The sequence below is a fragment of the Sceloporus occidentalis genome, unplaced genomic scaffold (genome assembly GCF_023333645.1).
Source record: "Sceloporus occidentalis isolate IW3139 unplaced genomic scaffold, rSceOcc1.0.p SCAF_8, whole genome shotgun sequence".
NCBI classification, from domain to species: domain Eukaryota; kingdom Metazoa; phylum Chordata; class Lepidosauria; order Squamata; family Phrynosomatidae; genus Sceloporus; species Sceloporus occidentalis.
In genome coordinates this window covers 48,002,640-48,074,058 of record NW_028316988.1, presented here as the reverse complement: position 1 = coordinate 48,074,058, position 71,419 = coordinate 48,002,640, and the positions used below count along the sequence as shown (strand labels likewise).

General features: G+C 42.6%; 3 protein-coding genes across 10 annotated transcripts; 2 read left to right on the top strand and 1 right to left on the bottom strand.

Moving 5' to 3' along the window:
- Positions 1–30,060: 30,060 nt before the first annotated feature.
- Positions 30,061–42,859, top strand: LOC149308852 (endothelin receptor type B-like). The gene is made up of 7 exons (XM_089537193.1): positions 30,061–30,516; positions 36,255–36,367; positions 37,288–37,492; positions 39,663–39,812; positions 40,894–41,027; positions 42,033–42,141; positions 42,649–42,859. Exons 1-7 carry the CDS (start codon positions 30,061–30,063, stop codon positions 42,796–42,798), a joined length of 1,317 nt encoding a protein of 438 aa, XP_089393319.1. The 3' UTR covers positions 42,799–42,859.
- Positions 42,860–50,344: 7,485 nt separating this feature from the next.
- LOC149308851 (DNA-directed RNA polymerases I and III subunit RPAC2-like) lies at positions 50,345–57,567 on the bottom strand. Of its 2 annotated transcripts, none has more exons than XM_089537192.1 (5): positions 57,456–57,567; positions 54,278–54,375; positions 53,015–53,091; positions 51,317–51,399; positions 50,345–50,529 (listed from the first exon to the last, which is right to left on the bottom strand). In XM_089537192.1, the coding sequence occupies exons 1-5, from the start codon at positions 57,525–57,527 to the stop codon at positions 50,482–50,484; spliced, it is 378 nt and encodes a 125-aa protein (XP_089393318.1). In that variant the 5' UTR covers positions 57,528–57,567; the 3' UTR covers positions 50,345–50,481. The 2 variants fall into 2 exon arrangements, with proteins under 2 accessions (XP_089393318.1, XP_089393317.1); XM_089537191.1 differs by lacking the exon at positions 50,345–50,529 and adding an exon at positions 50,536–50,762.
- A 359-nt stretch (positions 57,568–57,926) lies between these two features.
- On the top strand, positions 57,927–70,475 carry LOC149308850 (vesicle-associated membrane protein 7). 7 transcript variants are annotated; one of them, XM_089536573.1, is made up of 9 exons: positions 57,927–58,084; positions 61,781–61,939; positions 64,633–64,690; positions 65,376–65,513; positions 65,605–65,695; positions 66,183–66,250; positions 68,075–68,154; positions 68,633–68,728; positions 69,325–70,475. In XM_089536573.1, the coding sequence occupies exons 1-9, from the start codon at positions 57,966–57,968 to the stop codon at positions 69,404–69,406; spliced, it is 891 nt and encodes a 296-aa protein (XP_089392699.1). In that variant the 5' UTR covers positions 57,927–57,965; the 3' UTR covers positions 69,407–70,475. The 7 variants fall into 7 exon arrangements, with proteins under 7 accessions (XP_089392699.1, XP_089392700.1, XP_089392697.1 ...); XM_089536574.1 differs by having other exon boundaries at positions 57,935–58,084; positions 68,052–68,154; XM_089536576.1 differs by having other exon boundaries at positions 57,948–58,084; positions 68,052–68,144; positions 69,325–69,411.
- Positions 70,476–71,419: the final 944 nt, after the last annotated feature.

Here is a 71,419-nt window from a genome sequence, read left to right as displayed (position 1 = left end):
GTGTGTGAGTATGTGTTTTCAAGTCGCCTGTAGACTTATGATGACCCCATGAATTTCATAGCATTTTTTTAAGGGAAGGGATGCTCAAGAGGTAGTTTTACCAGTTCCTTCCTCTGAAATATAGTGTACAGCACCTGGTATTTGGTGGTGATTTTCCATCCAAGTACTAAGCAGGTTTGGCCAGGTTGGATATGGCGCATTTGGAGTATTTGGGCCTCAGCTTTATTTTATACAAATATAGGGCCTTTACAGACCTGCCTGAAAGGCTGGCATGGGGACAGAGTTGGGGCGTAGAGTCCTCACGACACACACCCAGCTCTGCCCCCCCAGGGCACCCTGACACTGCGCACTACTCCACATGGCGTTTGGCATCATGGCATGTCTCCGGTGCTGCGTCCAAATGACGCAGCACCAAAGGAGCACCATATAGCTGTGCCACCACTGCTATGGAGCCCTTTCGAGACTGCTCATTTTTGCACCCTCAAGAGGCTGGATCAGGGCTGTGGCATGAGGTTGCTGCAGCCCCGATCCAGCTAGGAGCCCCATAGTTTGTCGAGCGTCATAGTTTGCTTTCACTGGAGATGACTAAGAAGTCTCTTACTCTTATGAGCAAAGTGCAGCCCTCCTGTAGGAGGCAGTCCAAGTTCTAGGATCCTTGGGGGAGGGCTTTCTCTTGACCCATCCACCATCACCTGCTCTTTTGATAAGGATACAGGAGAGCACCTTCTAGGTGACTGGTATTAATTAATTAATTAATTAATTAATGCCATTGGAGTGCAACTCCCAGTATCATTGGCTATGCTGGTTAGGGTTGATATAACTTCCATCAAAATCACCTACCCTTCAGCACTGCATGAAGAAACTGAAGTCAAATCTTCTCACGCCTCAGTTTTCAAAACAAAGGTAGCGTTTTTTAATGGGTTATCATTTTCCTCCAACAAACATGTAGTTTGCGTGTGTTCCCCTTTCCTGGGTAAATCACATGGGCATTGCTAGTCAGGCATGATGCAGTCAACAGAAGGAAATCAAAACATTCCGTACCCAAATGGTTTTGACAATATAAGTATACCAGTTATTGTCATGCTGTCCTTTGAAGATTCCTCCGGTAAATGCCATCCCCCCCCCATTGGCCTCCTCCTATACAATACCTTCCAGAATCCTTAGTAGTGTTTTTTGTACTGATATCACTCATAAATCGCAATCCCCATATATCGCTGAAAGCAATGGCAGTAGTTTGACATAATAAACTAGCAAAATTAAAAGTATACCTTTGAATTACAACATCATATGCACAGTGTGTGTGTCTGTGTGTGTGTGTGTGTCTCCTTGCAGGAAGGCTCTTCATCCCAGAGGCACTGCCTGCTGAAATGTCTACATCTGAACTTTGAGTGGGGCCTAGCCTCATCAATATGATTCCCAAACCTTGGATAGCAATGGAGTTGGAAGCAATATTTATTCTTGTTAGCTGTTCCTGCATCCCTTGCCTCTTGTGCATTGTAGTTGATTTATCAGGGTTCTGGAGACCAGGGTTCGAATCCCAGCTTGGCCATGTAAACCCACTGGGTGACCTTAGGCAAGTCACACTCTCTCAGCCTCAGGGGATGACCATGGCAAACCTTCTCTGAAGAAACTTGCCAAGAAAACTCCGCAATATGTTCAATTTAGGATTTCCATAAGTCGTAAATGACTTGAAGGCACACAGGAACAACAACAATAGACTTTGCTTTGTAATTGATTGGATTCTTGGACTAGTCTTGCCTGGCTGTTATTTGAATTTGGCTGGTTTTGCATTCTTTGTTGCTGCTTGACTCTGGCTCTGTCCCATATGATTTTCCTGACCTGTTGGTAAGCCTCTGATCTCTACTCTGCCATCTGCTTCTGCTTCTGGGCTCCTCTTGCCTGCTGGTCTGCTATTATCTGTATCAACGCTCAGCTGATAAGACCTTGCTAATGGGACTGACCAGCCCAGAAACAGGATACTGTACTGAGGGCAAAAGTCATACTGCCAATGTTCATAAACATGATTAGTTTATAGGATCCCCTTCAATAGAAGGCAGTGTCTGAATCTGAAAAACAGTATAGTTCACATAAAGAAGTCATATCAACAAACAAGCATGATTCAGGAGGTTCTAATATTTGTTCCAAAATGCTGTCACTGCATAAACAAATTGAACTGGCTGCTCACTCTGAAATGAATTCAGAGTGAGCACAATACTTTCGTTCTCACTCCAAAGTGACCTCAAGATCATTGTCACATAGCCAAATCAGAGACAGCCAGCGTGGCGTAGCAGTTTGAGCATTGGACTACGACTGGAGATCAGGCTTCGATTCCCCACTTGAGCAAAAAACCCATTGGGTGAACTTGACCAAGTCACACTCTCTCAGCCTCAGAGGGTAGCAATGGCATGGCAACTCTCTCTGAAGAAACTTGTCAAGAAAACTCCATGGGTCGTCATAAGTCAGAAATGACTTGAAGACACACAACAACAGCGACAAAGTCAAAATGCCTTGGAGGCACACCACAACAACAACAACCAAATCAGAACCACAGTATTGCTTGCTCACATTGTGGTAAAGAAGAAAATGAAAATGGCACCCATCAGTGGCATTAGGGGCACAGTTGCCACCATTACCATTGAAACAGCTTACAGTAATATGGGTGGACATCTTGTTCCTGTTCACAGCCTCCCCCAAAGATGCATCAAAAGAGGGGTGAAGCTGGGGGCACCTTGCTCCAGACCTATATTTTAGGAAGGATGTGGGGGCACAGAACCTTCAGAGAAGTTTTAGGAGTATTAAAAGTAAGATGGGAAAGATAGCTCCTTGCCACTCTGGGAACTTTGCAAAGCTACCCTGGAGCTTGGTGTGGAGAACTCGGGGGAGATCAAGAGAGTTTCCAAGTTGCCAATGTCCTGTGTCCATGCTATTAAATATGAATGATTTGGAGCATCAGGAGGCTGTGAACCGAGCCGTAAAAGAAGCATCTCTAGTCACCCTGAGGCCTGAAGAATCTAGAAGTCCCTGTGCTGGGAGAGCCTTCTTTAAACTCTCTGCATTTGGGGGCAGGAGGTTAATTAGGAAGCCAGGTAATAAGAAGTCATTAAATCAGCCTGAACAATGCTGTTAGCATAACAAGGGCACGCATAGAAGGTTAGAGCTTGTTTGCCCCAAGCCTTCAATTAACCTCTCCATGTTTTCAGGATGCTCAAAATCCCCGCGATAGGTTTTCTGGTCTCTCTCCATTTGCTAATTAGGAGAACATAGACGTCTTGGCAAACAAGGTCCTTTTAAAAAAAAAAAAACTGTTCCATGATATGCAGTCTGCAAAAGTCTCCCAATAATCTCCAGCTAGAGCAGGTCTTTTGGAAAGCTAATGGATTCAAACTGCTTGTCCAGGACCAGACAACCCTAAAATGTTTTGCATGACGACAGGAATAGCTCAGGACAATATGTAGTTGCTTGAGAAACCCCCCAGGCTCTTTCAACTACAGTTGTGACTGCAGCGAAGGGACGAGAACATAGGGAAGCCTGAGGAGGGGTGATAAATGTCACCATCCCTGTTAATAAACACATGGCCCTATGGGTGCTGGTTCCACTATACCACTGTCTCTACCCAAGCGGCATCACTAGGGTTGGTGTCACCCGGTGCAGTAACTCATGGTGTCACCCCCCCCATTGACCTCCTCCCATTTCACACCATACAGAATCCTTAGTACAGTGCGCCCACGTAATACGCTGGCACACTATACGTGGCTTTCAGTTTACGATAAAAGCCATGCGCCGGAAAAGGCAATGGTGCGTGTGCCTGAGCCGCATTGTTTTCAATGGGGCTCAAGCATTTTTGGGGCCTCTCCTTTCTCCTCCCACTGAGCCTTACCCCACTCACCTCATCTTCACCATTTTAAAGAGATACCGGCAAATGCCACAGCCGGTTTCTGCCAAAATGCAGATGTTTGAGGAGCAGTGGTGTCACCCCCATTAAGGTGTCACCTGGTGCAGAGCGCACCCCTTGCACACTCCTAGTGATGCCACTGCTCTACTTGACTTGTGCTGGAGAATGCAAGCTATTTTCCCATTACACAGAATCATAGAATTGGAAGAGACCTCAAGGGCTATCAATGCTGTCATATGGTTATGAATGTATATACACACACACAAAATTATCTGGCTCCTGATCCATCTGAGACACATTACTTTGAATGGTTGAAATTTTATTTTTTGTTTTAAAAATCTGGTCAACCTAACTGGTGAATTGATTAAATATTTCTGCCCTGGCTCAAATGGTCCAAACGACACTCGCACCAGCCTCTTGTTAGGACAGGTGTGATGATGTATGATCACTGATGGTCCTTGAAGGTGCAAACCCAAGATAGGCCTCCAAAGACAATTTGCAGCCAATGCAAAAAAATCTCTTGTCCTGCTGCGGAAAGATCTCTGGCAGGATGTTTCAGGAGGCCCCCATTCTTCAGTCCACCATTATCCGGATTGCTTGATAAAGCACTCTGAATAAAGCATTCATGTAAGCTTGAGAGTTTCCCCATCACATGTTCAGCTTGTGACTCACCAGCCCCCCCTTGGGCACACTTGAATCTACAGGGAGCATCCTGCCTTCCGTGGATAAAGGTCCCATTCACCAGCCAAACATAAAGCCAGTCACTTCTAATGTGCATGACTAACTTTTGCCCACAAACAGTTCTTGATTTATAGACAAATCCCATATATATATAAAAATATATGGTAAATAATCCTTTGTATTCTTCCAACTACTCTCTGGTATGACTGGGGGTAGGATGACCTCTCCGGGGCTCCTTGGTGAAGACTCATCATTTGATACACCACAAGCAAGCTAGGGTTGGCTTCTTCCCAGTTTTCCCCCCCTCCAGAGCAAATGTTGGCCTCTCAATGAAAGCTAGCTGCACTGAGCTATTGTATTGTATTGCAAGGTATTGTACGGTTGAGGTTAGGTGGCTCCTAATCCTCATTTCCAAACTTTCCTACTATTCTTAATTAGGAAATGCATTATTGCGCAGAGGAAAACATGGTAAAGAACTATGTTAATTTGAAGACCTATAGTAGTTGAGAAAAACATAACAGTTATAAAGCTCACTAGCTGGCATTGTTCAACTTACTTGATCAGTCTTGGCTGGATTTGTCACATATGCACATGTTCAGAGCAAGGAAAAGCTCCATTTTTAGACTTCAGCTCCCAGAGGCCACCCGAGAGCATGGCTATTTGTTGGGCTAACTCTAGGGTTTATGGCCCCCCCAAAAGGGAACTTTTTCCATCTCTGTACATGTGACCATTTTAAGAATAAAAGTACATGTTCCACATCTCTCAGCTGTCCCAGTTTTGCAGGGACAGTCCCAATTAATCCTCAGTTGCACTTTTCACTTGCTTTTAAATTGTCCTAGTTACTCTTCCCACCTCTCACTTTCCTCCCTTTGCCCTCAGCTTCAGTTGCTGCAAACTAAGTTCAAAGTGTAAAAGTAGGGCCTCATTCCCACTTACAGTTAAATCGGTCTCCAATCCAAATCGATGGGTCAATTCGACATTGGATCATGGTTTCCACTACATTTGCTCTGACTGCATTTTCTGTCATGGAATCGAATCAAAATAACCCACTTATGGTTCCCATTCACAAATGAATCGGCTCTAGCCGGCCGAAGGGGAACTTTGAATTGATTCCGATCCACTTGTGGTTCACACTTGCGTGGAATCGATGCATCAAAAAAGAAGCAAAAAAATCAGTGTCAAAAAGATGTGGGTCTAAAGCATGGCCCCCCTTTTGGGGATTCAGTGATTTGGATTAAGTGGGAACCATGGTCATTTAAAATGCTTCGAACCGAACCACGATCTGCTTTAAAAGGTACTGGGAATGAGGTTTGCACTCAGTTAACTCAGCAGGAAAGAAAGGAGAGGAAAGCGGGAATCTTGCTCTTCCCAGCCAAGAAATAAGAAGATGAGGAATAGGAAGGGTAGCTATGAAAGAACTGGAAAAAAGAGCTCTAAGAATCGTCCAGGTCATTGTATTCCCAGTTACCATGTACAGATGTGAGAGCTGGACAGTGTAGGAAGCAGACAGAAAGAAAATCAATTCATTTTAAATGTGGTGCTGGAGAAGAGTACTTAGGATACCATGGACAGCCAAGAAAACAACCAAATGGGTTCTTGAACAGATCAGACCAGAGCTCTCCTTGGAAGCAAAGATGATCAAGTTGAGGCTATTGTACTTTGGTCACATAATAGAAGGCATGGGTCACTAGAAAAAACAATATTGCTAGGAAAGGTAGAGGGCAGAAGAAAGAGATGAAGACCACAAACCAGGTGGATAGATTCATCCAAGGGGGCTATGGGCAAGGGCTTGCAGGATTTGGGCAAGACTGTAGAGGAGGAGAGGGATTCTTGGAGATGTCTCATCCACAGGGTCTCCATGAATCGGAACCGACTCGGGGGCAACTAACAACAAACCGGGAGCTCTGTCAAGACTAAAGCTGGAATTTTCTGCATGCAAAGCAAATTCTCCTCACTTTCTTTCTGTGGTCTTTCTCCATAATAGAATAGCTTTTGCTTTTCTTCTCACTTATTTCTCCATAGCATGTTTCCATTCTTCTAGATTTCCTTCAGACATTTGCTTCAGGAAAAACATGGTGGCAAGGCAACTAAGCAATGCAGTATTCAAATTATCTACTGCTGCCATCACTTGGGACAAATTGTGTTCATCATGTAACAGCTTTTGTGTTATATTTTGTTTTCTTCTCTACAAATCTTCCACAAAATGTCACTTGAGCAACAACTTAGCGACATCTCAAGCAATGGATGCAAATGTGTTAAGTATGTATTTCATACTTGCATGATTGCATGCCAATTCACACCGATGGCATGCCATGATTGCATGCCAAAAACACTGCAGAAATAATGCAGTTGGAGACCATTTAAACTGGTTCAGTGCTAGGGAATTCTGGGAACTGTAGTTTGTTGTGGCATCAGAGCTCTCTGACAGAGAAGTCTAAATGTCTCCCAAAACTACAGTTCCAAGAATTGTCTAGCATTGAGCCAAGACAGTTTTATGTGGTGTCAAACTGGATTATTTCTGCAATGTGTTTGGGCCCTCTGATAACAGAGCTGTGATAACATGGAAGGCTATAGGAATGGATGAGCCATTTTTTCCCCCAGATTGCATGTGATAAATTCACGATTTTGTACTCAGTCCTTCCGAGAATGTCTTATTCATTTGCTGTGTCTCATGATAAGTCAACCTGTTTAGGTTATGATCACTTGATAAGTGCTGTACTGAATATGTGTCAGAGCCAGAAGCAGCCATAAAATGACCCAAAAAGGGGGCTGAGTTGCTAAACTCATAATAGCAAGACTCTTGATTTGATCGTAAAATGAAGGGCAGCTCAACATTGGCAGGCAGATTGTTATTCATTTTGACTACATCCAGGTACATTTTGAACAAAACAATGAAAATGCTGAATACATAGTGTTGAATAACAGCAACAATCTCCTGAGATAGGAAACAATTTGACTACCATGAAAGCAATGGTAAAATAATAAATGAAATACAGTGGGCCCTTGGCATCTGCTCGAGTTTGGTTCCAGGACTGCCTGTGGATACCGAAATCAGTGGATGCTCAAGTCCTGTTATATACAATGGGGCAGTAAAATGGTGTCCCTTATCTAAACAGACAAAATTTAGGTTTTGTTTTTTTTAGAACATATATATTTTTAAAAAATATTTTCAAGCTGTGGATGGTTGAATCTGTGGATAAAGAATTTGTGGATACTGAGGGCTGGCTGTATTAGAAAAGTGAGTAAATCAAAATGACAACCAAAGGAAGGAAATATTGTATTTCATGAATGCAAAGGTCACCATCCCTCCTCGACAGTTCTTTAAAAGCAAAATGTATGAAGGCATGCCAGGAAAGGGAGGAGTCTGTGGCACCAATGATGCTGCTGTTGCCATAGGCACCTCCTTTATTCAGCCAGCCATCAGCCCCATCAGCCCTGGAAGGGGCTTTCAGATGGCAACAGCACTGCTCACCCACCCTGCAGTGGTCCTGACCAGGTATCACCACCCTTCGGAGGTGTCACTCGGTGTGGTCCAAACTCCTCGCACACCCATAGTAAAGCCTCTGTCTCTAAACCTGATGATCGCTTGCTTTATAACCATACTAATACCCCCTCTTATTTTGGTGACCCTTTCTATCAGAACTCACAGGCGGGATTTGCCATTAAAGGGATCAATGACTCAGCCGGCACACTCTTGAACTCATTTAGGTAAAATCTACACAACAGTTTATTCTGAGTCTCTGCCTGAATCTGCTTCAAATGATTTTCAGTCCAGCCCCTAGCATGCCACACTAGTGTTTGTAGTCCAACTCTGAACTGGTCTGGCAAGCCACACACATGCATAAAATCAGAGGAAGATGGTGTGCCAGCAATGTACACATAGGTCTTTCATTAGCAGAAATAATTTATTGTCTTGGCCACATGCATTGGCTAAGCCAATCAAGATCTGCAAAAGTGTTCCCTTGCTAAGTTGTGAAGCACAACGGGAAGAAATGAGGGCTTTGCTCAAGAGTCAGCCAATGCTTTGTGTCAAGACAGGACTAGAAATGGGTCTGGGATGTATTTTCAGCCCTGTGTAGGTTAGCCCTCAGATATATATTTTTTAATCATCAGATAGTAAAGACAAAAGAATGTAAGAAAGGGTAGAGTAATAATGATTTAAGCAGATATTCATAAAACATAAAAGGCTAAAGTATTAATAAGGGGGAGAAAGTGGAAGGAAGATTTCGGCGAGGGCATCATCAGCCTGGAGCCACAGCCAATTTCTGACTTTCACAGGTAATCATAGGACTTCAGCTCATTTTGTTGTTTGGGCTGGAAGCTCTCAATCAAAACTGTAAATCACAACAATTTGCCTCTAGCAACCTAAGAACAAAGATACACTCTAGGATCTCAAGTCCAGGAAGATCGTGGTGTCATCCTTAATTCAGCAGTTGAGGAGAAAAGCAGTCTGCCACCTTGGACATAGTTTCCTTATCAATTTATTTGATTTTTTAAAAACGAGACAGTGCTCCTGGGTTTGGAAAGAAGGATACCAAAAGTGAACAGAGACGGGCCCAGTGTGAATTGCCACCTTATAGGGATTTTGTATGTGTGGTGTTGGGATCTGAATCACCTCAGATTTCCTGCCATAGTGTATAAGAGGTATTTTTGTATGGTTATAGTAGTTTGATGTTGGATGATAGGATGTGTTGACATGGGGTTTGGATGGTATCAAAAGTCCCATTCCTTGTAATGTTTAATGAGCAGATATGTTTTAATTATACTGCCTAACTGCTCAAGCTTCAGTCCTGACAACTTAAGTTTGCTGGATATATATCTTTGTTTTCTGAATAAAGTTTTCTTGGCTTTGCTACTGAAGCTTGGATTTCTGAACTGAAGTGATCCTGCACATGGCAGCTTGTCAGGACTCCTTTGTGTGCTAAATTGAAGAACGTGCATTCACCTATGGACAACTCTAACAAAGAAAGGGCAAACAATGAAGCAAGTTCTGTTGTCAATCTCCTGGAGGAAGAAATGAGACTGGATGAGAGAGTTACTGCCACTGCTGAGCCTGGAGCCTGGATGAAGGAGAGCTGGCGGAGATTGGAGATGCTGGTATTCCCAGATGCATGGTCCTTGGAAGCCACTCCATTGATGGGCCATCAACCCGTCTGGTACAAATGGGCACCACTGCTCATGAGGGTACGGTGGAGACCAGGATGGCTATCAGAGTGGGATTTATGTGTCAGGGACCCTTTCTGTTGCCTGGACGATAGAGCCCATGAAGCCAAGCTGCAACAGCTTCAAGAGGAGATGAAAGCACTCAATGGCCTGGCTCAATGGCTCCTGTTGAGGAAAGATGAAGATGAGTGATCTGAGACAAATACTCCTTTAGTGGGGCTGGCTGGACCTACAGACCTATAACCATACACAACACCAGACCTACAACCATACACTGTCCCACCACCACCACCACCACCACTGCCACAGCAAGCACCACCCCATGGGAACCGATATCTGGATGTCACATTCAGTGGGAGTGCTGACTGATTGCCATTTTTCTTTACACAAGTGGCAGGCTTCATGAAAGAGTAGGAAGTGCATTTCCCATCCAAAGCTGCAAAGGTGAAGTCCATTAGAACTCCTCTCAAGGGAGTAGTGGTGGAATGGATGGTGCATTTATAGGACAAAACATTGCCAGCATTGAACAACTTGCAAGCCTTCATTTGAGGACCTGTTCTGGCAGAAGAAGGCACACACATGCTTGATGATCCTAAGGCAGGCTTCTCAGTTGGTGACTGAGTATGTAGAGAATTCAGATGGTTGGGAGCAAGGGGACCAGATTGGTCTGAAGCTACCAAAATCCAGTACTTCAGAGAGTGGGCATTGTCAAGAGACAATCCCAGCACTCTGACGGAGTGGATTATCTTGGCTAGTGAAGGAAAAATCATAAAGAAACCTTGAAGTTCATCGAACAGAGGCAAGGCTTGACAGTGAAACTGATGGCTAAACAGCACCACACTAAACTGGTGTGCCAAGAGATGGAGAAACCCACTGAGATGAGAAGGAGTGGTGCCCAAGACTGAATCTGTGCCTTTGATGTGGCAAGGAGGGCCACCTGGCAGCCAGCATGAGGGGAAAAACTGGTGGCATCAGCAGGCGCTATCAAGAAGCAGAGGAGAGGCAGGAAGATGGCCACAACTACGCTGGCAGTGGCATGCCAACCTGAAGGAATGCTATGTCAGAAAGCTGAGGAAGCAGTGTCTACCAGGTAGCCCTCCTTGCCACATTGAAGGCACAGACTCAGTGGGAAATGACAAGAGCATGCTTTAGAAAATGTTGAAAGGCAGGCTAGAGACAGTAGTTGCTCTACCCCATGATGAATGGGGAGATAGCACCATTATTCTTGCCAGTCAAATTGAGAAACCCTAATGGGGAAGGGAACATAGCCATTGTGGTAGTTTTGGATCTGGGGTGTACTCACTGTTATTGCTTATAATTATGATTTATTGGTTATGGTGGGTTTTTTGAGGGGGACATTGTATTTTATTGTATTTTAATGTTTTAATGTTGTTAGCCACCTCGTTTTTAATGGAGAGGCGGGGTATTATTATTATTATATTCTTGGGATTTGTTGTTTTCTGATATATTTATTGCTCTCTGGCACAGAATTCTAAACCACACAAAACTCCAGATTCCAAGTTTTCTTTGGATGGAATCATGGTGGTTAAAGGGATATGAAAGTGCTACAACTGTGTAGCATGAAAAAGTAGACAAGGACATTCCAGCATGTCTGCTCCGCTCTTCAACATACAGTGCTTAGTTCTTGCTTGCTAAACAGCCGTGGCTGGGACATAGGCGTGGGTTTTATCTCTTACCCATCAATGCCTCAGTAAGAAAGAATTCCAAAACTCAATAACATAAAATAAAATCTCAAGCTACATTTGGTGATTTATCTGACAGTCACACATTTCCCTTTTTTCCATTACACAATGTTTACTTTCTGCCTTCATGCCTCATCAGTAACAAATATTTCTCATCAAAACTGAAGGCAGACTAAATGCTATTGGTTTCGGATAATGTCCCTGTGACTTCGGCTTGTGTATGGCTCTTTACTCGTGCCTTAGTTTCAAATTCTCATTCATTCAGCAATTTAAAAGGGTCTGGTTTTGACTGGTTTGTTTCCTCCACTATCAGTCATGAGGCCATTTGGTGTCAGACCAAAGAGACCCTGCTTTCCGCTTTTCTCAGGAAGAAAAAGGCCCAGGAACCCATACAAGCCAACTGCATTATATGAAAGCTTTTGGCTATACAGCCAACATTATTTAGGCCTTCCTCGTGGACTGATTTACATTAGGAAGGAAGGAAAGTCCACTGTCATATGATTGCTACAAGAAGAACATTACTAGTTTGGACATTAGAAAAATAGGGGTACGGAAAGATCTCAGAGACCAGTTTTTAAGCTTAGATATTTTAATTAAACACACACACACACGCCATGTTTTGGACACGTGGGCATGTTGCAAATATGATGTTGATTTCCTTGTTTGTACATGCTTTGTATTTCTGGTCTGCGACCAAAATACATTGATCCATTCATTCAATACGACATGATAGGCATCCTCTACCCAGGATAACCAGATGTCACAACCACAAAAGAGGACAAGACGCTACAAAAGTAGTATGTAGAGAGATCTTGTAGCACCTTTGAGACTAAGTGAAAGAAAGAAATTGGCAGCATGAGCTTTTGTAGACTTCAATCTACTTCCAGACTTCATTTTACAAAAGCTCATGCTGCCAACGTCTTTCTTTCAGTTGGTTTCAAAGGTGGTATAAGATCCTTCTGATTCTACAGACTAACATGGCTATATCTTTGAATTCTACAAAATGTAGGACCGTCCAGAAAAATGTTGAAGATTAAAAAAATAGAAGCGAAGAACACTAATATAAATGTAAATTCATGCTTCATAGGGGCTGAGCAGACGGAGAGGAAAAAGCGGGTTGTTCCCAGGTTTACCCAAATTTGATGAAACTCTCACTGTGAAGTCAAAGGCTTTCATGGCCGGCATCCATAGATTGTTCTGTTGTTGATGGCAAGGCCTCGGGGTGGGAGGATATAATGCAAAGAGGATTAGTGTCTGTTTAATAAGTGATCATTGTCTGCTGGGAAAACCACCCTAGTTGGTTTTTCATTTGTATTTGCTGAGTCCTGATTTGGCTGTTTTTCCGGACTGGTAGCCAAACTTTGTTCACTTTAAAGGTTCCTTCTTTCCTGTTGATGTTGTCCAGATGTTTGTGGCTTGCCATTGACATCCACAAACACCTGGACAACTTCAACATGAAAGAAGAAACCCTTAAAGTGATCACAATTTGGCTACCAGTCGCCCTGCTTCTATCCCAGCAGAACAGAAGTTCAGCCCATAGTTCAGCAGAATGAGCAAATTCTCTTTTCCCCCTCAGTATTTTTGTTGAACAATATATTCATCAACATCCATCATTTTCCATCTTTTCCTCATCTATATAAAAAGTTCCATTAATTATCTACAAATCCCCTTATCTCCTATCCTTTCTTGTTTCATTCATTGTTAGGATTGTTCTTCCATTTTGTTCTAACCTATCCTCTGTTTCCTCTGTTTATCAAATATCCTTATTCTCTCTTTCTATAACCAATACAATTCTTTTATATATAATACAACGGTGTGTCATTTCTTTTTTTTAAATACTTTATTTATTAGAGTTTTACAAATGTATAAAATGAAAGGTTACATAGAATCGGACATCAATATCATTACCTAACCAAAAAACACTTCCACGCTATCTTTCATTCATAGAAATAGTTCACCTTCTTGGATCTGATTATAATTTCTTCTTTCGTACCTTTTTTACTTTCTTTGGTTTTCACCTTTGGGGATTTTTGTCTGAAATTAAAGTCTATCTGCTTAACTTTATCTTTTTGTTTCTGTTCCCTTCACCTCCAAGTCGTCTATAATCTCATTTATTCAATAGATGTTGTCTCTCCTTTTATTACCTTCCAATTATTTATTGTATAGATTTTTCGGATGATATTATTCTGTTTATTGTCTGGTAATTCAGATATACTACTGATCATTTCTTAATGTATAGTTCAAGGTGTCTACACCTGCTTTTCTATAGCTTCTACCAGCTTGCTGTTTAATAACAGTATATCATTGATCTCCGTCAAATTTCGTACTTTATATATAAATGTCTTATCTCAAATGTATCTTTTACTTTATGTTACCTTATTTCATTCCTTAATTCCATTCTTATTTTAATCTCATATCAATAATTCAGTTAGTTTGTCTGGACAATAATCACTATATTCTGAGAGTTATTATCTAAAACAAATCCTGTTGATACCATTAAATAATGATAGAATAATATATTTTTTAAAACTTATCTTTTCATTAGGATTGTGAGGTCAGAGCCCTTCTGTGTTTTATTTTTTAATAAGTTTAAAAACACACATATAAGACATCAATTAATGTGAATTAACACTTAAACATTACAAAGGTAACAACAAACAAAAATACAGAAGTACAACAACGAAGGACAATAAGATTGACTTCCAGGAGTTCGTTCTGATCTATATTAGTCTTATTCAGTTATCCTGAAGTCTTCAAATATCATCTTAAAACAAAAAGAGCCATTTGAGATATACATTCGAGAAACTAATAAATCTAGAACATGTTAATTCCAGTAAATACATTTGTCTTTCTACTTTCTTTCAACAGATATATATATATATATATATATATATATATATACATAGAGAGAGAGAGAGAGAGAGAGAGAAAATATTTGCTGAAGGTAGGTAACTCCTATGTCCCTTTTAAGGATCCAACATCTTATCTGTTAGTCTATTATAATTTAAGTGTTTCTCCTTTTTCTTTTAGATAATCTACGAGTGGAAGCCAGTCATTTTTGGATTCACTCCAGTCGCCATTGTTCAAGATACAGGTAAGTTTATCCATCTCAATAAATTCAATCAATTTTTTCTCATTAATATTAGGACAGTCTTTTTTTAATCCCAAGTTCTCATAAATACAATTCTAGCCATAGCCGACATGTAACGTAAGAGTTGGCCAAATTTTCTTTCCATGTTTTCATCTGAGACCATGCTTTATAGGAAGTACTTAGGATCAAAGTTCAGCTTACACTTTAATATCTTTTTTATCAAATCATAGATTCCCTGCCAATATCTTTTTGTAATTCTCCAATTCCGCCATAGGTTAATATATGAATCGATAGATTCACCACACTTCCAACATTTATTTGATGCCTTATAAATTTTGGCTTGGGTAAAATGCCATTTATATTGCACAGCCCTACTGTGTTTTATATATGTCTTTCTTTCTCTCCCCCTCTTCATTTTTTCTTCCTCTTTCTGTTTTTTAATCTTTCTGAATGTATTCTTTGAACATATATTATCTTGGTTTTGAATGGAAATTAGATCGTCACTGTTAAATGAATAAATAAATATTTTAACACATCAACAATAGAACTAACTGAACAGACGGCAGCAGAGCCTTACAGTTGGCTGCGAGGCTGAAAACTAGTTTCAGAAGTGATCCAGGGAATGGACAATGCATTTTAAGATGTGGCTTGAAACAAATACACACTCCCAGACATCACTGAGCTTGCTAAATAGCCTCAATATTTGGCACGTGGAACCACCTTCTGAATCAGTAGACTGAAAAACCATACATGACAAAATTGAGAAGCTCTGACCTAAGAGTACATTAAATACTGACATCCCCCACCCCGGATTTTTTTTTTTTTTTAAGTCTTGCAGAAAATTGAGGTACGGGCAAAAAATATCAGAAGAAAGATTTCATTCATGGTAGAGAAAATCTGACTTGTCAAGCTTTCTTAGTGAACCGTTTGTGAAACAGCCATTGCTTTGAGTGATCTGGCTAGTGCCAGAATGTGGGCCAGTCGGTCACTGGCTGAAGGTGGCTCCGTCAATCGTTTTCCGTTCTGAGCCGCTTTCACCCATAAAATCAATCTAGTTTTGTTACAAAGAGATGGGCACACCGACTGCATCTTCTCAGGCGTGTTGGGACGGATGTTCTCTCAAAATACAGTCAGCCCTCTGTATCCATGGATTCTTTATCCACTGATTCAATCATCTATGGCTTGAAAATATTTCCACAAATGATAAACTCCAAAAAGGAAAGCTTGATTTTGCCATTTGAGATAAGGGACACCATTTTACTACTGTATATACTCGACTACAAGTCGAGAAATCTATGCCCCAAAATTGACCCTAAAATTTTGGGTAGACTTATATAAGGGTCAATACATCTGTAGTGTTTACAAAGGTCCTAAAGCAAACAAGACTGATGCCCCAATCTCCATTGATCCCCAATTCCTCCTCTCTCCAGTCCATTTTGCAAGCCTTTGCTTCCTATCGGAAAATCTCCCCATTTAAATCAACTTCCTTCTTTCTCTAGTCTGTTTTGCAAGCCCTGATTTCCTATGGAAACAAGTCTCCTCTGCTCCATTTTGTAAGACCTGGCTTCACTCATATATATATATATATATATATATATATATATCCATTTAAGACCATCTCTCCAGTCCCTTTTGTAAAACCTTGCTTCCTTTCTCAATCTGATGGTTAAACCTCTCCTCCAGCACTTGGGAATCGGTTGGGAGAGGTCCAGAGAAGGAGAAGGAGGGAAGTAAGTGGGATTTCCCCCTTTCCATCCTTCGTTATAGCCCTCTAAGTTTTACCCTCGACTTATCTACATATCATATCAAAATCCAAGATTTTGACCCTGAAACCTTCCCTCAACTTATAGACGAGGTTGACTTGTACACGAGTATATATGGTATGTCATTGTATATAATAGGAGTTGAGCATCCTAGATTTTGGTATTCATGGGGGGGGGGGGGGTCCTGGAGCCAGACCACAGCAAGCAACAAGGGCCCACTACATGTGCTTTCAATTTACTTTGATATGCTTTTTGAACAATGAACGTCATAACAGCCAGCAAGGATAGAGGCTAGTGGATAACTAAGCTTCTTCCCTGTCCCTTTCACCACTACTTTTGCCATTCCTCCCTCTTTTTCACCTTGAATTTCACTGGTACACTTCCTTCCTACCATGTGTATTGCAATGAAAAGCTGACTTGGACAAAGAAAGGCAAACTAGGCTCTTCTTTGAGCTATAATCAAATGCTTTTGTCTGTCACATCTTGCTTTTTTTCTTGCAATTACTGATATCTGTCCTTGCTTTCCTTTGCATTTCCTGCTGTGAATCAGACGGCAGACACTCTTAGGATCTATAACTTTGTGTTATCAGGATATAATGTGATCTCATGAGAATTGCACTAGAAGTGCCTGTGCATGGCAAAATGCCATTGGTTGTAGTAGAGGTAAAACCCCACCAGGAATGTATATGATTACTTTTCATGGTTCCTGTCTTGCTATTATTCCCTATAATAACCAGCTAAGTTAGCATTCAAGATATAGCTGTGTTAGTCTGTAGAATCAGAAAGAAGTTGGCAGCATGAGCCACAAGATCTCTCTACATACCCATACGTTAGATTTGCTGACTTGCTGCCAACTTCATGCTTCTTGCTGCCACCTTCTTTCTTTAGTTAGTCTCAAAAATGCTATAAAATCTCTCTGCATACCGATAAGTTAGATTTGCTGAGAGGTAGCAACGATCCAAAAATTACATGGTAAATTCTATGACCAAGCAGGAATTTGAATTTGTATCTCCCTGTTCTGAGTCCAGCACTTTAAAATTTATTCCATACCGGTTCTCTTAGAGCAGTGGTTACAATTAAAAATGACACCAGGACTGAAGCATAGTGGTAGAAAACAAATGTTATGATTGATGTGTCAAATCTGCATCTCTAGAATGCAAATTATTAATTATAATCATAGAACCCTAGCTTTGGGTGGCTTGAATGTGGCAACGCTATGCCTTCCCCCTTGAAAGAGATAGCTGTCTAAGACCAGTTGGAGCAGAATGAAGTGGGGAAATACAGCCACAGTTGTTCATCATGTAGCCTGAGCAACAAATATGAATTGGTTTGAATAACACTATATAGTCTCTCTTTCCTTTAGCAAAGAAGAAAAGAAAAAATGTGCTCCTGTGTCCACTAAACACCTGTCCCTTCTCAAAGTAGCTTGCACCCTTTTGGAAAGGGCTGCTAAAAATAAAACACTATCAATAAATAGGCCTCGGTGAGAGCTGAATGCAGAAATGACCTCCACTTGTAATCAGAAATTATAGGGGTTTCTGGATGAAATGAATTATCTAGATCCATTTCAATCTGGTTTCAGACCTGGCTATGGAACACTCTTTTCCACTTCAATCCAAGAAGGCTGTCCTGGTCCTAAACCAGTGTCTGTCCATGAGTTTGCCGTCATCCAGTAAAGGACTGGATGAGGACAAACAAGTTGAAACTCAGTCCAGACAAGACAGAGGTGTTCCTGGTCAGTCAGAAGGCAGATCAGGGAATAGGCATCCAGCCTGTGTTAGATGAGGTTACACTCCCCCTGAAAACACAGGATCACAGTTTGTGGGTACTCCTGGACTCAGCTTTGAACCTGGAGGCCCAGATCTCTGTGCTGACCAGGAGTGCTTTTGCACAGTTAAAGCGTGTGCACCAGCTGCGCCTGTTCCTTAAGATGCTGGATCTGGCCTCGGTGGTACATGCTTTGGTTACATCCCATTTGGACTATTGTAATGGGCTCTATGTGGGGCTGCCTTTGAAGAGTGTTCTTCAGCTTGTTCAAAGAACTGCGGCCATGAGCTCATTTTGAATTTGTCTCAGCATTAGTTAAAATGTTCCCAGATTTAAAAAAAGAAAAATCAGCAGGCTACTGATCAGCAGGCTTCATGCATCATGAAAGATGTAAGCTCTCTCTGGCTGACAGCCTAAAGATATGTCTTTTTTTTTTTAATTTAAAGTTTTTACTTATAAAAAAAATACCCAAGCAACTCTGCAGAGCTGACTTTAACAAAACAGCACAACAACTGCACTCACAGATTTAAATAGAGGTTTTTGAGGTTCACAAGGATACAGTTTGATCGAAGAATATCTAGTAACCTGTACAGTTTAGCAGCCTGTTTGAGCTGCAACGTATTTTACATTGAACTCAGTTCACTTCTAACACAGAAATAAAGAAATCTGTTTGCCTGTGAGCATGAACCTACTCTGTGCAGGGATTCAAGCACTCTCTCATATGGCCAAGGCATCTAGATCAAATATAATGGGGTAGGCAAGTGCTGCCTTGGAGTTATGCCCCCTAATTTGTTTTTGCAACTTAAACCCTTCCACAAACCACCCTTTTTTGACCCCTCCAGAAACCTGCAGGAGTGGAAATTCACCTTTAAATAGGTGGCATGTCCCTGTCACATTTTCTATTTAACATTTAAAAAAAGAGAAACTAACTAAACTGTAAATATTGCCAAAAAGTGGTTTTAGCTTGGACATCTGCAGACATTTTGAAGCAGCCTTTCTTAACAATAGCCTGATATTCCACAGTAACACAGCTATGTCTTTGAATTATAATATCACAATCCACTTCTGCAGTCATTGCAGAAGAATCAAAAGTAGCAGGGGTTCTTGCAGCTGCCTCTTGAAGTGCAACCAGCTACAGGAAGAGGTCTGGATGTATCATCACTGGCCACTCAGAATTTGCTGTGTTGGATTTGGAGGGCTGCATGGCTTAAAAGGTAGATTTGGTGGGGCAGCTTTGGGATATGTATCTGCAAAGATGTTGCTATAGAGATTATCACACTGCATGTCTTTTCCCAATTTGAGCACGGGCTGAAACCAGGTTGGGACTGTGTCTTATCGCGCAGCTCCATGCCCAGATTGTTCCCATCCCGTGCCAAATCAGGACTTAGCTAAAACGCTTCTTTTCTGTTCTTAGCACAGTAATGGGAGACGTTCCAATTGGGTACTGGATGGTAACAATCTGGGCATGGAGCTGTGCGATAGCACATGGTCCCAGTCCGGTTTCAGCCCAGATCAGGAATAAAGCAGTGCAATAATCTCCTACGTCTCTTGATGCAGACTCCCAGCCACACATTTTTGGCCTGGATCTTTTTGACTTCAGTAGACTCATAGAAGCAATTGAATTTACCAGTGTGTCAACTCACGTTTCAACAACTGATTAGGTAGCTCTGCATTGATTAAGACTAATCAATAAGATTCAGGCCATTGACTGTACACTGGGACTCCCGTGGCTACTGTAGGGTGTTCTTCAAAGCAATGCTTGTAAAAACAACAACAAAACAAACAAGCAAACAACAACAAACCAAAAAAGTGTTGTGTTCTATTCAGTGCAGAGCTTGGTCAACTCAATTTCCAAACAGAGACAGCTTTTCTCATTTGTGTTAGCCTTGGGGCTCATTCCCACTACAATTTAAAGCGACTTGCAGATCAGTTTATATGACTGTTGTTCCCATTTGAAACCAGTTCTGACTGTACATTGATCGATTTCTGTCGCTATAAAGTGAGGCAAATGCAAAAAACCCGATTTTTCCATTGATGTTAATTATTTGAATGTCAGGTTCTCTCAGCCACTGTGGTTGATGCCTGATGTAACACATGTAGGGACATCGCCAGGGCAATCCCTCTGCGACATCAACAGAGGATGATATCATGTCATAGGTTTTGGCCCTGAAATGTCAGATCTTGGAGGCTCTTGATGTGGAAACCTTATTTCCAATAGTGTATTTATATTAAAATTGCTGTACACTGAGAGATCTCTGTATGAATGAAGGCCAAAACCCAGATCTGATTGGAATTCACTCCATACCCTTCTTGTAATCACAATGGCATGGGAATAGATGGAAGGCTTATAGAGATGGTTAGAATTTAGGGCTATCGAGGGGTGTCACTAGGTGGGTGCAGGGGTGTGGGCTGTAGCAGGTGACACCCTAAGAGGCGATGACACCCCATCTCCCCAAACATCTGCTTTTAGACAGAAATGGGATGTGGCATTTGCCTGCGTCCTTTTAAAATGCAGAAGAGTTTGTGTGAGTGGGGCAAGGCTCAGTGGGAAGAGAAAAGAGATGCACCAGTTTTTGAAAATAAAATAAAATAAAAACTGTATTATTTTAAAATTTTCTTTAAAAACATCACATCTTACAAAAGTTTCACTTTAACCACATGGAACTATGTACATGTAAATCCATTTAGGCCATGAGTAGGATTTTGTAATTTAAAGGTATAGTTGTAACTTTGCTAGTTGTTTCTGGCACAACTGTTCCTATTACATCAGTGATATGTGGGAATGATGGTTGATGAGTAACATTAGTACAAAAACATTACTAAGGATACAATAAGGTGTGGTATTGGAAGAGGTCAATGAACGTGGGGGGGGGGGGGGTGACACTGTCCCGAATGATGCCAACCCTAGTGATACCATTGGGGCTCTCTGTTCCACTAACAGTACTATTTTCTGCCTTTCTAAGGGCCAATACAGACTGGCACTTTATGCTGGCCTGGGCCCGAACTAGGGATGAAATAGGACTGAGTGCACACACACTCAAAGCCTTTCTGCCGGCATCCAGGCACCATCTTGGCGTGTGCCCATCCATACGGGTACACCATGATGATGCATGTGCATCACAGCACCCAAATGGCACTGGCCAGAAGGGGAGTCATGATGGCACATGAGCGCACCAATGACACCCCTTCCAGGAAACTGCTCAAAGCAGTTTCTTTTGGGGTGCAGATCGGTGTCACAGCATGTGGCTGCTGTGGCACTGATCCGGGGCATACATGGGTGGCGTTTAGCTGCCCGTCTGTATAGCCCCACATTGTGCTATTCAGGGCATTTGGTTATAAACTGATCAACATCTCATATAATCACTCTTAAAGGCGCTTATGTTTGATGTTGTTCTTGAACCTCTTTCATGTTTTCTTTATCAGGATCTAAAAATGATTCCTACCGATGGTCAAGAATCCAAAAATGTGTTATGTGTGGGCAAAATGTTGGAACCGCATGCCCATCTGCCAAGACTAGTGGGTCCAATAAATAATTATAATGGAGGGAAATAAGAATATAAGACAAATTGGAACCAATCAGTGACTGTGTCAATAGGACAAATTCTTACTGACATTGTCACATAGTTAGGAGGGAAAACTGGAACAGGTCATTCTAATCATCCAAATTTCAGGCATACAGCGACACTAAACCTTGCCACATTACCAAAAAAAAAAATAATAATAATAAAAAATAAAAAAATAAATACTGCTGTAGGCTTAGAATGATAGTGGCCATTAACATTTAGCTTATAGGGAAAAATAAATGTCATTAAAATGAATGTGGTCCCTCTTCTTATATATGTCCTTCCAAATCTATAGCTATATGTCACCAGAAGATTCTTTGTTTCAGTAATGTGCAGTTTTGATCATGTAAATGGATCAGTTATATTTGACCATTGGGTCACAGGATTTGCATTACTTATAAATGAATTACAGTTACCAATTGAACAGGATGGATTTGGTCTCCAGGATATCAGACATCTACCATTAACACTTTAATGGTCACACGTGGGTCTCTTTGTGCCTTCACCCCCCTCCTTCCTCTGGTTGGTCTCTGCCTGAAGCACACAACTTGTTCATGATTTCCTTCTCCCATGTGACAACATTTCTATGCCTGTCCTGTTCTTTTCCTTCTCTTCTGGTTTCATGGCCATTGGCTGCGCTGCCTGAATCCAGAGGCGGGACAGGCTCATTTGATCCTTTATAATAACTCCCTAGTCCTTTGTAAAAACATTTCAGCAAATGCCACCAGCTCCTTTGTGATGACAGCATCTCCTTCAGTGCACCATTGATGGGAAGTGGCTAGATCTAAATTGCTTTGAACTGTAAGCCACAAAACTTGTAGTGCAGGATACTTAAAAGGGAACGTTGCTGTGAATGAGACCAGTACACAGAGCTTCTCCCAAGGACTACAACTTCCCGACTGGGAAGGTGAGTAAATACTCTAAAGACAGCATTTTCCTGCATGATCTGCAATTCAGTAATGATTTTCCAAGCTGATTAATATTTTGTACTGCATCCTTTCATAACTATTATTAAAGATAAATTTGGAAGCAGATTGCCTGATTGTAACCAACAAGCCTGTTTCTGGTTTCCAGCATATAATCAAAAGGTACTTTTCATAGCTGGAAAGGCTCTGCACATTGAAGGTGCTTCTTCCCAGTTTTGTGCTATTCTGCCTCCTTCTATCCTACCTTCATTGAGAAACGGGCAGCACAGTCCCATAACCAACTGTGCAGTCTTTGGGACTGACTCATTGAGGAATACAAAATTGGCTAGTACTGGCAGAAGGGAAAGAAGAAGAGCACATTTCGGATGGTCTGATCCAATAGAGGAAGCTACAAGACGTGAGAAGGTCCATTAATGACCAGGGCCCTTGGAGTCCATTCATTCACAGGGTTAGCATAAGTCAAAGCTGACTTGATGGTGAATGACAACAACCATTTGGCTCAGTCTCATAGGGTGAAATGGGTAGGGAAATCTGCTTCACCTGGTCCAGTTGTCTATACCTAAATCAATCTATGTGAATATTATTGTATTTTATAGAGTGTAATGAACTACATTTAGAAACTGTGTTTGGAGAAGAGAGGATATTACTTGGCTTATGGAATGCTAGGTAAGTGGGTTGTGAAGGTGGTGGAGACATAGAATAGCCCAGAATGGGGGTTGGTTGGTCAGTTAGAAGTGAATGATGAGAAAAGGTGGAGGTGATGGACAATTATTTGAGTAGGAAATGTGATTTTACTTTACTTCCATACTGCATTATCTGGGCTTCAATTTGCTCTGAATTTATAGTTTTTTGTGGGTTTTTCGGGCTATGTGGCCATGTTCTAGAAGAGTTTATTCCTGCCGTTCCAGACTCCCCCGTGTAAAGCAAATACTGCTTATGCTCGAGCCCCATTTAAATGAATGGGGCTCATGCACATGGCAATGCAGTAGTGCGGCACTGCGTGCGTGCCACAGGCACACACCCTATTAGTCTCTATGGGACACGCTGCTCTTTCTCCCCAAGCAGCTTTCAGTGTATGCTGAAAGCCACATAAAGCACGCCCACGTATGACATTGGCGCACTGTGTGTGTGTGTGTGTGTGTGTGTGTATGGACTACAGCTCTTTGAATCCCCCAGCCTAATTGGATGGTTTTGGGAGCTGTAGTCCAAAAATGACTTTCCTCCCTAAACTCTGCCTATGCTCAAGGGTCTGAACACCTGCCCTAATATTGGGAGGTACTGGTGTCAGAGGACTATTATGAGGGTTTCTAGAAGCAAAGAGCATATTTTGCAATATGCTTTGAAAATGAATAAGGATAAATTTGTCATAACAACAGATGTTTTGTAGAAACAAGCACTGGTGTGCGTGAGTTAGAGAGGGAGAGGTCAATAATGTGACTCCTTGCGCATGACTGTAATAGCTCAGTCATTTATTTATTGGGTTTATTTATGTGCCTCCATAGTGGATACCCTACGGTTCAAAAAGACCTTCCCATCAGATATGCCAGATGAAGTGTGGATTTCATTTCTCATTTTAAGAACTTATTTGCTCTGCCCCTTTTGAAAGATGGACTTGTCATGAAAGTAAAGGGATAGTGAGGTCTGCCTCTGCAACATTTGCAACAATCACAAGCTGCTTTTACAGCTACTTGAGCATGGATTTGTTGGGCCCCAACCACAGTGGAACTTGTTCCAGGAGTCTTCCTGGAGTATTTTCAATCTAGTTCTGATCTTCTCAGAGCTCTTGGGCATTACTCCCAGGAGTAAAAGCCATGTGGCTCCTCACTCTGTGACAAATTTGGCTCAGTGTGGTGTGTCCCTCACATTCACAAAGTGGCCTGATTTCATTAATTTGGAATATGTCTGGGCCACATGGCAGCAATCCAAAGGCTCTTCTTTCGGCTGCTTGCATCCTATTTCAGGGTGGCAAGTGCATAGGAGAGAACATCCTTAGCTCAAGAAACAAAGGAGGAATCAAACCAATCTAAGGCTGTACACTGTTGATCCAAAAGAGCAGATAAGTGGCCAAAATAGTCTGGATTCTAAGCACAAAAGGCGGCCCAAGCAGGGTCAAAAGCAAGTGAAGAGAAGTATCCCAAAAGCAAGCCAAGATTCAGGAAACTAGAGAGCAGGGACTACCATCGTACCACAGATAGTGAAGCTATTGATCTGCAGATGTAGTACCTCAGCCTCCAACTCCCTCTCTTTAAGGTCTACATGTGAAGGTCTAGGCCAGCGGTTCTCAGCCTGTGGGTTGCGACCCATTTGGAATCACCTAAGACCATTGAAAAACACATATTTCCGATGGTCTTAGGAATAATTTTATGGTTGGGGGTCACCACAACATGAGGAACTGTATTAAAAGGTCACGACATTAGGAAGGTTGAGAACCACTGGTCTAGACTCTGTTTCCAGGGCAGGACTGCCAGCCTTCTCTAGAGTTGCAGTCCAAAACTCAAAACTACTGCACCACATGTGCTTTCTTTGGCTGGAGCCTATCTGGGCTCACATCTTCTCCTTCCTCATCTAAGGAGACTTCCTCCCGGTAGCATATGGCAGCATGTCCTGTACCCCATTGTGGTGTTGGAAACATATATGCCCGTTGGACATGTTCTGGACTTCTAAGATGTCAGTCACCACCACAGTGAAGACTGTGCCTCCAGTCGACTCTGTTGGTAAATAGCCACTGGACCAAGAACAAAGGTTTTTGTCTGTAGATAAGGAAAACTGTTTCCCCAAACCATATACCACTGAAGGAAAATCAGTTCTTTGTAAGAAAGAGTTCTAAATGTTCAAGTATGTAGGATAAAATAAAGAGGAAGGCAAAGAATATTGAATCTGATATTCATGGGGATGGGTATTGAAACGTGCCATATTGAGAAAGCATATGTTGTGTAGTGGTTTGAACGTTGGACTGCGACTCTGGAGATCAGGTTCAATTTCCAGCTCGGCTGTGAAACCCACTGAATGACCGCGGGTACATTACATGCTCTCAGCCACAAGGGAAAGCAATAGCAACCTCCTCTGAACAAATCTTTCCAAGGAAACCTCATGATAGGATTGCCTTAGGGTCACCATAAGTTAGAAACAATTTGAATGCACACAACAACAACAGCAACTCTCCAACTATCCCAATTTGGCAGGGACAGTCCTGATTAATCTTCTGCTGCCCCATGTTTTGAGCTGCTTTAAAAAATGTCTCAGTTTCTCTCTCCTTCTCCCACTTCCCCCGTTTGTCTTCAGCTTACTTTTATTGGTGCAAACTGAGGCCCCATACAGACAGGCCAAAATAAAGCTGCTTTGGGTCACTTTGGAGGTATGCTGTTTAAATTATGCATGCATACCAAGAGTCCGGAGGCCGCACCAAAGCCATGATCCAGTCTTAAGAACTGGAGCACAGCTTTGGTGCAGCTTCCGGACTCTTAGTATACATGCATCATTTAAACAGCGTACCTCCAAAGTGACCCAAAGCAGCTTTATTTTGGCCTGTCTGTATGAGGCCTGAGTTCAAAGTGCAAAATGTTTGCACTCAATTAACTCAGCAGGAAGAGAGGATGTGTGTCCATGTGTGTAATATTCCTCTACCTAACAGGTTGAGGCAAAAGTAAACTGTTGCAGCCTCTCCTAGTTTGTGTGCTTCTTCATTAATAATTTCCACCATCTTGACCATACTCTGATATTGCTTGGCTGAACGTGTCCATTTTTCATCTGTGAAATGTTGGAGGGTATGAGAAAGTTCGCAGCCTCTTTCGCACTAATAGCAATGAAAGTTGTGGTGGTATTCATCCTGCTTGTCAGGTAGTTGAGTCTGGGTTAACTGAAGAAACTCTAATTATAGAGGGAGAGGGGACATGTGGATTACTACATTTATCTGTACTGTTACATTTGTTGTCCCCATCATTCAAGAGTTCTGCAGTCTCTCACCTCATAAAATGCAGGAACCAGAAATTTGTCCCATAACTCTATGTCAGATGAACATCATATGCTGCACAAGAGCTACCAACAGTGGGAGTGTGGTTGTAAACCTAGGCCTAGCCCCTGCTTCATACACAGACCAGGGTGGCTTCCTCCTAGATGTTGTTTTGGTGCTCCATTCCTCCATTGGATGTGAATAATTTTAGTTCCCCCCCCCCCCCCCCATATTTAACATACACACGAATTACAATCCTCAGATCCAACCGACTATGGATGAAGGCAGTGGAGTTTTACTGCCTCTGCTGCTGCCCTATACCATCTTTAATAGGGACTTACAAGCCTTGCCACACATTAGCAAGGCAAAAAGTCTTGCCACAAAGTCTTCAAGGCCTTCAGTCCCTATTAAAAAATGACATAGGGCAGCAGCGGAGGCAACAGTAAATTATTCCTGAATAATCAAATCCACAAGAGTCAGACTCGCAAATGTGGAGATACACAATTTTTTATACAAAGTTTTGGGCCAAGAACTGCACTGCAAAATTAACAGAAATCTGTCTTCCGAAGGATAATAGTGTTTTGATCTGCATATTAGTCCAGAAAATGCAACTTATGTAAATTCACTTTAAAATGTGAGCCAAACAAAATGTTCCCTATTTCATAGCTTTAGATCCCCGCTGGAATGTACCATCCAAGACACTTCCAAACCAGAATTTGGCTCCCAAGCCAAAAAGAAAAGAAAAGAAGTTTTCTTACACCTGATGTAAGGAAGAGCTATTGAGCCGTGAGCTGATTCCAGTTCCCAAGTCATTGGGTGTCAATCACTGGCAAGGAAAGAAAGAAACAATTATAGTCCATGAGCACAAATACTATACTGATCCCTGGCACAGTGTGGGGGGAAAATATTGGCTCCCCACATCAAATAACTTCAGATGCACTGATCTAGAGGCATAGAAATCACAATAGTGTTTCTGTAATCCCTTGTAAACTTTCCAGTTGAGAACCATTTGTAAGCTATTCTTTAGAAGAAAAGAGGTGCAGCCATGTACTAAAGAGCCCTGATGGCGCAGTGCTTAAATGCTGGTACTGCAGCCACAATGTTGTGAGTTCAGTCCCAGAGCTCCAGGTTGACTCAGCCTTGCATCCTTTCGTAGGTCAGTAAAATGAGTAACCAGCTGGTTGGGGGCAATTGGCTTACAGACTGTAAACTTGTGCTGAGTTTGCTATTAAGCGGTATAGAAATGTGAATGCTATTGCTAGTCTTACATAACATGGCACATTGGATCAGATTAAAGACCTATCCAGCTCAGCATCCTGTTACATCATGGACAACCAGTTATCTATGGAAAGCCGGACATGAGTCTGCAACTGCAGTTTCAATATTGTACTCCCTAGCGTCTCACACTTCCTAGATATACATAGGCAAGCTAATATTAGATATGATGCAAAGCCCATGAATGTGCATTAATTTATCCCATCCCCTTTTAAAGTCATACAAGTTGACAACCATAATGTTAATGGTTTGTCAACAAAATCAACACAAGGGGAATGAAAACCTAACTAATACAAAAGGAAACAAAGAAATGAAGTTAGGGTTTATAAAATATTGCTCAACCTATGAAAATTAATATAACATTTATTTATATGAATGTATATTTGTTGTTAAAAGCTGTCAAATCAACAAAAAATACAATCAAGTTGAACAGTCCAATGAATATACAATAAAAAGAACCAAAGTTCTGTGGGGAGAACTCTAGTTTCTAGAAATGCAACAGTCTTCTTGAAGGCAAAAGGTGAACCAGTCTCAAAGGATGTAAGGGCCCTTCGGAAGACAAATGACTGTAGTAGGAAACTTGACAGAGAAGAATAAAATCCATGGGTTTAAATCACAGTTCTCTACTATTTCCAGCCAAATGTGTTTTGACAGCCAGTCTTCATCAGTGGCTTAAGTGTTTGTTTGACTTTCCTTATCATTATATATATATATATATATATGCGCCACCTTTCACCCGGGACGGACTGGAGGCGGCTCACTGCTAAAACATTTAAAATGGCACTAAATATCAAAACAATTAAAACCTATCCAATATAAAATCATATAAAATATACAAAAGGTAAAAAAAAATAATCTAAAACAAGCCCCTATGAAATAAAACCAGGCTTGCATGACTTCAGAAAGCCTGCCTGTTTAGGAATGTCTTTACCTGCCGGCAAAAGGCCAGCAGGAAGTAGACTGCAGTCTATGAAAGCTCATGCTGCCAATTTCTTTCTTTCAGTTAATCTCAAAGGTTCTGCAAGATCAATTGACCACTGGATCGTGGCCATGGGCCTGAAATTCTGTTTTCAGTAGGGCTGGGGCAAATGCTCTCCCCCAAATCCTACCTTTCCCTCCTACAGTTTCAATACGGATTGCAGCCCCAATTGTTTGAAAAGTAACACCCCCCCCCCCCCACAAGAGAGACATCCTCAAATACTTACTCAGACTTGGCTATTCTTGAACCTGGAACCATTTGGGTTTCAAAGAAAGCTTGTAATGGATGTCACTGGAATGCCAGATATGCAGGCAGAAATCACCTGTACATGGAGGATGGCACCCCTTCTTTATCATATTTGCATGAATGAGAAATGGCCTTCATGAGCTTCCTGCTGGAGGGAGCATTTCACAGAGGACAAGAAGAAAATGTTAGCAAAGTGTGCCTAGAGTAGCAGCTCAATCATAATAATAAAAAAAGGAGTGCATCTCCCAAAAAAAGAGGCTAAAAGAGACAACACAGTCAAGCATTGCATAATATAATACAATTACTGCACAAGCTAACACACATCCGCATATATATATGCATGTGCAAATCTGATTTAAATAGAAAAACAATATGTCTCTTGGCCTCATCATAGCATGATGTGTTCTTGCTTGGTCTACTCCATGGGTTCTAATTTATGAAATTGCAAATCCTAGTATTCTGTAGGACATAATCATGGCTGTTGAAGTGGAATCATAATGCTATAATTGTGCAGTGTGAAAGGGTCCTTGAAACTGATAGACCTTTAAATTGAGTAGTTGTGGGAGAACTTTGGCCTTCTGCCTTTGAGGTCCCCTAATCCCCTACTACTGGCCATGCTGGTTGGGTTTTTTGAGAGATGACATCTAAAACAAAATTATACGCTTAGAAAGGTCCTAAAGTGACATTTAGACCCTTTACCATCCTTGTTACCTACATCTGTCCAGAACTAGACACAGTAGCTCACATGAAGGTAAAACGTTTCCTTCTCCTGAAAAAGAGGATGTCTCTTTGCAACCATACCTAGGTTTTTGTCATGCCCTGGAACAATAATCAGGGCCAAAGAAACTGTTGTAGAGAGTAACTATACTCTATACTTGATGTCTCTCTCTTTTCTCTGTCGTTTGATCCAGATTCCTTGCATCTTTACAAGAGGTCAGGACCTGTCAGGAAATTGTACATTTAGCATTCTGATGCATCAACCCACACAAAACTCTGACTGAGTCATAGATCAGAGCTGGAAGAGACCACAAGGGCCATCCAGGCCTTAAACATTACTTCCCAATGGGCTTCTTTCTGCCTCCTCTTGTGTTGGCCTCTTGCCTAACCTGCCTGATGTTCCTGGGTGTCTCCAGCCAAACGGCCAACAGCTACAGGGACATGACCATCCCCTTTGAGGTTCTGGATCAAGAGAAAGCTTACAACCTTATCCAGCCTGGCATCCTGCTGGACCCCAGAGGTACCTCCAACCAATCAAGGGACCTTGGAGATGCCGTCACACAGGGCCCACAGCCATCAGTTATGTGTGCCAAGCCAACCGAGATCCGGCAAGCCTTTAAGTACATCAACACTTTTGTGTCCTGCACTATCTTTATGGTGGGCATCATTGGCAACTCTACTCTGCTGAGAATCATCTACAAGAACAAATGCATGAGGAATGGACCAAATGTCCTCATTGCCAGCCTGGCACTTGGAGACCTTCTCTACATCCTCATTGGCTTGCCCATCAATGTGTACAAGGTAGGTATCTTACCTAAGGTGAGGAAAGATTAAATGAGTTTGTTCATGTTTGGATTAGTTAATCACATTGCTAGGCTTCCCCCTTCAGTAGGGATCAGTAACCAGAAGTTGGTGGATCATCAAAATTACAGGGTTGATGATAGGACAATGTTAAATAAAGAGGTAGACTTCATTGGACCAGGATGAAGAATGAGGTGCAGTGCTCAGGTGGACAGAGATTAGGAAAGTTACTATTTTGGATTACAACTTTCAGAATACTTTATCCAATATGACCCCCAGAGAGAGCTGTTGGCCACAAAAGGTTTTTCCCCTCTCAGTCTGTGCTGGCATAGCATTTGTTTTGCATAGAGTAGTTAACATCTCTAACTTCTTCTGTGGGAAGCAAAGGAAACTACTCCAACACTGGATATACCACTCCCAGCTTGATATAGGCATGGTCCAGCAATAACTGCCTTACATGGTGCTTTTAGTCTATTTCTTCTCAGGCTAGACAATGCATGCAACAGAACAAGATGGGAATGACATGGTAGTTTTGAGATGGTACAATTAGAATACTACATCTGAAAACCACAAGTGTGGGCTCTTTTTAAAACGCTTTCCTGTGTTTAAAAACTCTTTGCAATGTAGAAAATTAGTAGAACAGGGAAGGACTGCAGTTTGAACATCCTTTCTGTCATCCTAGATTTCCCTTTTCTGGGAACATTTATGCAGTAGAGCACTATATGTCTCCTTCTCCTTCCCCTGTTTTCTGGCTCTGTGTTATATTGATAAGGGGTGAAAATCATAGTTATTGGACTACAACGTCTACCGTTCCTGACTATGTTGGCCTGTGCTACTGGTACCTGCAATCCAACAACATCTGGAAGGCCCACACCTAATGTAGACAAAGAGTCTATACAGACCGGCACTTTGTGCTGGCCTTTGGGCAGAGCCAGGGTGCAGTGTCCACACACTGGATGCCCTAGCCCCACCCCCAGGGCGCCATTTTGGTGCACACCAGTCTACACAATGTACACCATCATGGCGTGACTCTGGTGCTGCATCTACACAATGCAGTGCCAAAGGGGCATCATAAAATCAAGAGTGCAAGAAGGAGTCGCTTTTGCAGCTCCTTTTTGCACTCTCCGGAGGCCAGATCGAGGCCGCGGCATGTAAAGGGGTAACTGCATGCCACCCATCTGTACAGCCCCTAAGGCTGCATCTGCACTGCAGGAATAATGCAACTTGACACTCTTTTAAGTGCCATGACCCAATGCTATGGCATCCTGCAAGCTGTAGTTTTGTGAGATATTGAGCCCTCTCTGTCAATGCACTCTGGTACCCTAACAAACTAAAAATCTCAGGATTTTGTAGGAAGGAGCCATAGTAGTTAAAACAGTGTCAAACAGCAGCATCATAAAATTCAGAGGCTGAGCAGACAGCTAGGATAGCAAGGACGGAGCCATGCTATTCTGGATCTGGTGTTCACTCAGAACAGTCCCTGGACTGGTGTGGGTATGTGGGGGTGTTTACATGCCCATGCCCATCCCCATACTCACCTGGAATCCGCTATCGGTACATGCGTCTTACCTTGAAGTGCAATCTCTGGTACTGAGAAGCCCCTGTAAGTTGTAACCACTTCTGATGTGGAAATGGACTACCTGATTGCATCAAACATGGTGATGCAGGGGCTTCTCAATATCAATAATGGCACTACAAGGTAAGGAGCATGGTGGTTGTGTATAAACAGCCAGGGTTTGCCATGGAGTTTCCAGGAAACTCTGCAGCCAACCAGGAGTCAAATTGACTCAGGTACAAGCTGGATCCACCTCATCCGTCCAGTCTGGTAGGATTATATCCAATCCTGGCCTGGTTTTTGGCCTGTATTATCTGAACTAGATGACACGGGGCCAGGGGGAACATAGGTCTCTTGGCTCGTGTGGTCAACCTTTCAGAAATGGGAGTCTCAGAAACATCCATGAGGGTTCAGTGTTAAACTTTCAAATAGGAGCAACCCACTTTGAATCCCACTGTTGTTGCTTCTTGGGCATTGCGAGAAAGGACATAATAGAAGTACTGTTGAGCAGCTCCAGAGCCAGAGGTTAGTCAGATGTCAGAAAGGCAGAAAAACTAGGACGCCTTATGTGCTCAACTGAGAAGCCCTGGGGGCAAAATATCCCAGTGGAATGAATCTGTCTCAGAGGCCCACTCATATGTTTCAAGTTGTTTTGGAGCTTTGCCAAGGACCTCCTGATGAAAACTGGTCAAGAAGAGCCTTGGCCCGGAGCCATAATAAGTTGTGGACACGTGAGCCCTGAGCACATGGAGGAGGTCTCTCTTTCCCCCCTTTAGGGCTAATGGTGAATTTACAATGAGTCAACAGAGTTCACTTTTGTCACATTTCTCATTTTCCAATTCGTTTCAGCCTTTATTCAACTCATTTTGCAAATCAGGCAAATTACATCAAAAGAAAGCCCTCACATAAACACATGCAAATATCTTTGCATACATTATGTTTAATGTACACATATATGCAATATGAACATGTTTGTAACACACTTTTGGTAGAGTACACACTTTTTGCCAGCATATTATTCTTAATATGATACATTCTTGGATGTATTCTGTAATTCATATCCATACAGTATATACCCATGTATAGGTCTAGAAATTCTAGTCAAAAAAATTGACTCAAAAACCTGGGTTGACTTATCCATAGGTCAATGTATGTTTGTTGTTGTTGTTGCTCCTTCAAGTCATTTCTGACTTATGGTGGCTCTAAAGCAAAGCTATCATGGGGTTTTCTTGGCAGGATTTGTTCATGGGAGGCTTGCCATTGATTTCCCCTAAGGCTGAGAGGATGTGACTTGCCCAAGGTTAGGGTTAGGGATATACAATGGGTTTCATGGCTGAGTTGAATCTTGGTCTCCAGAATTATAATCCAACACTAAAACTAGTACTTTAGTCAAGAATATATAGAATGTGTGTGCATGTGTGAGTTGTCTAGGTATGGGTTTGTGTGTGTACATATGCATGGATAGATAGATAGATGATAGATAGATAGATAGATAGATAGAGATTTTTAATGTGATAAGGCAGATTCCCAAATTCTAAAGAATGTGGCTGGCATCCTGTTGAGGAGTCCCAACAAGATTAGACCCACTGAATGGTAAGTAAACCAGTAGGTAAATCACATTGTTTCAATGGGTTTAGGGCAGGACCCAATCTGGCCTTTGCAGGGTGCAACAGCCACATTGCCACAGCTTGCCGGTGCCCCTTCGGTGCTGTGTCGTGCGGATGCAGCTCTGGAGGAGTGCCATGACACCGTGCAGGCCAGAGCCATGGCATGCGTCGTAGAGGGTTGTCATAAGTTGGAAACAACTTGAAGGCACACAACAATAAAGATTTTATATCAATGGGATGATAAATCTACTCTGCCTTTTTGTTCAAATTTTGAAGGCAGTACCTATGGTTCTGGATCTGTTTTGTGGATCGGATTCACCACCTTGAATTGCTCCTTCAAAGGCTGGTCTGAAAACATAAGTCACAACCCAGAACAGCTTCCTGCACACTGAGGCCTCATTCCCACTACCTTTTAAACCAGATCACAAAACGGTTTGAACAAGTTTAAATGGCCATGGTTCGCACTTGAACCAAATCGTTGAAGCAATTCGAAGAGGGGGGCCACACGCTAGATCCTGCATCTTTTTTATGCTGATTTTTTCTGCGTCTTTTTGGATAAATTGATTCTGTGCAAGTGTGAACCAGATGCAGATCCGGATCAATTTACATTTGCCCGTTGGCCAGCTGGAGCGGGTCCATTTTGAATCGATTCGTTGGTCAATGTGAACCACAAGTGGGTTATTTTATTTTATTTTGCAGCAAGAAAATGTGATCAGGGTAAATGTAGTGTGAACCATGATCTGCTGCTGAACCGATCCATTGATTCAGATCGCAAAACGATGTATTTGAAAGTGGCAATGAGGCCTGAGAGTTAACATGTCACAACTGGTCTAATGCAACTTTTCCACCTTCACACTAATTGTAAATGTTTTCTTTACATGTTTATGTGTGAGGGACATTCTGTTCCCACCAATCTGAAATTGTCCAACCCAGGAACAGCTTCACCCTTTGACTTCGATGCTTACAAATCAGGCCAAAGTTCTGTGTTACACCTTTCAGAATCCACCCGGACAAAAATCCTGGATGGAAATTCTTGGAGCTGTTGTCCAAAAAATTAATTTTTTCTAAGGACATGGGCCAGAGTTTTCTTGTCTAGTTACTCCATGTACTACCAAAATGTGGATCATACTTTGAACCCAATTGTTCTGCAAAACTGGGCATGTTAAGGGCATAGCAGAAAGAGGAAAGATCATTCTAGACAGGTAATGGAATATCCTTGTTATGTATTTGATTCTGTGCGAAAGGAAGAGTAACCCCTGCGCCTTTAATATTTTTGACATAAGTGTATAATCCAATTTATTTAACATGAATCAAAATGAGCCCTTCCTGTCTAATCCAAAGTAAACCAGTCTAGCACTAGATTTCCAACTCAGTTAATTAAGTAAAATAATTGAGGCATTTTTTAAGGAGCAAGGAGAATTCTCTGCTCTGACAAATCATATGTATGGAGGCTGATGGTCGAATTCTTGGTCGTGTAAATGGTTTTGTTCTCAAAGTTTATCAGCGAATGTTTGGATACTGACATATTTCTAATTTTCATTCACTAAAGAAAAATGACACTTTCCGAATGCAATTCACTGCATTTTACACATTTATCAAAATGATGGGATGCTAGCCTGCTCTGCAAGATACAACTGTGGAATTCATTCTTTCAGTGAAGGAAGCAACATATACATAGCACTGTGAGAGCCAGTACGTTGTAGCAAATTGAACATTGCACCAGAAATTGTAGACCAGGGTTGTAATGTCTTGTCAAACTGAAACCCATTGGGTGACTTTGGGCAAGTCACACTTTCTCGGCCTTAGAGGTATGCACTTCTTTTCTGAACAAATCTTACCCTGTGGTAGGTTGGCTTTAATGTCATCGTAAGTTGGAAGCGACGTGAAGGTGGCAATACATAAGATCTTAGAGCAGATTTTCCTGAGCTGGAAAAGTCTAGGCCAGGACTATTATATTATATTATATTATTATATTATATTATATTATAGTGCTATGATTCCACTTCAACTGCCTTGAGTCCATCAGATAGAATCCTGGAAATTGCAGGGAATGTCTGGGCAGGGAAAATGGTGAGCTGATGCACATTGTTAGTGCTCTGCAGTGAGGGGAGATATCACAGTTGAAAAAGCCAGTCAGAGGGACCTCTGGCTGGTGGAACTGTCCATGTATCAGAAGGAAAATGGGGGGATTGCCCACATGGGTCAGGGATCTTTGTTACTCAAGAATAAACTGTCATTTTGGGTATAGAACATGAAATGAACAAGAAGGGACTGAGGGAGCAACATCTTCACCCAAGACTAGCAGATCAGATTGTAGGGGTTTGATGGACACTGAGCTGGCAACTTGCTTTCTTAAAATCCTAATAAAACCTTGGGATGCTAAACATGAAGAATTTTCCATGAAGGAAAAAGAAATGCAAGGACATTTAGGCTTGGAAGCTTGATGTTATGAGGTCCCTCAGCCTGGTGGAATGGGTGCTAGATGACAGTTGGGTAGTGGCAAATCCCTCATTTTCTTCCTTCGATTTAGTTCTCTCCTGAGATGACCCGTTAATGGCATGCTTTCTCTCCCACAGCTCCTTGCAGAAGACTGGCCTTTTGGTGTGCAGGTGTGCAAACTGGTGCCGTTCATCCAGAAGGCCTCTGTGGGCATCACTGTTCTCAGCCTCTGTGCTCTCAGCATAGACAGGTAATGGACCACTTTTGATGCCTCTCATCCAATTTGAAAAATCAAGTGGATAAAAAGACTTGGAAAATTTACTTGCTGCACTATAATTCCAAGAATTCTGCAACCAGAATGTTCCAGATTCTGTTGGCATATTTGGATGTTCACTTGGGAAATGACTTCCCCCACACACTCTCTCCCTCTGACACACACACACTGTGCACTGGGCAGTCATACTCCTTCAGTCCCTTAAGTCTTAAACATAAACTGCATTCTGATTTGTAGCTTGAGAAGCTGTTGCATTGAACTGGACTGTGCTTTGCAGGCTGGGAAGCCATTACAGTGTGGCTTATTCCTGGGTAAATCATACATACAAATGATATGCATACTAATCGATTTGGAAATTTAAAAATGTCCAGATTAGTAAAAATTACTAACTTTAAAATGTTTCTGACTTATGTCAACCCTAAGGCAATCCTATCACAGGGTTTTCTTGACAAGATTTATTCAGGAGGGGTTTGCCTTTGCCTTCCTCTGAGGATGAGAGAGAGTGGGTTTCCATGGCTGAGCAAGGATTCGAACCTTGGTCTCCAGGGTCATAGTCCAATGCTCAAACCACTACAGCATGCGGGCTCTCTCTCTCTCTCACACACACACACACCAACCCTTCCCAAACTGGAATCTTATCTCCAGATTAAAAAAAAAAAAAGGCTTCCTAGTCCCAATGTAAATCATGCTTTCAAATGTTTTGGAGGAGTGTGGATATGTTTAATTGAAGGACACCCTCACTGCACTCTATGTATTAGAGATGAAACAAGTTTGCTTCCCAAAATACTTTTTGACATCCATCGTCTCCCTAACACATACATATACACAAACATGGCAATGTCAAATGGACTTCATCCATTGCAAGCTGAGCTAGTTTGTTTCTTGTGCCATGGCAGATACCGAGCGGTGGCCTCCTGGAGCCGGATCCAAGGGATTGGGATTCCCATGTGGAAGGCAGTTGAGGTGACCCTCATCTGGGCAGTGGCCATCATTTTAGCCATCCCTGAAGCCATAGCCTTTGATCTGGTGAACCTGAATTACCGTGAACAGATGCACTGGGTCTGCATGCTGGCCCCCGAACAGAAATCCAGCTTCATGATGGTATGTTCTCACTTGGGGGATCAGGGTGGCGGCCTTCAATGAGAGCTTGGAAACGCTAATGCTTTAACAGTAAATCAAAAGAGTATTTATTTTTATGTGATGGACTCTAGACATTGTTTCCTCTCCCATTTCAGTCCCTGGAGAGGAAAAAATTACCATTTTGATCCTTAACCTTTAGACAGCATGGTCCTTGGCCTACTGGCTAGGAATTTCTGGGAGCTCAAGCTTTAAGCAATAACTGGGAAGGGGGTATTATTTGAACATAACACATGGGACAAAGGTCTGCCACTTGTCACTCTGCATTTTGAATGTGCTTTGGCAGGCAAGTGTTCTATCTATGCCTTACCTGGCCCATTATCATCCTACTAGATCACCACCAAGGTTCAGGTTTGTTCAGGTTTCTTGCCAAACAGGTGCTGAGATGCTTGTCTTTTAGATTAGATGGTGAACATCTTGCCGTGGTCAGCATGTTTAGGCATTTTTCTCATGCTCCACTGGTGGCATTGGGTCACCAGGGAGTCCTGGTGGCACAATGGTTACATGCCAGTCCTGCAGCCACAAGATTGTGAGTTTGATCCCAGGGCTCCAAGGTTGACTCAGCCTTCCATCCTTTTGTAGGTCGGTAAAATGAGTACCCAACTTGTTGGGGGCAATTGGCTTACAGATTGTAAACCGCTTAGAGAGTGCTGAGTTCACTATGAAGCGGTATAGAAATGGAAATGCTATTGCAATTGCTAATGACAGCTGAGGCAATCAAAAGACGCATTTTGCATGTGGCGTTGTAATGTTCAGGGTCAAATCCCCACTCTGTCACAAAGCTCAGTGACTTTGGGCCAGTCACTCCTCTTCCCCTAGCTTGCCTCATAGGGTTGCTGTGAGGTTGAAAATGAAGAGGACACCTACATTTAGGCAAAGTGAGACAGCGGCTGCAGATGGTGAGAACTGCAAGACTCCTCCGAGCCAGGCCTTTGTGGCTGGGTGGCTTTGCAAACCAGCTGCACCATTTTGAGTCGCTGGTGTTCCAGTCCACAGAGCCTGCCGATTCTACATCTTATTTGAAGAGCAAGACAATGGGTGGCTGGTGACAGCTCTTAGGATGGCCAAGGAGGGCAATGACAGGGGCAGAGTGGCCCTTTTCATCTGGAAGGAGAGCTTGGGCCACCTTGGAAGAAAAATGAGACCTTAATTTCCTTGGAGGAAAGGTAGGATATGAATTAAACAAATGGTAAAGTAGTGGTTTGAGTGTTGGACTACAACTCTGGAGACCAGTGTTCACTTCCTTGCTTGGCCATGTAAACCCACTGGGTGACCTTGGGCAAGTCACACTCTCTCAGCCTCAGGAGAAGGCAATGACAAACCTCCTCTGAGCAAATCTTGCCAAGAAAACACCATGATAGAGTCGCCATAAGTTGGAAATAACTTCAAGACACACAATGACAGTAATAAGCAGATAAAAAAAGATAAACAATTGAAAAAAATGGTTCGGCAAATGGAGAATATTTGATTTCACGGATTTACGTAAATAACTTATTTGAAGATTTCATAATTCAGTCTTTTAAAAATCTCACACAAAAACACATACTAGGTCTTTCCCATAGTTTTCTATCAGACTTGTGGAGTGGGCAGAAACTTTATTCCTATTTTTAAATCTGATGATTTAAATATGATTTAAATCACATGTTGCATAAAGTGTCTTGTTCCTGAAGATAATTTGTTCTTTTCAGCTGATCTGTCAGTTTTTTTGTCAGTGCAATTGTCTACATTCTTAACTTTCTAGCATTGCAGAGAAATTTGCTGTTCACTGTTCCACTTCCTGATAAATTCTGATTTTGCTGCTGCCCAACACAGATGCATTATTAGTAAACCTTTATTGTCATGTAGTGAATGTGCACTACTATTCCATTAATAATCTGATAGCAAAGTGAGTGATGGAGTGTCAGTATGGTCTTATCACTGATTTGTTCTGCTTCTGCTGCTAGCTCTTTCCACAATTTTTAATCACTAGGCACTCCTACACAAGTGTATACCTGACTCTCAGCTGTTGCATTTCCATCAGCAGTCTGTTGTTGGAATTCAAAATATATAATGGAATTGAATGGGGATAAATAACTTGTGGTACCTCTTTTGAGAAAGGTAGGAGCTTTTCGCACCCTTTCCTTTCTGTCTGCAGTTCTACAAGGATGTGAAAGACTGGTGGCTTTTTGGCTTCTATTTCTGCCTGCCTTTGGCCTGCACAGGGGTCTTCTACTCCCTGATGTCATGTGAGATGCTGAGCAAGAGGAATGGCATGAGGATCGCACTCAATGACCACATGAAGCGGGTGAGGGCTCTCGGCTAATGAACTACCCTTTTCTTTGCTAATAGTCAAGGCTCCAAACACAGTGCCTTGCACTGGGTAAAACGTTTGGTCAGTTTGGCTCATTACTGTTTCTCTGATCAAAAGATAGAAAAAGTCCCCCTTTTGGATTGGTTAAAGAATGTAGTCCAACAACAACAACAACAACAACAACAACAACAACAACATTTTCTTGCTGTGATTCTAGAATTGGCTCTCCATGGTCTCAGGCAGATGTCTTGGAAACTTAGGGCCTGAACAGACAGGCCAAAATAAAGTTGCTTTGGATCACTTTGGCGGTATTCTGTTTAAATGCTACATGCATCCTAAGAGGCCAGATGTCACACCAAAGCCGTCCTAAGACTGGAGCGTAGCTTTGGCACAGCTTCTGGCCTCTTAGGATGCATTCATCATTTAAACAGCATACCTCCAAAGTGACCCGAAGCAGCTTTATTTTGACCTGTCTGTTTGGGCTCTTAAGGCTATCTTGGTGGCTGCTTCCAGGCTTTGGAGCTCCCTTCCTAGAGGCTAGGATAGATCCCTTTTTGGTGTTCTTCCAGCAGCAAGTGAAAAGTTATTTATTCTGACTGGCTTTTAGGAATTGGTTGCAATGGGATTTTCAAGGTATGTAGTCTTATTAATTTTTTATCTTTGGTCTTGAATGGGGTTTAAATGTTTTTAATTCTATATATATTTTAATTACACACACACATATATATATTAAAGTCTAATTAAAAAGAATTAAAAACATTTAATATATACATAATAGAGAATATATACAAGGGCACAATATATGTGTGTGTGTTCACACACACACACACATATTGTGCCTTTGTATATATTTTAACCTATATCTAATATATTGTAAGCTGCCTTAACTCGCAGCATTGGAAAAAAATGGGATATAAATGAAATAGCGTATTAATTAATAGTAAATACTGATGAGAAGAGTTGGGTTGATGGGATTTGTTGCTTTTCTGGCACAATCTTCTGGCTCAAATTTCTGAATTTCCCTTTTTGTGCCTTTTTACTCATTAACCTTGATGATTGGACTTATGGGTTCCAGCGCCGAGAAGTTGCCAAGACTGTCTTCTGTTTGGTGATGATCTTTGCTCTCTGCTGGCTACCTCTTCACTTGAGTAGGATATTGAAGAAGACCATCTACAACCCACAGGATGTTGATAGATGTGAGCTGCTTAGGTAAGATCAATATTTCTTACCAGAAATGCCATATTTTGTCCCTGTTGCTTTCAATAGGGATCCAGAATCCTTGAGGTCAAGACCATATTTCAGTTTTGAAATATTTATACCCCAGCTTTCCATCCTGGTCGTATCTCTCAGGACAGCAAATAGCCATTATACAAAATGAGACAGCGGCTAACCTTAAAAACAAACAGCCCAGTCTCTGCTTCCAAATGCTACATTAGTAGCCAAAGGCAGCATATGGAGTAAAATATGCTGGAACTGGAATCCACTCAGACTAGAACACAAATAGCAGAAAATAATTAATGACATATTTATTTACGGGAAATGATATGCAGAGCAGGTATGATAAAATTCAATCTAGCAAATATGCCCCTCTGTTATTTGTGTGTGTCTTCACTATAATTCCAAGACAGTTACATTTAGGCACCTGAAAACTGACATGGATTCCAAGTGGATTCTTGGAATGTGCTTCTCAGATTTTTTGTTTTCAAACTAGGAGATTAGCACATAGCTAAAAGAAAAAGTGACATACTGCTGCCAAGTTCAATTCTAATTCGGAATGTATCCTGAAATTAGGGTTGCCATAAGTCAGGACCTCCAAACTGGGACAAATGTAGGACAAAAATTTCAAATGTAGGACACATTTTTGTGTCCTACATTTGAAAAGGAGCCTCGTTGAGGGGAGGCTTTCTTTCCCCGCCTGGGCCCCGTTCTCGCCATCCCGGGGGTGGGGGCAAACCGGGGCGGGACCATGCGGACCCGCCCCAAACCTGGAAAGTCCCGCTCCCAGGCGGGATATGGCAAGCCTAACTGAAATCATCACATGCATCTTGCCGCCAATGCTGCCAGCCGGGTGCAGTTCGCCTCTTTCCACAATTTGGCTCAAATCCTAATGTTTGCCAGCTATGGAATGAAACAGTCTCTTTTCCAGCATCTTGTACTCTTTGGTTCCTGATTCTGGGCATCACTATCTCTTTGATCTTCCTTTTCTGCCCCCAGCTTCCTTCTGGTCATGGACTACTTTGGCATCAACATGGCCTCACTCAACTCCTGCATTAATCCTGTGGCGCTCTACTTTGTCAGCCGGAAATTTAAGAATTGTTTTCAGGTAGGAGAGTGTGTGTACTCATGGAGAAACAGGCTGTTGCTCTCTAAAAGAAAAGGTGTGCATATGCAAGCTTTCATGTGGTTGTGTCCCTCGCTCAATACAGTCCTATTCTGCTCTTTGCACATGCACATAAAAGAGCATTACAATGAATAACCATTTCCACATCACATATATCGATGAGGTTTGGCAGGCTTGGGACCAGGAATCTAAAAGTTGTCCCATTTGTATTTATTTTGTCATTAATTCCATTTACAGACAACCTTTCCTACAGGAAAAAAAAGGTGGTATGCACAGTTCTTCCCCATCTCAAATTTATTCCCCACGGGATAATCGCTGTTTCACCCCCCGATTTCCCCCCTTTTCCCTGTGTGATAAAGTTCTATGTTGCTCAATGTTCCCTCCTTTGGATGGCTATCTTGGACAAGATGTTTTTCTTGTGTGACTACAACATAGGTCACTCTGTCTGACTGTAAAAACAATATTTTCTGTCTGGTTTCTTTCTTGTAGTCTTGTCTTTGCTGCTGGTGCCAAAGACCAGCCCTTGGCATTGTACCGACAGACGACAAAGGCTCTGTTGGGAAGTGGAAAGCCAATGGGCAGGAACTGGGCCTCGACCGGAGCAGTTCCCACTTGAGCAACAAGTACAGTTCTTCTTAGACCCACGGATAAATAAGACCTGGAGCACTTGGGACCATGGAGATGACTGTTGTGTCCGGACCGCTGGTCTCCTGCAATTTTTCTTGACCTCCTCTGCTTTATTTGCCTTCTTTTGCTAGCACCTGATTTTTCCAGCAGCAACCCTTTGAAGACTTGCTGCTCATTAGACATTCTTTGCCTCGTATTGATGCTTTAATTCCCCCCTCCCAAGAATAAGCTTTCCCCCTGAACAGCTGAGCATCTTATAAGAACTAGAGTCGTCATAAGATTCCTTTGGATGGGGTGAGAATAGTATGGCCCTCCAGATGGAATTGGATGGCAACTCCCATCAGCATAGCCAATGATTAGGAGTGATGGAGCTGCAATATCTGGAGAACTGCACAATTCACTCCCCTACTCTAGAACAATTTAGGATTGCTAGTTTTGGCTCCAGGTTTCTCCCCTATTCAAATACAGACATTATCCAGATTCCCTTCCTCCCTCACAGGGAGTATAAGGGTGTAAAGATATGGACATCAGAAGTCAAGTGATGGAGAGAGCGGGGTTGAGAGAAAAGCTGGAATGAAAAACAGAACAAAGATAAAAACCTGCAGGTTGGCCATTGCTTCTTTGTTCCAGAATGGATACCTGAGGCACATCATGATGACTCCATGAACCCATAAGATGCAGCCATGGCCATTAAAGTGGAATCCTAGTGTCATAATTCTGTAGTGTGCAAGGCTCCCTAGTTTGATGGAGAACTCAAAAGTTTGCACACTTTTTCTGGCACCTTGATTGGTCCTATTGAAAATATTGACCAAGTGGAAAGGGAAGGAAATTGCCCATTACAGGAGATTCCTCCTTCCTTTGTACCTAAATTAGCTTTGTAATTAAACTAGCTTTAGGTACAAAGGAAGAAGGGATCTCCTGTATTGGTTTTTTGTGGGTTTTGGGGGCTATGTGGCCATGTTCTAGAAGAATTTATTCCTGATGCTTTGCCAGCATCTGTGGCTGGCATCTTCAGAGATCTCCTGTATTGTTTAGATTTGCAGTATAGTAGACTATAGCTGGGCAAGCATGATCTCTGGACTAGGCAGCTGTAGTAGACTGGCTACAAGGAAGAGGAGGACATAATTTATTGTCCTAACCAAGCCATTTCCCCCTTGATTTCACCTTCCACACACAGATGTGGCTGCTATGGATGCACTCTTAGCTTTCCATCTTCCACATGTGTTCTCCATGGTTCCCCATTCCTGCATGGAGAGGCGAGACATGAATTATATCCCACTCTCCACAATTCTACCACCCATTATTTAAAACTAGATGGACCTTCTGACATTGAACTGCAACTCCTATCATCCATCGCCATTAGCTATGCTGAAGCGGCTGAGAATTGCAATCCAGTAACATTTGGAGGGCCACACAATAGCCTGTTTCTGATTTGAAACAACAACAGATGAATAGGTGTCAAGACATACATTTATTTCAGATTATGGCTGCAATTGTGTATGTCAGGCAGGACTGAAGAAGCAGCTGGCTATGTCCCTGTAGTCAGATGCAGAATAGATTATATCAGCGTTGAGATCCGACTTCTTCATCTGGGGCTTCTGAGGCGATGGTAAGTTTGGGGCCGGACTTTGGCTGCTGCCAAAGGAGGGAGGGAGGTATACCAACTTCCACAGTGCCCCATTTACAGGCATAAAGCAAACTTGTGTGTGTGTGTGTGTACCAATAGCAGGATGCCAGCTATTACATGTCACATCAAAAGACTATTGCTTTAATCCTATTGCTAATCCCATAATGGGTAGACGTATTAAATCAGTGGAACTTTCCTAAATGTTGACTCATCAGTCAACAAATGATTCAACGTGTCTTCTTTAGTTGGATTTAACCAATAGGATTTAGGACTTTAATACGTGTCTTTGGTTAGATGAATTCTGGCTCATGGTTTGCATGAACGTGACATGTCTAAATTTAACTGGCGCTGAAATGCCTTTCTTAATTGCATCAATATGACGAGAGTTTTGTTAATTCATTCGTTCATTCCCGATGACAAAAACAGCTGCTCTTTCTGATTTTATTGGCTTTTGTATACAGTACTGCATAGTGAGGTTTGAGGTTTGGTGAGCTCCATATTTTTCAAACAGTAGTGCTACTTATCTTCAGGCAAGTTTTCACTTGCAACATTAAAAAAACAAAACAAGAACAAAGTCAGCTTTAGACAGGATTAAGATATTCACAGAAAATCTATGGCTGCTATCCAAGATCACAAAGCTGAACCTTCAGGTCCAGAGGCAGTCCAACTGATTATCAAATGCTGTGGGGAAAACTCTAAAAAAGCAAACAAGGATGGCCAAAATCATTGTCACATCTTGTGATCTTAACAGTCTCTCTCTATCTCTCATAGTGCCATTTGCATGTGGTAGGCAATTGTTCATGGAAAAGTGGTACACACTACACATATGGTTCATTTTCAAGATCATGAGCAACACTGGAAAAGGAACCACCGTCCTAGGGAAGATGCACTCCAGGCACAGCAAATAAGCAGTGCAAAATAGCATTTTATGCCTGCCAAATCTTGAAGGGGTGTGTGACATCTTCCAAATAGGACATACTGGCTTGTGTCAGTTGATGTTCATCTCGTCAAAGTTTTTCACTGATGCATTTTTAAAATGTCATTGATTTGACTTATGCTGGGGAAAACAACACTGAGTCAACTTTTCCCAATGCAGCAGCTCCTGAATGTACTGAACTGCAACTCCTGTTATCCACAGGCACCTTGGCCATGATGATAGGAAGGATTGCTTGACAGTGGAGCAGAGTTGATCTTGAATGAAGGAATTAAGGCACAGTTTGGATGCCCATCAGCCAGACATACTATAGTTTGGCCTTCCTCAGTATAGATATCCAGATGTTTTCAACTCCTTTCAGCCACATAGTCAATGGTTGTAATGATGGAAACTATATTCCAGCATGACTAGAGGCCATCAAGTTGAAGAAAGCTGTCAAAGCAAAATTCTTCCCTGTTCCATATTCCATATTCAAAACACGAAGACCTTATATCCATCTGTCTCCAACAAGGGTATTTGCATTAGATTTTTCTCCCTCCCAAAAGATACACTGACAAGTACCAAAAAGGAATCCTGACAACCCCACCCTCCACGTTCTTTCTGCACCATGAACAGTTTTTCTGGATTCATTTCCATTTCTTCCATCAGCCTGTACTCGTTTTCCGCTGGACTGGACATACATATTTTGGTATTTAGCAACCAAATGCTCTTTTGATTTTTTTAAAAACTTTTACCAACATGCTATTATTTTTCTGTGTGTGCATGTAGGGTAGCTTCTCTCTCATGTGTGGTATGTATATATTGTACAGAAAACCTATTAAGCTTGGATTTCAATGGGTTCAGTTTTGAGTAGTAGTAAGATAGCTATACAATGACTAGAATACTGTTAGTGACAAATACACATTTCTCCTTTTTGAATGGGGGGCAAGAGGCTATTCTTAGCCTTTGGGCCCTCCAAAACCACTGCCCTAGACAGCATCTTATTTCCATGGATCTGCTGCCTTGGTCATGATGGGGGAAGGAGGCAGTGGGGAAGAGCATGTCTTTTGTTTGTTGGAGAGGCAGATAAATGGGGCATTATCAGTTTCTCTCTGTCATGCAAACTGCAGGGGGAAAAGAGGCAGTCCCTGTTGCCTGGTCATTTCTTCTTCTTCCACCACCATTTAATAGTAGCAGCCCCACAGATCTTGGTGGCTTGTGTGTGCATGGAGCAGTTATGCTCTGCACATACCATTTAGGATCCCAGACACTGTGTTCAAGAATAAGGTTGCAATCCCTAATCTTGCAATGCCCAGTTACTGGGGAATAGCCTGACAAAGCACATTGACGTTTGTTTCTAAGTCAACAGGCATAGGATTGTGTTTTAAGCTTCTGCAAATCAAGACATTGCAAGAATTACTAATAATCATTATTCACTACAAAAGCATTCACTTTCCTCAACCAGCATGTACCATGTTGACTAGAATAATGGGAGTGCAGTCCAGTGCACCAAGGTGGGCTCCAGGTTGGAGAAACCAGCCGTGCAATATACGCAAGAGAACCAGTGACTTTGAGCTCATACCTTGCATAAAAGTGAACCTGTCTCCATTTGACACCATGATATGTGGGTCTCTCCCTATTGGTTTATGACTGAATTTATTGTTTTGTGGTTTAGTATGATGACTATATTATGTAGGTGTCTTGTAGATTTGCTTAATGTGGATTAAACATTGACTTTGTCACAATCTTTTTTTAAAAAAAACATTGATTTCATCATAGTCTGGACAAAATAGTGGCTGGAGATTGCAAGCATTACCAGTCTTAGCCTCTCTATCTACTAGCATTGATCTCTGGGTTATTGACAAAAGGATTTGCAACTCACAATTGTTTTAGGACAACAACTGAATAAAGATATTGACAAGCTGGGTGGTATCTATAGGAGGGAAGCTGAGATGGTAAAAGTCTGGAAGCCATGTCATATAAGGAATAGTTGAGGGAGTTGGCTACATTCAGCCTGTAGAAGAGAACACTAGGAGCTGACAGGATAGCTATCTTTTAAACCAGGGAGATTTTGAACCAAGATATCTGACATGATGAGGAAGGCAGTGGACGTTCCACATGTACTGATCAAGGGAATGGACTGAATAACTATCAACAACTGTGAAAACACAACAAAATCCACAAGCAGTGATACCTTCATTGGGCCACCTCCAAAGCATAAAATACATTATGTAAGCTATCGAAGCTTCCCTGGCTTCTTCATCAGACAAAGATGTTTAAAATCATACAAGAAAAATGGTGTCGATGTTAAAACAAACAGACCTACATTCAGTCTGACATGTCAGTTAAGATGGTACTGAGGGATTTCAATGCAAGCAGAGATCATTTACCCAATTGTGAAACAGCTGACCCTTCCCCAGTCCTGCACTTGACTTCCAGCCTCCCATCCTGAACTTCTTTTTGCGTTCATATGAGAAACTCTTAGTTTGGTCTTAAATGGCCCTTGGCCTAATTTCCAAAGCTCTTTTGAAAGGTGATCAAGTTCTTGCAAGAGTGATTCATCCCTCCCTTCAGAGCCCACCAGGTGGGGAGGAAGAGACAGCAAAAACGGGCCGGTGTGATGGAGTGGTTTGAGTGTTGGACTATGCTGCTGGAGATCAGGGCTCTATTCCCGCTTGCCATAAAACCCACTGGGTTACACTGGGCAAATCACATGCTTTCAGGCTCAGAGTATGGCAATGGCATAACTCCTCTGAAAGAATCTTGCCAAGAAAACCCCATCATAGGTTTGCTTTAGTGTCACCCTAAGTTGGAAACCTGAAGGCACACAACCACCACCACCAGCAGGATTCTGGGGCACCTGGGTTTGAATCTACACTCAGCCATGGAAATACATTGGCCAATCTTGGGTAAATTACTCTCAGCCTCAGAAGAAGGTAAAAGCAAAGCCACTCTGAAATCTTAGCCAGAAAACCTCAGAATAGGGCCACCACAAGTCAGAAACGACTTGAAGGCACACAGCAACAGAACTGCTTGCTTCATCCCAACACCACCATTTACCACCAAGAATGTTGCCCCAAGGAATTAAGCTATTGAAATGAAAAAATTGTCCACTTCTATTTCACATGTAAGTGTAGATCAACAGACCCAGCATGCTATAGTGGTTTGGATTTTGGAAACTGGGATTTGAATCCCCACTAAGCAATAGAAACCCACTGGGTTACCATAGGCAAGTCATATTCTCTCAGCCTCAGAGAGAGGCAATAGCAATCCTGTCTGAAAAAGCCACAAGAAAACCCAATGATAAATTCACTTTAGGGTTGCCATAAGTCAGAAACAATTTGAAGGTGCACACGTTTAATAAATTGCAGCTGTGTCCTAACTTTTCAAGAAGTCAGCTTTCTCCCCCTCTGCCTCAGTGACATGGAAATACTCAGAGAAGAGCCTGAAAGAAGCAGCCTCATTGTGAAACCCTGAGTATAGCGTTGTAACTGACCCAACCGTTTCCAAGGTGGGGGATATCATCAGTCCATGCCTAGGACAATGTCTGTCAATTGGTATGAGTACAGAGCCATTGTATAGCAAATGGTGACATTCAGAGCCTTGCCATTCTTTCAGCTCAGCATGAATGAAACATTTCCCAAGTTTGAAAGATGTGGATACTTTCTTATTAACAGCAGACCAAGGAGAAGGGAAGTCTGGAATCTACTAAATACTTAATACCTCTAGTGAATTCATTGATCTCACACATTTCTCTAGAGAACACAGATGTCACACAGACAATTCCCTGAGTTCCAGAGTCTAACACATCAGGGACAGTGTAAGTTGCAACCCCCTTTTGGCAGGTACCATGTGACTGCTTGCCTTGACTGAACATACACAAAACTGTCTCACATCAAGTTGAATCATTTACCTTTGAAAGTCCAGTGTTGTCCACTCTGGCTGGAAGCAAGTCTTTGGGGTCGCAAGTAGAGAAGTTTCTTTCCCATCACGTCCTACTTGCTTCTTTCAATTGGAGATTACAAGGATTGAAACTGGGACTTTCAGAGCTGCATACCTTTTCTTGAAACCCAGTAATATATGAGGTCACACCATTGAGCCATACAGTCCAGTATTATCTACACTCACTGGCAGTGGCTCTCCAGAGTTTCAGACAGGGCTTACTCAGCCCTGTTTGGAGATTGCAGGGATCAAACCTGGGACCTTCTGAATACAAAGCAGATGCGCTGTCACTAAGTTATGTTCCCTACAGTTAGGCTATATCTGTGGCCTGAAGGACTAGAAATTTGTTTTATTAAAAGCTAGTCTCTCAAAATGATACATTCTCCCACCCCCACTACCTACTTGCAACCTAATTCCATTTTAGTGCAATGCAGTTTTGAAATACCTGCTACCTTGTTTAAAAAAAAAGAGATTTCAATTTTTTTTAATGTGGCTTGGACTTATTAAACATCTCAGTAACCAGCTGCTCAGACAAATAAGGAAAACATTTCAAGTTTGATTTTTAAGCAAATGCATTTTAGAGACAAATTAAAATATGTATTTGGAGACCATAAAAAACTGGAGACTGGGGACATTAACACTCAAGAAAAATCAGACTGCTGGTGAATAAAGACTGATTGACAGACATTCAGCATGTACAAGTTGAATGCCAACAAATTCCTTTTCTTGGGTCTCACAGTAAGATGTAAAAGTTTCATTGTTCTCTTTCAAGTTACTTTCCTCACGTTACAGAATACCCCATTTTAAAACAAGTCTAGGTCCAGTATCCACTGCTGCACCACCAGCATAAGATATTCTTCCCTTAATCTCTGCTGCCCAAAAACCAGCTCCAAATGGTTTCCCCAAACTCCAGAGCAGGCTTTCAGGTGCATAGAGCGATGAAGTAGGATTGCAAGCTCTCTCCACCATAATCCTACAGAAGGAAGACGTTTCTTTACCATGTATCTTCTCCTTTGGATTTAAGCCAGAATTCTCCACACTTCCCAGAAAAATAGCTTTTGAAAATACAGACAGGATGGGGAATTTATTAGATTTTAATAGAAAAGCACCTCAATATAAATTAAAAAAATAAAATAAAACTCTCTTCCAGAAATCACAGTCCCACCATAGCAGAGCAAGTACAGTGATGTCCATCATGGCAGTGCCACTGTGGTTACTCCATATTTATATCCTTCTGGGCCTTGTATTCTTCCACACTCGCCTACAACAGAATACACAAATACCACGAGTAAGGGGTTTGGGGTTCAGAAATCATATAGCTGGGTCATCCAGTTAACTCCACAGCTGTGGTACGCCTGAGAAAATGCGGTCGACATCACAGAGGTGGCTGCTTGCTAGTCTCCCAAAAACTGTTCACACAACCAATATATATAGCTGCTTTTTTCAAATGAAGTCCTCCAAATATGTTGTATATTCTCCCATCATGTCAAGCCACTGAATGGAGATGGAGACTAGTGTAAAAAATTATGGTGAGTGGGAAGATTAAAAATTGTGCGATCCATTTCACCCTACTGAACTCTACACATTTAGCTGAATATAATCAAAAGCACTGAAGAGAACCTACAAAACATGCAGCCATTTACATGTAAGCTTTCTTTAAAACACTAAATTAAAGTATAGTCTAGAGGCGAAGACAAATTACTCAAATCTGTTCCAGCCACCTTCATGTTCATTCTGCCCACAATGACTGTCTGAACAAAGTTTGAAGACCATGAGAAATGCAGCCTGCAGCAATCATTGTGACTTTTTGTCTACCATTTGAGAGAAAGGTAAGATACAAAGTCCTACTACACAGTTATTTCTAAATAACTTGTTTTAATTTATCATTTTAAAATTTCATTTTATATTAATAAAAAATAACAGTAAAGCACAACATTACAAAAAGAAATCAGACAACAACAAAACCCTCAAGACAACAGCAATACTGTGGCATTACTTCTCTATATCCAGTGTACAGTACCTTCAAAAAGAAGGGATCAGACACTTACCTCAAATGTGGTTAGTACATGCTGGCACACTCCCATGAGTTCTTCTAGCCCCTTCTGGAACATTTCAACAGCAGGGACACCATCTACATGGAGAAAGAAAATTGGATTTAACAGGAAGTTTCCTTTTCTGAAGTGGGCAAACAGTGCTCTAGAGTGTGTGAGCTCCTCTTTACTGCTGAAGCATGGACCCTGCATTCAAATGAATCAGTGTGCATTCTCCTGTGAAGAGAAACCACTCCTAGTTTCCAAATAACCAAGCTCTGCAAACCAAAACTACATGTAAAAATAAAATAGCAATAGATAACCAGTAACTTACTGAAAAGAAACTGCTGAGAGACCAATGAATAATCAAGATCCTTCTCCTCACTATAGTGAAACATTAATACTTGAGTGAGGAAGACAACCCTCCATTTAACTTCATGGTAAACCCAAACTTTCCTTGTTCTTGCAATAGAAGATAGTTGTCTACAGTGGGACATAACCCTGTGGTTCTCAGATGTCAGGATGTCACTGTATTTCACATATGAAGGAACTTCCTTCTGAAGCACCCAAATCAATATAAAGGGGGAAATAATCTTAATCCCGGAAACAGATAAATAAACAGACTGTTTGTAAGCACTTAGAAAAGAATGCTTTAATCTCTAAAAGTCAACATGGGTTTCTCAAAAAGAGAATCTGATATCTCTTTTTTTGGATAAAATTACCAGCTTGGTAGATGAAGGCAATGCTGTAAATCTTGGAAAAGATCCCCCATGATATTCTTGTAAATAAGCTAGTAAAAAGCGGGCTAGACAATGCAACCATTAGATGGATTTGACCAACCAGACTCAAAGAGTACTCATCAATGGCTTGTCTTCATCCTGGAGAGAAGCGACCAGTGGGGTGTCACAGAGTTCTGTCCTGAGCCCAGTGCTATTCGACATCTTCGTCAATGACTTGGATGAAGGATTAGAGGGTATACTTATCCAATTTGCAGATGACACCAAATTTGGAGGGGTAGCTAACATGCAGAGGAAAGGATCAATGTTCAAAATAACCTTAATAGATTAGGAAGCTGGGAAAAAGCTAACAAATGCCTCATACAGATAGGCCAAAATAAAGCTGCTTCGGGTCACTTTGGAGCTATGCTGTTTAAATGATGCATGCATCCTAAGAATCTGGAAGCCACCCCAAAGCCACATTCCAGTCCTGGCTTGACAACAGTACATGTGAAAGGGATGTAGCAGACAAGTTGAACGTGAGTCAACAGTCAACAATGCAATTCTAGACTGCATTAATAGAAGCATAGGATCTAGATCAAGGGAAATAATAGTAACATGGAGGACTCTCATTCATAGGGTCACTCTATGTTGAAGTTGACTTGAAGGCAGCTAACAATGACAAACTGCAGATGGGGAAAGAACTAAGGTTGAGAAAAAGCAGTCTGCCTGCTGCTACCTAAGAAACTAATAACAGAGGTGATATTTGAATTTCAAACATACTGATTTGTATCTCAGTCTCTTAGCTGCCAAACTACATTCTGCACAAAGCATCCTTGACCCAGTATTCAGTGAAACAATCCCAGTTCCAACCTGATGGTAGCATGAGGAGAACTCATAAATGAAAGGAATGAAGCTCTACAGGGACAACACCTCTCAGAGACAGAAGGTAACAAGCAGGCTGTGTTGGCTCTCTAGTAAGGAGTGACGAACACTTCACCTTTGGTCTGAATACGGAAGTTGATTTTGCTTTCAGAAGGATGTGTGATACTATAACCGCAGAATTCCACTTCAGGGCTGCAATGAAAGAAAGAGAAAAAGAAAAAAGCACTATCAGCAGTCTGCACTTATGGGAGCTAAAACAACAGAGGGTAGTCACAAAATAAACCAACAGGGAGAGTGGAGTGCATGTTGTTCGTTTTTTCCAACTGATGGAAATCATTTCAAGTCATTTCTAACTTATGGTGACCCTAAGGCAAGCCTATCATGGCGTTTTCTTGGCAAGTTCCTTCAGAGGTGGTTTGCAAGTATCATCCTCTGCATCTGAAAGTATGTGACTTGCCCAAAGTCACACAGTGGGTTTTTGTGGCTGAGCAAGGATTCAAACTCTGCCCTCCAGAGTCATAGTCCAACACCCAACCACTACGCCATGCTGGATCACATGCTATTCTTAGAAAAGAAATGGATCAAGAATTGTGCTCCAAGTTATGTAACAGAAAAAAGATGGGTCCACCACATTTACGAAATGGAGCTCAAACACACACACACACACACACACACACACACACACAAGTTATCAATAGCAGGCAATTATTTTCCTTCAAAAATCATACTGTATTACATTTAAAGACACTTAACTGTGATTTCAGGTGACTTCTGAATTAATAAACATTTCGAGTGATCTGATAGCAAACCAAAACCAGAAACCAAGGTTTGAAGCAAGTGATGGGGACTGATTTATTTGTTGATTTTTGTTAAAATTGTGTAGTGTTGAAAAGATCACTGTGGTCAGGGGAATGAGAGATGGGAATAAAAGATGTTACAGTTTTTTCCTCCTTTTTTTGCAGCAGCAACTGCTATTTCCCTATCATCCAAAATGGGATTTGTACTATGAGCAAACTGAAATCATGGCTGGCAATAGCACTGGACTTTGAAGTACTCCAGCAAGTTTTGCACATCCGTTATCAATTCAGTAGAACAACTCCTCATTATTTCAAGTCAAATGGGGCCATGAAATGAGGGAGGGGAGAGTGCACCAAGCTCTAGTTTTCATCCATTTCTGTAAAGAAAAGAAGTAATTTGAACCAGAGAATGGAAAAGTAATTTTTTTAGACCACACCCCTCAGAATCTCCAAGCCATCCTTGGCCATACTGAATGGTAGTTTCTGGGGAGCTTTGGCCCAAACCAAGCTCTGATTTCTGACTAGAAAGAATCCTCTGTTGATGATGTAGTAGTCATTTAATTAAGAGGAAACTTACTCACTCTTTCATGATCATGTACCGAAGGGAGTTGCCAAGAGTGTGGTCCTCATCGTGGAGCACAAATGTGACACAACTCTTATCTGAGCCTTCAGTTCGTACCTGTGGGGTAGCAAAGGAAGAGAAAAAGCACATTAGGTTCCTGAAGACCTTACACTCTTTAACTTTCCCTTTTTAATTTAAGCTGAAATTTAGAAGAAGTAGGGTACTTTTTCTATGTCAAGGCCATGTTGTTTTGGTGGATACATGGCTTCTGAGCCTGTGATCCCACATGAACTCCTAGTAGTACCTTCCTCTCTGCTGTCCTCACTAGAAGATGTAGCCTTGATAAAAGAATGAGCCGACAACAGTCATTCCACCTCTTCTACAAGGGCTGGAAAACCTGCATCCCTCAAATACCGATGAATATTTAACCTCCAAAAATCCCAGCTAGCAATGGTCAGCAATGCTAGGAGATGTAATTCAAAAAATTTCAGGAGACTTGTTGGTTTCCCAGCACTGTACTAGGAAGAGCTTGGAAGCATCTGTTTTTTAGACCATAGGTTCTAGACTCCAAAGCCAGCATTACTAGTTGATTATACAAGTAAAATAACAATAGCAATAACAATAATGTCCAGGATTCTACATCAGAGGCTATGACTTGTAACTTTATGATAACACAGTGACGCCCCTGACATGGCATTATAACAATGCATAGCAAGTGTCCTATTGTGAACTGAGAAACTCTATCACACAGCAGGGCACTGTACAAGGCACTCCAATATGTGGGTGGGTGGGTGGAGCACTGTACAACACAACCCATAACAAGATAATGCTATTGTGCAATTGGATTTATGACATGATGGTGGCTCTGTCTGCCTACTGTCCCCAAAATATAGGTACCTCTATGCAGATAATACTGTACAACAGGTATGGGAGTAGTCTCTTGAGGCCTAGTAGACAGTGGACAAGGTTGCAACCAGTTGTGGGTAATGCTTTCCCTCCTTGGCTTGGCTTCTGTTCTTCCCGACTCAGCATAGAATCCAAACCACCCGCCAGATCAGAGCTATACACATATCTGCCTGTTTTGGCAACACAAATGCAAAAGGCTGCGAAGTCATGGCTGGAGAATGGGGTGGAAAGCATGGCTTGATGGACAAATGCCTTAGGAAGGATCCAGGGCAAAAATTAGTGGCTCCCCACCACAGATCTAAGGTCTGCCTCAGATTAAAACCAGCAGTCAGAACAACCAATATAGCTGTTTTGTTATAAAACCATTCTTTTCTTAAGTAGCTGTGAAAACCTTTCTGGTTGATCATTACCTTGATTGATCAATGCTGCTCAAGGAAGAGGCTGCTTGTGCTGGCATCCTAGGATTTGTCCCCATCTCACACTGGGCCTCAGGCTGCATCTGCACTGCAGAAATAATGCAGTTTGACACCAGTTTAACTGCCATAGCTCAATGCTATGGAATTTTTGTTTTGTGAAGCATTTAGCCTTCTCTGTCAAAGACCTCTGATGCCACAACAAACTACTAATCCCGGGTCTCCCTAGCATTTAGCCATGGCAGTTGTGAAACTGCATTATTTCTGCAGTGCAAATACAGTCTCAGACATCTGCAGCGCTTTGGCTTGCATGCCTTACATCTTAGGAGCTGCTTTGGTATGCTGCTGCCACCTTCTGTCTGAAGCCATGTGCTCCCACCACCATCAAAACTGATAGCCCTCGTGTCTTACATATAAACTCCCCAGTGAATACATATTGGCCTAAAGGGCATCATGCATACTTCTGTGGATATTCGTGCATTCTCATGATTGTTTAAGTTAAATGAATGCAATGATAAGAGTCAACAGTAATAATAATAGCTAAATTTGTAAATGATATCTTTAATCATACAACTGTTATACTTTTGCCGCATCATGAGAAGACAGGATTCATTAGAAAAGACAATTAATACCAGGGAAGGTGGAGGGAAGTAGAAAGAGCAGAAGACAGCAACCAGAGGGATGGACGCAGTGTAGGAGGCCATGGGCATGAATCTATAAGACTAATGTCCAAAACACACTGAAGAAATAATCCACTTTGCGACTGCTTTAACTGCCTTGGCTCAGTGCTGGGGAATTTGGGAACTATACTTTTCTGAGAGGTTAAGCCTTCTCTGCCAGAGGGCTCTGATGCCACAATGAACTACGATCCCCAGGGTTCCCTAGCACTGTCCCTTTGGAGTTCTGGTGCCCAGAACTGGACACTATATTCCAGGTGGGGCCTGACCAGAGCAGAATAGAGAGGCACTATGGCTTCCCTTGATCTAGACATCTCCAAGAATCCTTCTCCTCCACTGCAGTCTTGCCCAATTCCTGCAAGCCCTTGCCCATAACAACCCCCTGGATGGGTCTATCCACCTGGTCTGTAGTCTTCGTCTCTTTCTTCACCCTTGACCCTTCCTAGCAGCATTGTTTTTTCTCATTATGTGGCCAAAGTACGATAGTCTCAACCTGATCATCTTTGCTTCCAAGGAGAGCCCTGGCCCATTTGTTTCTCTCCCTGGCTGCCCATGGGAGCCCAAGTACTCTTCTCCAGCACCAACCACATCTCACACGAGTTGAGCTTCTTTCCGTCTGCCTCCTTGACTCTCCAGCTCTGGCAGAGGTACAGAGTAACTGGGAATACAGTGGACCCTTGCTTCCAAGATCCCCCGTGGATAACAAAATCCATGGATGCTCAAGTCCCACTGAGTATAATGGCAGAGCAAAATGGTCTCCTCCCATCTTCGCTCCTCTGCTTTTCTGATAACGTTCTCAGCATCTAAGCTAAGAAGGCCAGGCGGTCTTAGGCCTGGCTGAGTCAGGCTGCTTGGAACTCTGCGCAGCAGTGAGAAGCTGTGCTGCTGAAAGGCCTGGAGATCGAAGGACTGTGAGCCCAGCGCCTGTCACTGACTGGCCCTCCTGAGCCCATATCTCAGCCCTTCAGGGTCCCTGCTGCAGCCAAACCCTGGCCCTGGCTCCAGGCGCTTTGGACTCCAGCTCCCAGCATCCCTGACCCTTGGCCAAGGCGGCTGAGGCTTCTGGGAGATGTAGTCCAACAACCTGCAGCCAGGGCCAGCGTCTGGACATCGTGGCTGCAGCGGAGCCCATCAAGCACAGGCGAGCTTTCTTTCGGTTCAGCAACGACTGCAAGGCACACGGGAAAGGCTTCCTCCTCACCAGCTGCAGCGCCCGGGGCCTCCTCTTCTTCTCCTCCTCCGCCGCCGCCGCTCGCTCTTCACTCTCCGCCATGTTCTTTCTTTCCACAAGCCACTCAACCTGACCAGGCTCCCGTCAGCCCCTGCGGCGGCGGCGGCGGCGGCAGCGGCAGCGGCAGCTGCTGCTGCTGCTGCTGCTCCTAGAGCCAGGCGCAAAGACTCATGGGAGACATGCTCTGTGCGCACTGCCGCCAAGAAGAGCTCCCTTCAGGGATACGTTTAATGGCAGAGGCGGGGCGTTGAAGTAAGGCTTGACCAATCCCAGCTCGGGGCTGGGAGTTGAAGCAAGGCCCGACCAATCCCAGATCGGGGCGGGGCGTTGAGGCAAGATTTGACCAATCCCATCTCGGGGCGGGGCGTTGGAGTGAGGCTTCACCCAATCCCAGCTCGGTATCTACGCACTTCCGGTTTCTGTAGCGGTGGGAACTACGCCTCCCACAAAGCACCGCGGCTGGGCTCTTTCTTCATTTACATGTGTAGAGGAGCCGAACTCCGTTTCCCAGAAGCCTCCGCGGCTGCTCACGCGCTGCTTGATTTTCCTGAGAGCCTTCTTCCTCGGCGGCGGAAGGAAGGAAAGGAAGCGGGGATCAGGTAACGAAGCGGAGGGGCCCTCCTCGGTGGTCGCTGAGGGGAAGGGACGGCCTCGCTCGGGCTTCCCTTCTAGGATAGTCAAGGCTTGGCTAACGACTAGGCCGCGCCTCCTCGGCTGTAACCGTGGCAACCGCCCCTCAGGGTTCAGGGCGAGTGGGTTTGTTTCGACCTTCCTCCTTGGTCCATTGTTTGACACCGTTCAGTGCTGTGGCATTCTGGGAACGGTAGTTCGCTGCGGCCCCGGAGCTCCCTGGCAGAAACAGTCCACTTAGAGCCCGCTTTAGCCGCCCCTGGAGGATTCTGGGAACTGTGGGTTTGTGAGAGACTCAGCCTTCTCTGTGGCAGAGGGCTCTGGGGCCACGACGAACTACAACTCCCAGGATTCCACAGCACTGGGCCAGGGCAGTCAAAGCAGTCTCGAAATGGGTTATCTCTGCAGTGTGTTTTGGAGCAGAGGAGGCTAGATGTCTCACAGAACTGGAGGACTTAGGCTGCGCTAGGCCTTTGTAGCTCCTCCAGCGCAACTCTGTGGTCAATGTCTGGCAGAGGTTGACCATAGAGTTGCGCCGGAGGACCTAGAGATTCCTAGAGAGGCAGCCTCTCAGGTGAAAACGTAGTGTTTGTGTTGTGTGCGGTTTCCCACATCCACGGGGGCCCTGTGCCCCGAACCCCACGAAGGCGGAGGGACTGGGATTCCTCCTGGACAGAAGGCTGAAGCGTAGGGCGCATCCCGATGCAAAAGGAGGGCATCCCGTTCTTCGGCCCCAAGGAGAAAGTATTGTGGGGTTTTCTTGGCCAGATTTGTTCAGAGAGGGGTTGCCGTTGGCATCCTCTGAGGCTGAAAGGGTGACTTGCCTTATATATATATATATATATATATATATGTATTATTGTTATTACTATCTGTATTATCGTTGTACTATTTTAACTGTTGGAAGCCGCTTTGATTGTTTCTTAGAAATAAGTGGGATAGAAATAAGAGCTTTATTTATTATTATTATTATTATTATTATTTTAATAGAATCATGGAGTTGGAAGAGACCGCAAGGGCCCTGATCCAGTCCAGCCCCATTCTGCCATGCAGGAACTCTCAGTCAAAGCGTCCCCATTGACAGGTGGCCATCCAGCCTCTGTTTAAAGACCTCCAAAGAAGGAGACTCCATCACTTTCCAAGGGAGTGTGTTCCACTGTCAAACAGCTCTAACAGTGAGGAGGTTTTTCCTAATGTTGAGGTGGAATCTCTTTTCCTGGAGCTTTGAATCCATTGCTCCATTGTGTCCTAGTCTCTGGAGCAGCAGAAAACAAGCTTGCTCCCTCCTCAATATGACATCCCTTCAAGTACTTAAATAGGGCTATCATATCACCTCTTAACCTTCTCTTTTCCAGGCTAACCATCCCCAGCTCCCTAAGTTGTTCTTCATAGGGCATGGCTTCCAGACCCTTCACCATTTTAGTCACTCTCCTTTGGACATGCTTTTATTATTAAAATCACCCACTGGGTTTCCATGGCCGAGAACCGAATCCTGTTCTCCAGAAGTCTTAGTCCAATGCTCAAACCACGCCACATTACAGTCAGCCCTCCGTTTCCATGGGGGATCTATTCCTGCAAAAACGGAGACTTGCCGATAGTCAAGCCCCGCAGGCTTGAATTTAATGGAGGTTGCCCCTATATTGTATCACAGTAGCCTAACTGCACTGTAGAAAGAACTGTATCTTGTAATCTTTCTTTTAAAGCAATGATGCATCATCCTGGAAAATGACATTTTAAGGGGATATTTGAAAGGAAACATAGTAGTGACTACTCTTTTGCACAAGGCCAGTCTGTGGAGAGGACCTTGGACTTTACTGTCAAGAGGGTAAATAAAGCAGTATGAGCAGGCAATGAATATTCAGAACAATAAGAGCAACTTTCCCTGCTAGAATTACTTGCGTGTGGAGCAACCAGTTTTCCCTTTAGCAAGTTGTGGAGCTAGGGTTACATTAATACACTTCTGCTTTCTTGCAGGGTTTTATGCAAGAAGCAGGGCTTCACAGAAAGCCAAGACTTGTTGCAGAAACGTTCTTTACGCAGGGGCTGCGTTTGGAACGTGTGCAAAGAAAATGTTCCACTGGCCAAATGTGACTTTTGATTGTGGTATTTGAGAGCTGGGGAGCACCTTCAAAACCAGGCCTTCGTGTGGCACAAACGCCAAGATTGTGACTTCTTGGTACAGTTGAATTCGACCTTTAAAAAAAGAGAAAGACATTAAGAACTGGGAAAGCTGATGAAAACAGAGTGAGCAGCTGTGTAAATAGTAGTAAAAGAAGGGAAAGGCAAGTGTAACATCTGAAAGAGTTCTGCCATTTCCTTGGCTGACTTGCACCTCAGCCCACCCCAGTCTAACTTTGGGGTGCCAGGGTAAAGAATAGAAAGGAGAAAGAGGAATCTAGCAGTACCTTTAAGACAAACTAATGTTTATTTTAGCATGAACTTCCTTAGAAATCAATCCACTTCTTCAGACGCGGTACAAAGTGAAAAAGCCTGAGCTTATAAAGCATACCTATACAGTTGTTGGAGGAGAATAGAATGTAGTAAGATCCAAAAAGATGCAAATGGTGATCCTTCTCCTAAATCTTCAGAGGAAGCTATGAGGTGATTCCAGGTCTTTGCAACCTTGATGTGGGAAAGCAATAAATCTGCTTAGCAAAAGTCAGATTCCTTGGGCTTAAAACTCCATACAAGGTGTTGGAGTTGACCTACAAAGCCCTGAATGACTTGGGGGTCAAGATATCTGAAAGCCCTGAATGACTTGAGGGTCAAGATATCTCCAATCCTCCCATATGACCCTGCTGAAAATTTGAGACCTTTGGTGGAAGCCTCTTACGTTCTGAACATCTCATGAAGTTTGGTTGGTGGCTACACTTAACAAGGCTTTCTCTGTGGATGTTTAGGAGCTTATCGTATTTTTAAATAAGCCAACTTACCCCAGCCACGTTGAAATCTATTTCAGGATGCAGTCAGGTATTGTTGCATGGAAAACGCCACCGATGCCACCACCTGATTGCATCCCATCCAAACCCCGGCTAAAATCCGCCCTGAGCTTTTCGATTTGCAAAGTCGCAAAGCTTCGGACTTTGCAAATCGGCCATCTGAGCGTGGCTTATAGCTGGGTTTTAGGTGGGATGCAGTCTGGCTGCGACATTGGCGGCATTCTCCCTGCAATGATACCCGACTGCATCTCACAATGGCCTTCAACACGGCAGGGGTAAGTCAGCTTATTTAAAAATGCAGTAAGCGCCTTAAGTGTTTCAAAACGGGATTCTTCAATTCTTTTTAGATTGTTTTAGGAGTTTTAAAAGAGTATTGTGATGTATATTTGTATTGTTTCAATTGGTTTTTATTTGTTCATTGCCTCAGGAGCCCTTGTAGACTGGGAGGCCATATAGAAATACTTTAAATAAATAATAATAAATACTTCCTGCTTCATTCCACTCTGATCCACCATTCTTCATGTTCCACGAGAGCTTTTAGTTTAAGAATATGCAGCTCTTTGGCGTGCAAGTAATAAATAAATTTACCTGGAGGTGGTGGTGAAGGTAAAATAAATGGTGAAGAGTCACTCCTGCAATTTAGCTTATGAAAACTGAATTTTTGATGATGGTGTTGTGTGTGAGTTTTCCTCTGATGGGCACACTTTCTGTTTCTTGTCCTTCCAGCCAGCCTGCAGCCATGGCTATTCTGTTCGCGGTGGTAGCCAGGGGCTCCACCATCCTGGCCAAACATGCTTGGTGTGGAGGGAACTTCCTGGAGGTGACAGAGCAGATCCTGGCCAAGATACCATCAGAGAACAACAAACTTACCTATTCTCATGGAAAGTGAGTACTGTTCTGGGGAGGAAGGGAAAGGCAAGATGAGAAAAATGGATCTTTTTGCTGGCGAGGGACTGAAATGAGACCATACATCCCACTATGAATATAGTGCCAAGAAAAAGGGTTGGTATCATTACCTCAAATGATGTGTGGATTATGTGGGAATTCTTCTTGCCCACATGTTCAACATGTGGTCCTAACTTTGTTTTCAATTTGAATGTTTTTCATATGTTTTGAACAGCTGACTGGCTGTTGCTTCTTTTAAAAGGAAACTAAGAGCTGTGTTCTCATGTTTTTATGGAACAAAACGTTGATTAGCCTTGTTGTTAAAAAGGCTTTTATTTGTCTTGCTGACGCATTTTAGGAAGAACTTTCTTCAAAAGCTAGTTCTTCTATTTCCCTCTTTCTGTGGCCAGAGCTTCTAACATTGAATCCCATTTGCGGCGCTAGAAACTGTGGCCACAGAAACAGCAACAACAGCAAGGCTCATCAATGTTTTGTTCCATATTGACGCTGGAGCAATTCATGGTGTTTTCCCCCCTAAACTGTTGCTTCGTTTAGACCTTAAGTCTAAGGGAACCTTTTGCTTAACAAAATGGTGCACAGGAAAAAAATGTTTCTTTAGAATGGAGTGAGAGACAATGTAGCACTGGACCTTAATGGTGAAAGGCCATTCTGGGCTGGTGCAAAGGAAGCACCCATAGAAAATGGGGTATGCCAGTCATATGTCCAGGCAGAAGCAGGAAATCACACGATCCAAAGCTTTTCTGACAAGCTGCATTTTCTGGAATCTCATTATAGTTTTGTCATGAGCAAGCTAAAGAATTAAGTAACAAGGGAGTAGAAACAGGAATGAATAAACAGAAGCAAAATAAGTCAAAATACGAACCACCATGTGTAGAGGAAACTTAGTCATGCCAATGTGGGCATGTATTCTGTCTCTGCACCAATTCATAATGGACTTCCACAGGGGTAATCCAGTGCTCCATTTGCTGGTTGGTACAAGGAGGAGTCACAGAATGAGTATGAGCTTAAGGGTGAGTTGTGGCTAACAACTCAAATGACATCTACAATACCATACTGCAAACCACCTACTCACTTTCATTTGCCTCCTTATAGTGTTATGTGAATGTAATAGGAACACTCCAAGGAGCAATCTTACAAAACTCTTGGTGAAGAGAAAAATATGCCCATGTGGTGAGTTGTTAGGTGTAAGTAATTTTGAAAGTCATGGGGAGAAAGGTAGAATACAAACAAGTAGAATAAAATAAAATATTGATGTGACACTGTCCTTCGTTCCAAATGTAATATATTGAAGGGGTTGGGCTGCTGTTTGGGGATGGGGGCATATTTGTCTCCAGTAGACCTTGGAGGGAGGCTGCACCCACTTAAAAATTGCTTTGGGGGCGTGGGGATAATGTCATCATAATTTGGTCCTCTCTGGGCCATCTTAGCACAAGGAGGCACCTTTTTAAAATAATGATACATAAGAGCAAGTACTGTGTCACTCCCTGTTAGAAGGAAAAAAAACCAAGCCCTAAAGCAGCCCAGGGAATGGCAAAAACATGCCCAAATTGCCTCCCACACCTGCTAGGGATTGTTGGGAGGCATTTTTTTTGGGGGGGGGGGCACTATTTATATAGAGAGGGTGCTCTGGAGGCAAAATAGATTGCCTTGGGGCTACATATGGCGTACAGCTGTGCTTCCCTGTCCCCTGGAGTAGTCTTGAAACTCTGCAACATAAGAAACCTGGATGAACTGCCAGAAAGCATCTGCACGTTTAAAGCTGTTTTATGAGCATGCATTTTAAGAACTCTTAAGTGCATCCACATTACACCCAGTTCCTTCCAAAGAGTGTATAGGCCTTGGGACAGAAAGAGTGACATAGTCAGTGGGACAGGCTTCTCACATTCCTGTGGAGTCGCTTTCCTGAGAATCAGAACAGCTAGCCTAGAATCAGGGATGGAACACAGGGATGATAAATGATGTTTGCTTTCACTATATTCTAGAAACTAGAGAAAGAATCACAGAACGCAGCTTTAGAATGTAGCTCTGCTCTGTGTAAGGCAGGGAAGAAAACTGAAAGGGAGAAGCCAAAAGAAGCACCTTATCTGCAAAGCTTTGGATCATGTGATTCCTTCTGTCTGAAGAAGGATGGACAAAATACATTTTGTGTGGGTTACTGTGCACTTATGAGTTTGTGGATTTATTTGCCTGAACTTTGTCACAAAGTGGCTAAAATCTGTTAGTCATTGCTAGAGTAGATCCATTCACTCAGTGGGATTTACTTAAATGTAGACTCACCATTCAACAGTTGATTGAATATGTCTTTTCTGATTTGGACAAACCAACAGCATTCCAGTATTTGATGCAGCACAATGTAAAATTGAATTAAATAAATAAATGTGGAGGCCATTAGTTCAAAAATTGTATCTACTTTCTTGTTGCTGCTGCATGCCTTCAAGTTGTTGCCAACTTACGGTGACCTTATCACAGGGTTTTCTTGGCAAGATTTGTTTTGAAGGCTTTTGCCATTAATGCCATCTGAGGCTGAGAGGGTATGACTTGACCAAGATCATCCAGTGGGTTTCCATAGTCAAGTGGGATACGAACTCCCAGAGTCCTGGTTCCAATGCTCAAAGCATTACTCGCTCTATGTAGATCCAATTAAAAAACATGGTTGTCTTGTCTTTCTCCAGTTACCTGTTCCACTATATCTGCCAAGACCGAATTATATACCTCTGCATCACTGATGATGTGAGTATGTGGAGGTAAAGTTGTGATTTGTGTTTTTGTGAATATTTGTGCTTCCTATATGTGGTTGCTAGAAATACATACCTCGAGATTATGTTGCTGAGGAGATACTGTGCATCCTCAGTGTGTAGAACAGACTGTCCCAAACACAATCAAACTACTTTCAGTTGCAGTAGTTTGCTTTCTTTCTCTCTCCAAACTCTTACCAGTACTTTCAAAATGCCTTCTAACCAGTTGAAATGGGAGCTGGAAGTGATAGGATATTACTTCTGCTGCGCTATGACCCTCAGGGGTACTAAGATTGGCCCCTGCCCCCTGTGTGTTTGACTATCTTGCCCAGCTCTTGTTCTCTCTCTGTTTTAGTTTGCTGAATCACACCCAAACCGTACCATCTTGTTTCTAACAGAGACAGTCTGCAGTTACTGTACTTCACATCTTCAGGATACATTGATTATGTCCTTGGATGTTCCATTTAGTTACCCAGTGAAAGAAGATAGGACTCTTACACTATTAACAGTTGTGGAAAAGAGGGGATTTCAGCAAGTATGGTTAGGCAGACCAGCTATATCTTCTAAAATTGCATCTTCTTCACAACTGTTGAAGGTGGAAGAGCCATGTCCTCTTTTAGATGGTCACCTAGTTCTGTTTTAGCTTTCATGGTTAATCAGTGTTGTTTCTGCCTTTTTAGGACTTTGAGCGCTCCCGAGCATTCACATTCCTGAATGAAATCAAGAAGCGGTTTCAGACCACCTATGGTTCTCGTGCCCAGACAGCCCTGCCATACGCCATGAACAGCGAGTTTTCTAGTGTTCTGGCTGCACAACTGGTGAGGTTTAGTGGCTAATGTTGCATGTAGCTGCTGAGCCCCTTGTATAGAGCTATTATGCACTTATGCCTCTGTTTTTCCCGGCATGCAGAAATACCACTCTGAGAACAAGGGTTCTGACCAGGTGGCAGAGACACAAGCCCAAGTGGATGAGCTCAAGGGGATCATGGTCCGCAATATAGGTATGGCAGTGGTCATTGGCACAGGTGCAGGAAACGCCTGAAAGCTCTTATTTATATATGGGAGTGGGCTGACGCAACTAAGTTGTGAAATAAGGGTTTCTTTACTGCACCAACAGATGTATTTGTTTGAATTTTGCTTTTTTGTGGGAAAGGACAGTATGGGAGCAGCAAAATGGTTCTCTCAGTAGCCAGTAGGTCTGTATTGCCCATCTGGCAAAAGACTGAAGGAAGAAAATACAAATCATTCTTGTTGCACTTATCTTGTCTTCTCCTGGACAGACATGAAGCCCAATCCCAAGCTATTGGCTCTTCTATGTATTTCTAAAGAGTCTGTCATTTTGTAAAATCCTCATCAAAAGATTTTACCATGTGATTGGTTACATCATGCCAAGATATGGGCATTTTGCTTAGTTAACCTGTTTACTGATAGTTAAGGGAAGACTGCTGTTCTACTGGCATTCTCATTGTTGCTCTCTTTTCATTCCAGATCTCGTGGCCCAAAGGGGAGAGAAGCTGGAGTTGCTGATAGACAAAACTGAAAATCTTGTGGATTCGGTATGTTTCAGAATTGGAGCAAGGAGACAACTGAATTTACCACTGGATTTGTAACTATTATGTAGGAAAGGCAGAACTGATATCACCTCATTTACATTTGTTGTGTCTGACTTCTGGAAGTGATCTGGAAGAAATAACTGGGCTACATGTAGGATGACGAGGAACTGAGCTTCAATCACTTTTGAAGTAGCCATTCTTTAAATAATGGCTGCCTGTTTTCATGGGTTATATCTTCTTATCTATGAGCAACTAGATGTTCTCAGGACAGAACAGACTGGAGGATAACAGACACTGTTACCTTCACCAATCATAGTATAAAATTCCATAGAAAGAACTATGTGAGGGATCCCTTTTCACCACCTGATTCACTGTGACAGCCTCTACATACATACACACCTTATGCTTTTCAGTGGTTGATGGAGAGCAGAGAGGAAAGGAGTCAGAGAAACACTTAGTTGTGTTCTTGTAGCCAGAATGGGCAGGGATCTTTTGGAGGCTTGGAGGATGATATAATGATTCTGAATGGCCACAGAGGGAGGGCTATCCCAGTGGAAAGGTGAGTCCTGTCAGGTTTTGATTGTTTAGAAGTCACTAAAAGAAGATATATGCAGCCATGTTTTAGGTTTGTATAGATTCTTACCAGGGTATTGGGCAATATTTGCAGCATGTGAGGATAAGAAAGAAAACAGAATAAAAAGGATGCAAATATGGATATTAATAATAATAATAATGTTTATTTATATACCGCTTTTCCAAATTAGATCAAAGCGGTGTACAACAGGAAGTACAATACAAAGTAAACAAACAAACAAACATAACAGGCCTCTCTCCCCCCAAGATGGTGGTCGGAAGAGGGCTCTTAGTCTTTCAGGCCAGGCCTCTCTCTCCCTAAGATGCTCTATGCTCATAGCTCTATGCTCGGGTTGCTGACTGCTTTTAAGCAGATAACCCAGGGCATGTGAACATTATCTGAAGGCCAGTCTTTTAATGGGCATTACAATAGGGTTTTCTTCCTCCTCTTCCACAGATATATTGAGATATCTTTTAGGGAGATGGGGCTTCTCCTCTTCTTTTTATTTGTTTGCTTAGTTTGATTTGCTGCTGCTTCTCTTCCTTTGTGTTTTTAAAACAGTTCCAATTGCCCTTAGTCAGGTCTTTCTTGCATCAAAGTACATCAGTTGCATGAACAGCAGATGTTAATACTCTTTTGAAATAACAAGTTTTATATTGCGGTGGTGGTGGGATTGCCACATCCAGTGTGCATGGACTTCTGATTTTTTGCCAAGTGATTCATGCCGTGCACACTTATTTGGGATATTTTTCAGAGAAAACATGAAAAGGTTTGGCATATCGGTGTTAGCCAGTGTCAGTAGCTCAGATGGTTAGCCTCCATATCTATAGGTTTTCCCAGCTAGCCAGAAATACAGTGAACAGTTTCTAGGTTCTATAAAGTGATGCTTACATGGTCTGAACGAGGGAGCAGTAATAAAGAATTTGCTTCCTGTCCAGTAGTCTTCATGTTTAAAGATACTGTATTTTTATTTAGGGGAATACCAAAACTTTGCAAAAAGGTTGCATATTCTTGGAGATGGGGGATGGCAACTAGACTGTTAAAGTGTGCATTTGATTATACAGGAAGCATGCAGATTTTGAACTTGTACATTGCCATCTTGAGACTGACCCTTATGATAAGAAGATAGGTCAGCAGGCTTTCTAGAAGGTGGAGTGAGAAATGGGAATGGTCTTCAGTAAGAGGTAGTGTTGGATGGCTGTAAGAAGGTCTCCTGTGCTTTTCTCATAGTCTGTCACTTTCAAAACAACCAGCAGGAATCTGGCTCGAGCAATGTGTATGAAGAACCTCAAGCTCACCATCATTATTGCCATAGTGTCAATTGTAAGTTGCTGTACGTATTAAACTGGAAAAGGGGAGGGGAGGACTGTAAATGTAATTACATGCATTTGTGAAAGAATGTTCCTTATTGGTTATTGCTTGTCAAGATGACTTGATCTGTTCCAGGATATTTTATTACTATTTTTTTTTATGGCTGAGGCATTTCTTTAATCACTTTCTGTTCTCTTCCCTTCTCCTTTTTTACTTGCCTGGGAGGATTACAACTAGGTTAAGTGAACAGCTCTGTTCATTTCTGAGTTGGGTGGGGGCGTCTTGTTTGTTCTTCTGCACTTGCTATCTATAACCTATCTCCTGGTTGGGAATGATGCTCATGATGAAGCAGTATATGCTGAAACAGCCACCCCAAAACAAAGAGGAAAAATTTAGTCCACGCTGTGTTGAAAAATAGGGTAGCAGTTCTAACCATTATGTAGTGCATTTTTCCTGGGAATGGTGGGTATCCAAAATGACTAAATGCCTTCTCCATACAGGTCATACTCTACATCATTTTGTCATTGGCTTGTGGGGGCCTCTCATGGCCAAGCTGTGTACAGAAGTAGCTGTCAGAACCAGTCTACTGCACATGTGTAAGAACAACCTTCATAAAACAAACTCGGACCTCCTTCCTCTTCATCCTTTCAGGACACTTGACTTTTTTGCCTTATCACCCCAAAGGGCCTGGGTGGGATCCCAGGCCAGCAGCCTCTAGGGAGGAGACATTATTTTGTTTTAAACCTACTTGAAGGGACTTTTGTCTTTAACTTCAAAGCTGCCCAAGGGGAAAGGAAGGCATTGGCTGTGGTCTAAATAAAGTTCTGTAGTATCATGCTTTGCACTTTACTGTCCTGAAGCCCTGCTGGAGCAGGTGGAGAGCTGACTGTCACCATGTTAGCCCTTAGGGTAATGTGGGTTGGGGACCATTGAAGCCGATGGATTCCTCGTCATGTATGCTTCCCCTGATGCATGTGACCAGCTCTTCCCATAATTGCTTTCCCAGCAGTGCCTTTCCTAAACTAATGTCAGTCTGTGACTTTGGCCTTGGAAGATCTTTAGGCACATTGGTGGGTTCTAACTTGTGAACTGGGTGATTAGCAAAGGTGTTCATGTTGCTTTCATGTATTTGCTCTTTGTAGTTTGTGTGCTTTCCTCCTGCCTGGTTTGGAATGTTCTTTCTTTGTAATAGGTGCTCAGCTCTGATTCACCTCCAGGGGGAGAATGGAGACCCAAACATCTACTCCAGTGAGCAAAATCCTGCACCAGTCTGAGCACTTTACCAGTCTTGTGCAATTGTCTAGCTGATTGTAAAAGTGGTAAGATAATGGTGCCTAAGCTCCAAGAAACAAAGTTAGGTGTCAAGACTGGACACGTTGGGATCCTTAGCTGCTGGTGGATCTGTGGCATGTGGGAGAGGTATTTATAAAGTTTAAAGTAGGCAATCTCCAGGGAAGTAGCTCACCAAATGATGTTTGAGAAGACAACGCTACCATGTATTCCCCTAATTGCTTGGATGGCTGCAGAACAGTACCCTGCTGACAGTGCTAGAAGGACAGATGTGATGGATGTTATGCCTTCAAAAAAATGTCATGCACACTGTAGATTGTATGCACTTGGAAGTGCTTTGGGGCAATTTCTGACTGGGGATCTATCTTGTTTCCTTGGGACCTTGAACTAAAAGGGCTACAGCTTGAATGGATGATGCACAAGGAAAGATGACATCTTGTTTTGAAAGTCATTTACACCGATAGCAAACAGAAGTGTTCTCTGGAGTGCTTGATGCTTATTCTGGAAGAATTTAAGTGTTTGTCTGTGAATGAGCATATTGGAAATAATAGTAGTTATGACTGAATGTGCTGGCCACCGTGTAGCTGTCCCATAACTGTTGGACATATACATATAATGTAAAGTGCTACCGAAGTACCAAGATGACACTTCCTAGTGCTGCTCTTCCATTAACTGGTTTTGTTTTTCTGTAAATTTCTTGCATTCTACGCAGACCATTTCCAACATCCAAACCCAGACAGGCACTACTATAGGCCCTGCTCTCTCCCTTCACTGTGCTGCAGAGGTTGGAACCTCTTAAGGATGGCCATGGTTGCTAAGGTCTGATACAGACCCCTTTTGAGAAGGGCTTTTCCGCTCCTGTTTTCTCCCCCTTCCACAAAATATTTTTCCAGGCACAAGTCAGTGTTTTAACTGTGCATGTTTTAGAAGTTGTTAGTGGCCATTGTTGATTTTCTATGATTGCCTTTATGTATACTTAAGAGAAACTGCTTCTTCCTGTTTTAAAAATGCACTGATGCATTATTGTGAAATAAAGTTAATCTGTTTGACTAATCTTATCTGACATGAATTTTCAAAGGGGAGATGAGGGCTGCTTATAGAGATCCTTCCTAGTTCTTGTTCTGTTTTCTTGATCCGCTTAGGGTGGGTCTTTAGCATAAAAGACATGCCTCGCTTTCCTTTGCAAGGGTTGCCCATGGCATTCTGTAATGAAATTATTTTAAGCCTGACCTGTTAAGCAATCTAAACCCAGAAAGCTACTCTCCTGTCTCTGTAAACATTCCTTCTTTAAACCAAAAGCGAAACGGACATTGGTAGCACAATCTAAGGCGGGATACAGACGGGCAAAAAGGGGTGTATTCATGACGTCATGAAGGTAGAGCCTTCAGACGGGCCTTACCTGAATGCCGCCATGAACACGCCCCCCGCACGCCCCAAGCGGGAAGAAGCGGCATTAAAAAGGTGCTGCTTTTCTCCGCTTCTTTTCCGTTTGATGCGCAGCTGCGCAGCTCCGTCTGTAAGCTGCTGCACCGGTACGTCAGAATTGCTACGCTGCTAATTTAAGTTGCCCATTTAAAAGCTCCGTGTCTGCTGTGTCGCATAATGAGTCGGGGTCCTGGAACATGCGCAGTTTGCAGTCAGGCTTTAATTGCAGCGTCAGTTGCCATGCAGGTGTGGAAGCTGCAGCACAGCTGCAGCGCATTTTAAGACTCGTAACCCTAACCCTAACCCTAGAGCAACATGTACGCATGCGCTGCTTGGAAAGTTTGGACTTTAAAGTGAATCCCTACACACATTCCTGTGCCATTTTCACCTAACAATAAAAAACGCTAAAACTGTAAATATTTACATATGTACAAGGGAGGTGATGGGGGATGGCAGGGGGACAGCGGTGGCAGCGGCGACAGCTGTGGCTGTGCATTGCAGATTCAGCAGGAGCGCGGGGACCAAAGGAGAGGAGGCATCCATGATGCTGGTGACACTGGCAAAGTGCAAGT

Bases quoted from the DNA above. Each gene is read 5' to 3' on its own strand.
- LOC149308852 (XM_089537193.1), top strand. From the start codon at position 30,061: ATGGGCTTCTTTCTGCCTCCTCTTGTGTTGGCCTCTTGCCTAACCTGC. The intron at 30,517-36,254 runs GTAGGTATCTTA...TCTCTCCCACAG, and splicing joins TGCCCATCAATGTGTACAAG to CTCCTTGCAGAAGACTGGCC. The intron at 36,368-37,287 runs GTAATGGACCAC...GTGCCATGGCAG, and splicing joins TGTGCTCTCAGCATAGACAG to ATACCGAGCGGTGGCCTCCT.
- LOC149308851 (XM_089537191.1), bottom strand. From the start codon at position 57,527: ATGGCGGAGAGTGAAGAGCGAGCGGCGGCGGCGGAGGAGGAGAAGAAG. The intron at 54,376-57,455 runs GTGAGGAGGAAG...GCTACCCCACAG, and splicing joins GGCCCCGGGCGCTGCAGCTG to GTACGAACTGAAGGCTCAGA. The intron at 50,763-51,316 runs GTAAGTGTCTGA...ATCTCCATTCAG, and splicing joins ATGTACTAACCACATTTGAG to TGGCTTGACATGATGGGAGA.
- LOC149308850 (XM_089536570.1), top strand. From the start codon at position 57,966: ATGTGTAGAGGAGCCGAACTCCGTTTCCCAGAAGCCTCCGCGGCTGCT. The intron at 66,251-68,051 runs GTATGTTTCAGA...CTTTTCTCATAG, and splicing joins CTGAAAATCTTGTGGATTCG to TCTGTCACTTTCAAAACAAC. The intron at 68,155-68,632 runs GTACGTATTAAA...TTCTCCATACAG, and splicing joins AGTGTCAATTGTAAGTTGCT to GTCATACTCTACATCATTTT.